The sequence below is a fragment of the Oncorhynchus nerka genome, linkage group LG3 (genome assembly GCF_034236695.1).
Source record: "Oncorhynchus nerka isolate Pitt River linkage group LG3, Oner_Uvic_2.0, whole genome shotgun sequence".
NCBI lineage: Eukaryota > Metazoa > Chordata > Actinopteri > Salmoniformes > Salmonidae > Oncorhynchus > Oncorhynchus nerka.
The window spans coordinates 72,258,282-72,328,414 of NC_088398.1; the positions used below are offsets into that span (position 1 = coordinate 72,258,282).

Sequence of the window (70,133 nt, forward strand, 5' to 3'; positions counted from 1 at the left end):
CTAGCCTCCTGCCAAATGTATGAACATAGAGACAAGGTATTTCCCTCAGATTACACAGATCCACAAAGAATTTGAAAACAAATCCAATCTCGATAACCTCCTATATCTATTAGGTGAAATACCACAGTGTGCCAACACAGCAGCAATATTTGTGACCTGTTGATGCAAGAAAAAGGCAATCAGTGGTGCACAAACACCGTTGTAAATACAACCTTAATTGTTTATTTATTTGCACATTGTTACAATGCTGTACATAGCCAATAATATAACATCTGAAATGTCTATATTATTTCAACCTTCTGTGATTGTAATGTTTACTGTTAACTTTAGATTGTTTATTTCCCATTTGTTTATTATCTATTTCACTTGCTATGGCTGTAACGGCTTTCTAATGGTGAAGGAGAGTCGGACCAAACTGCCGCGTGTCTATTTCGATTCATCTTTAATAAACAAACGTAACACGACAAAACACTAACACTACAAAACAATAAACGAAACGAAAACCGAAAACAGCCTATACAAGTGTCTACTAACCTCTAACAAGGACATCAAGACACACAGGACAATCACCCACAATACAACCAAAGAATATGGCTGCCTAAATATGGTTCCCAATCAGAGACAACGATAAACACCTGCCTCTGATTGAGAACCACTTCAGACAGCCATAGACTTATCTAGAACACCCCACTAGCTACAATCCCCCCATATATACACACCACATACAAAAACCCATGCCACACCCTGGCCTGACCAAAATAAATAAAGATAAACACAAAATACTTCGACCAGGGCGTGACAGAACCCCCCCCCCTAAGGTGCGGACTCCCGAACGCACCTCAAAACAAATAGGGAGGGTCCGGGTGGGCGTCTGTCCATGGTGGCGGTTCCGGCGCGGGACGTGGACCCCACTCAATTAATGTCTTAGTCCCCTCTCCTCGCGTCCCTGGATAGTCCACCCTCGCCGCCGACCATGGCCTAGTAGTCCTCACCCAGAAACCCACTGGATTGAGGAGCAGATCGGGACTGAGGGGCAGCTCGGGACTGAGGCAGCTCGGGACTGAGGGGAAGCTCAGGAGTGAGAGGAAGCTCGGGAGTGAGAGGAAGCTCGGGAGTGAGAGGAAGCTCGGGAGTGAGAGGAAGCTCAGGCAGGTTGATGGATCTCCCAGATCCTGGCTGGCTGGTGGTTCCGACAGATCCTGGCTGACTGGCAGATCCTGGCTGACTGGCGGATCCTGGCTGACTAGCGGATCTGGCAGATCCTGGCTGACTGGCACTTCTGGCGGATCCTGGCAGACTGGCGGATCCTTGCTGACTGGCGGATCCTGGCTGAATGGCGGATCTAACTGATCCTGGCAGACTGGCGGCACTGGCGGCGCTGGGCAGACGGGTGGCTCAGACGGCGCTGGGCAGACGGGTGGCTCAGACGGCGCTGGGCAGACTGGCGACGCTGGGCAGACTGGCGACGCTGGGCAGACTGGCGACGCTGGGCAGACTGGCGGCGCTGGGCAGACTGGCGGCGCTGGGCAGCCTGGGAGCACTGGCGGCGCTGGGCAGACTGGGAGCACTGGCGGCGCTGGGCAGACTGGGAGCACTGGCGGCGCTGGGCAGACGGGTGGCTCAGACGGCGCTGGGCAGACGGGTGGCTCAGACGGCGCTGGGCAGACGGGTGGCTCAGACGGCGCTGGGCAGACGGGTGGCTCAGACGGCGCTGGGCAGACGGGTAGCTCAGACGGCGCTGGGCAGACGGGTAGCTCAGACGGCGCTGGGCAGACGGGTAGCTCAGACGGCGCTGGGCAGACTGACAGCTCTGGATGCTTCATGCAGGCTGACAGCTCTGGCTGCGCTGAACAGAGGAGTACTGGCGCCTCTGGCATGAGGGGCGGTAGCTCTGACAGCGCCGGACAGGCGGGACGCTCCGGCAGCGGCGCCGGACAGGCGGGACGCTCCGGCAGCGGCGCCGGACAGGCGGGAGGCTCGGCAGGCGGGAGGCGGGACCTCCGGCAGCGGCGCTCCGGAGCAGGACAGGGGGAGGCTCCGGCAGCGGCGCCGGACAGGCGGGACACACTGTAGGCCTGATGCGTGGTGCTGGCACTGGTGGTAATGAACCGAGGACACGCACAGGAAGCCTGGTGCGGGGAGCTGCTACCGGAGGGCTGGGGTGTGGAGGTGGTACTGGATAGACCGGACCGTGCAGGCGCACTGGAGCTCTTGAGCACCGAGCCTGCCCAACCTTACCTGGCTCGATGCCCACTCTAGCCCGGCCGATACGAGGAGCTGGAATATACCGCACCGGGCTATGCACCCGCACTGGGGACACCGTGCGCACCACTGCATAACAAGGTGCCTGCCCGGTCTCTCTAGCCCCCCGGTAACCACAGGAAGTTAGCGTAGGTCTCCTACCTAGCGTAGCCATACTCCCTGTGAGCCTCCCCCCCCCCCCCAAGAAATTTTTGGGGCTGACTCTCAGGCTTCCATCCGCTCTGCCGTGCTAGCTCCTCATAATGCCGCCTCTCTGCTTTTGCTGCCTCCAGCTCGGCTTTGGGGCGACAATAATCTCCAGGCTGATCCCAGGGTCCTTTACCGTCCAGTTCCTCCTCCCCTGTCCATTTCTCCAGGTGGTGCAATCTCTCCCACTGTAGCTGCTGCTGCTCCTGCTGCTGCTGCCTCTGTTGCTTCTCCTGTGGCTCCTGCCTGTTGACACGCTGCTTGGTCCTGTGGTGGGTGATTCTGTAACGGCTTTCTAATGGTGAAGGAGAGTCGGACCAAACTGCAGCGTGTCTATTTCGATTCATCTTTAATAAACAAACGTAACACGACAAAACACTAACACTACAAAACAATAAACGAAACGAAAACCGAAAACAGCCTATACAAGTGTCTACTAACCTCTAACAAGGACATCAAGACACACAGGACAATCACCCACAATACAACCAAAGAATATGGCTGCCTAAATATGGTTCCCAATCAGAGACAACGATAAACACCTGCCTCTGATTGAGAACCACTTCAGACAGCCATAGACTTATCTAGAACACCCCACTAGCTACAATCCCCCCATATATACACACCACATACAAAAACCCATGCCACACCCTGGCCTGACCAAAATAAATAAAGATAAACACAAAATACTTCGACCAGGGCGTGACAGAACCCCCCCCCTAAGGTGCGGACTCCCGAACGCACCTCAAAACAAATAGGGAGGGTCCGGGTGGGCGTCTGTCCATGGTGGCGGTTCCGGCGCGGGACGTGGACCCCACTCAATTAATGTCTTAGTCCCCTCTCCTCGCGTCCCTGGATAGTCCACCCTCGCCGCCGACCATGGCCTAGTAGTCCTCACCCAGAAACCCACTGGATTGAGGAGCAGATCGGGACTGAGGGGCAGCTCGGGACTGAGGCAGCTCGGGACTGAGGGGAAGCTCAGGAGTGAGAGGAAGCTCGGGAGTGAGAGGAAGCTCGGGAGTGAGAGGAAGCTCGGGAGTGAGAGGAAGCTCGGGAGTGAGAGAAGCTCGGGAGTGAGAGGAAGCTCGGGAGTGAGAGGAAGCTCGGGAGTGAGAGGAAGCTCAGGCAGGTTGATGGATCTCCCAGATCCTGGCTGGCTGGTGGTTCCGACAGATCCTGGCTGACTGGCAGATCCTGGCTGACTGGCGGATCCTGGCTGACTAGCGGATCTGGCAGATCCTGGCTGACTGGCACTTCTGGCGGATCCTGGCAGACTGGCGGATCCTTGCTGACTGGCGGATCCTGGCTGAATGGCGGATCTAACTGATCCTGGCAGACTGGCGGCACTGGCGGCGCTGGGCAGACGGGTGGCTCAGACGGCGCTGGGCAGACGGGTGGCTCAGACGGCGCTGGGCAGACTGGCGACGCTGGGCAGACTGGCGGCGCTGGGCAGACTGGCGGCGCTGGGCAGACTGGCGGCGCTGGGCAGACTGGGAGCACTGGCGGCGCTGGGCAGACTGGGAGCACTGGCGGCGCTGGGCAGACTGGGAGCACTGGCGGCGCTGGGCAGACGGGTGGCTCAGACGGCGCTGGGCAGACGGGTGGCTCAGACGGCGCTGGGCAGACGGGTGGCTCAGACGGCGCTGGGCAGACGGGTGGCTCAGACGGCGCTGGGCAGACGGGTGGCTCAGACGGCGCTGGGCAGACGGGTGGCTCAGACGGCGCTGGGCAGACGGGTAGCTCAGACGGCGCTGGGCAGACGGGTAGCTCAGACTGGCGCTGGGCAGACGGGCTGACAGCTCAGACGGCGCTGGGCAGACTGACAGCTCTGGATGCTTCATGCAGGCTGACAGCTCTGGCTGCGCTGAACAGAGGAGTACTGGCGCCTCTGGCATGAGGGGCGGTAGCTCTGACAGCGCCGGACAGGCGGGACGCTCCGGCAGCGGCGCCGGACAGGCGGGAGGCTCCGGCAGCGGCGCCGGACAGGCGGGAGGCTCCGGCAGCGGCGCCGGACAGGCGGGACGCTCCGGCAGCGGCGCCGGACAGGCGGGAGGCTCCGGCAGCGGCGCCGGACAGGCGGGAGGCTCCGGCAGCGGCGCCGGACAGGCGGGAGGCTCCGGCAGCGGCGCCGGACAGGCGGGACACACTGTAGGCCTGATGCGTGGTGCTGGCACTGGTGGTAATGAACCGAGGACACGCACAGGAAGCCTGGTGCGGGGAGCTGCTACCGGAGGGCTGGGGTGTGGAGGTGGTACTGGATAGACCGGACCGTGCAGGCGCACTGGAGCTCTTGAGCACCGAGCCTGCCCAACCTTACCTGGCTCGATGCCCACTCTAGCCCGGCCGATACGAGGAGCTGGAATATACCGCACCGGGCTATGCACCCGCACTGGGGACACCGTGCGCACCACTGCATAACAAGGTGCCTGCCCGGTCTCTCTAGCCCCCCGGTAACCACAGGAAGTTAGCGTAGGTCTCCTACCTAGCGTAGCCATACTCCCTGTGAGCCTCCCCCCCCCAAGAAATTTTTGGGGCTGACTCTCAGGCTTCCATCCGCTCTGCCGTGCTAGCTCCTCATAATGCCGCCTCTCTGCTTTTGCTGCCTCCAGCTCGGCTTTGGGGCGACAATAATCTCCAGGCTGATCCCAGGGTCCTTTACCGTCCAGTTCCTCCTCCCCTGTCCATTTCTCCAGGTGGTGCAATCTCTCCCACTGTAGCTGCTGCTGCTCCTGCTGCTGCTGCCTCTGTTGCTTCTCCTGTGGCTCCTGCCTGTTGACACGCTGCTTGGTCCTGTGGTGGGTGATTCTGTAACGGCTTTCTAATGGTGAAGGAGAGTCGGACCAAACTGCAGCGTGTCTATTTCGATTCATCTTTAATAAACAAACGTAACACGACAAAACACTAACACTACAAAACAATAAACGAAACGAAAACCGAAAACAGCCTATACAAGTGTCTACTAACCTCTAACAAGGACATCAAGACACACAGGACAATCACCCACAATACAACCAAAGAATATGGCTGCCTAAATATGGTTCCCAATCAGAGACAACGATAAACACCTGCCTCTGATTGAGAACCACTTCAGACAGCCATAGACTTATCTAGAACACCCCACTAGCTACAATCCCCCCCATATATACACACCACATACAAAAACCCATGCCACACCCTGGCCTGACCAAAATAAATAAAGATAAACACAAAATACTTCGACCAGGGCGTGACAGAACCCCCCCCTAAGGTGCGGACTCCCGAACGCACCTCAAAACAAATAGGGAGGGTCCGGGTGGGCGTCTGTCCATGGTGGCGGTTCCGGCGCGGGACGTGGACCCCACTCAATTAATGTCTTAGTCCCCTCTCCTCGCGTCCCTGGATAGTCCACCCTCGCCGCCGACCATGGCCTAGTAGTCCTCACCCAGAAACCCACTGGATTGAGGAGCAGATCGGGACTGAGGGGCAGCTCGGGACTGAGGCAGCTCGGGACTGAGGGGAAGCTCAGGAGTGAGAGGAAGCTCGGGAGTGAGAGGAAGCTCGGGAGTGAGAGGAAGCTCGGGAGTGAGAGAAAGCTCGGGAGTGAGAGGAAGCTCGGGAGTGAGAGGAAGCTCGGGAGTGAGAGGAAGCTCGGGAGTGAGAGGAAGCTCGGGAGTGAGAGGAAGCTCGGGAGTGAGAGGAAGCTCAGGCAGGTTGATGGATCTCCCAGATCCTGGCTGGCTGGTGGTTCCGACAGATCCTGGCTGACTGGCAGATCCTGGCTGACTGGCGGATCCTGGCTGACTACCGGATCTGGCAGATCCTGGCTGACTGGCACTTCTGGCGGATCCTGGCAGACTGGCGGATCCTTGCTGACTGGCGGATCCTGGCTGAATGGCGGATCTAACTGATCCTGGCAGACTGGCGGCACTGGCGGCGCTGGGCAGACGGGTGGCTCAGACGGCGCTGGGCAGACGGGTGGCTCAGACGGCGCTGGGCAGACTGGCGACGCTGGGCAGACTGGCGACGCTGGGCAGACTGGCGGCGCTGGGCAGACTGGCGGCGCTGGGCAGACTGGCGGCGCTGGGCAGACTGGGAGCACTGGCGGCGCTGGGCAGACTGGGAGCACTGGCAGCGCTGGGCAGACTGGGAGCACTGGCGGCGCTGGGCAGACGGGTGGCTCAGACGGCGCTGGGCAGACGGGTGGCTCAGACGGCGCTGGGCAGACGGGTGGCTCAGACGGCGCTGGGCAGACGGGTGGCTCAGACGGCGCTGGGCAGACGGGTGGCTCAGACGGCGCTGGGCAGACGGGTGGCTCAGACGGCGCTGGGCAGACGGGTAGCTCAGACGGCGCTGGGCAGACGGGTAGCTCAGACGGCGCTGGGCAGACTGACAGCTCTGGATGCTTCATGCAGGCTGACAGCTCTGGCTGCGCTGAACAGAGGAGTACTGGCGCCTCTGGCATGAGGGGCGGTAGCTCTGACAGCGCCGGACAGGCGGGACGCTCCGGCAGCGGCGCCGGACAGGCGGGACGCTCCGGCAGCGGCGCCGGACAGGCGGGACGCTCCGGCAGCGGCGCCGGACAGGCGGGAGGCTCCGGCAGCGGCGCCGGACAGGCGGGAGGCTCCGGCAGCGGCGCCGGACAGGCGGGACGCTCCGGCAGCGGCGCCGGACAGGCGGGAGGCTCCGGCAGCGGCGCCGGACAGGCGGGAGGCTCCGGCAGCGGCGCCGGACAGGCGGGAGGCTCCGGCAGCGGCGCCGGACAGGCGGGACACACTGTAGGCCTGATGCGTGGTGCTGGCACTGGTGGTAATGAACCGAGGACACGCACAGGAAGCCTGGTGCGGGGAGCTGCTACCGGAGGGCTGGGGTGTGGAGGTGGTACTGGATAGACCGGACCGTGCAGGCGCACTGGAGCTCTTGAGCACCGAGCCTGCCCAACCTTACCTGGCTCGATGCCCACTCTAGCCCGGCCGATACGAGGAGCTGGAATATACCGCACCGGGCTATGCACCCGCACTGGGGACACCGTGCGCACCACTGCATAACAAGGTGCCTGCCCGGTCTCTCTAGCCCCCCGGTAACCACAGGAAGTTAGCGTAGGTCTCCTACCTAGCGTAGCCATACTCCCTGTGAGCCTCCCCCAAGAAATTTTTGGGGCTGACTCTCAGGCTTCCATCCGCTCTGCCGTGCTAGCTCCTCATAATGCCGCCTCTCTGCTTTTGCTGCCTCCAGCTCGGCTTTGGGGCGACAATAATCTCCAGGCTGATCCCAGGGTCCTTTACCGTCCAGTTCCTCCTCCCTGTCCATTTCTCCAGGTGGTGCAATCTCTCCCACTGTAGCTGCTGCTGCTCCTGCTGCTGCTGCCTCTGTTGCTTCTCCTGTGGCTCCTGCCTGTTGACACGCTGCTTGGTCCTGTGGTGGGTGATTCTGTAACGGCTTTCTAATGGTGAAGGAGAGTCGGACCAAACTGCAGCGTGTCTATTTCGATTCATCTTTAATAAACAAACGTAACACGACAAAACACTAACACTACAAAACAATAAACGAAACGAAAACCGAAAACAGCCTATACAAGTGTCTACTAACCTCTAACAAGGACATCAAGACACACAGGACAATCACCCACAATACAACCAAAGAATATGGCTGCCTAAATATGGTTCCCAATCAGAGACAACGATAAACACCTGCCTCTGATTGAGAACCACTTCAGACAGCCATAGACTTATCTAGAACACCCCACTAGCTACAATCCCCCATATATACACACCACATACAAAAACCCATGCCACACCCTGGCCTGACCAAAATAAATAAAGATAAACACAAAATACTTCGACCAGGGCGTGACAGAACCCCCCCCCTAAGGTGCGGACTCCCGAACGCACCTCAAAACAAATAGGGAGGGTCCGGGTGGGCGTCTGTCCATGGTGGCGGTTCCGGCGCGGGACGTGGACCCCACTCAATTAATGTCTTAGTCCCCTCTCCTCGCGTCCCTGGATAGTCCACCCTCGCCGCCGACCATGGCCTAGTAGTCCTCACCCAGAAACCCACTGGATTGAGGAGCAGATCGGGACTGAGGGGCAGCTCGGGACTGAGGCAGCTCGGGACTGAGGGAAGCTCAGGAGTGAGAGGAAGCTCGGGAGTGAGAGGAAGCTCGGGAGTGAGAGGAAGCTCGGGAGTGAGAGGAAGCTCGGGAGTGAGAGGAAGCTCGGGAGTGAGAGGAAGCTCGGGAGTGAGAGGAAGCTCGGGAGTGAGAGGAAGCTCAGGCAGGTTGATGGATCTCCCAGATCCTGGCTGGCTGGTGGTTCCGACAGATCCTGGCTGACTGGCAGATCCTGGCTGACTGGCGGATCCTGGCTGACTAGCGGATCTGGCAGATCCTGGCTGACTGGCACTTCTGGCGGATCCTGGCAGACTGGCGGATCCTTGCTGACTGGCGGATCCTGGCTGAATGGCGGATCTAACTGATCCTGGCAGACTGGCGGCACTGGCGGCGCTGGGCAGACGGGTGGCTCAGACGGCGCTGGGCAGACGGGTGGCTCAGACGGCGCTGGGCAGACTGGCGACGCTGGGCAGACTGGCGGCGCTGGGCAGACTGGCGGCGCTGGGCAGACTGGCGGCGCTGGGCAGACTGGGAGCACTGGCGGCGCTGGGCAGACTGGGAGCACTGGCGGCGCTGGGCAGACTGGGAGCACTGGCGGCGCTGGGCAGACGGGTGGCTCAGACGGCGCTGGGCAGACGGGTGGCTCAGACGGCGCTGGGCAGACGGGTGGCTCAGACGGCGCTGGGCAGACGGGTAGCTCAGACGGCGCTGGGCAGACGGGTAGCTCAGACGGCGCTGGGCAGACTGACAGCTCTGGATGCTTCATGCAGGCTGACAGCTCTGGCTGCGCTGAACAGAGGAGTACTGGCGCCTCTGGCATGAGGGGCGGTAGCTCTGACAGCGCCGGACAGGCGGGACGCTCCGGCAGCGGCGCCGGACAGGCGGGGCGCTCGGCAGCGGCGCCGGACAGGCGGGACGCTCGGCAGCGGCGCTGGACAGGCGGGAGGCTCCGGCAGCGCGCCGGACAGGCGGGAGGCTCCGGCAGCGGCGCCGGACAGGCGGGACGCTCCGGCAGCGCGCCGGACAGGCGGGAGGCTCCGGCAGCGGCGCCGGACAGGCGGGAGAGCTCCGGCAGCGGCGCGGACAGGCGGGAGCTCCGGCAGCGCGCCGGACAGGCGGGGCGCTCCGGCAGCGGCGCCGGACAGGCGGGAGGCTCCGGCAGCGGCGCCGGACAGGCGGGAGGCTCCGGCAGCGCGCGCCGGACAGGCGGGAGGCTCCGGCAGCGGCGCCGGACAGGCGGGACACACTGTAGGCCTGATGCGTGGTGCTGGCACTGGTGGTAATGAACCGAGGACACGCACAGGAAGCCTGGTGCGGGGAGCTGCTACCGGAGGGCTGGGGTGTGGAGGTGGTACTGGATAGACCGGACCGTGCAGGCGCACTGGAGCTCTTGAGCACCGAGCCTGCCCAACCTTACCTGGCTCGATGCCCACTCTAGCCCGGCCGATACGAGGAGCTGGAATATACCGCACCGGGCTATGCACCCGCACTGGGGACACCGTGCGCACCACTGCATAACAAGGTGCCTGCCCGGTCTCTCTAGCCCCCCGGTAACCACAGGAAGTTAGCGTAGGTCTCCTACCTAGCGTAGCCATACTCCCTGTGAGCCTCCCCCAAGAAATTTTTGGGGCTGACTCTCAGGCTTCCATCCGCTCTGCCGTGCTAGCTCCTCATAATGCCGCCTCTCTGCTTTTGCTGCCTCAGCTCGGCTTTGGGCGACAATAATCTCCAGGCTGATCCCAGGGTCCTTTACCGTCCAGTTCCTCCTCCCTGTCCATTTCTCCAGGTGGTGCAATCTCTCCCACTGTAGCTGCTGCTGCTCCTGCTGCTGCTGCCTCTGTTGCTTCTCCTGTGGCTCCTGCCTGTTGACACGCTGCTTGGTCCTGTGGTGGGTGATTCTGTAACGGCTTTCTAATGGTGAAGGAGAGTCGGACCAAACTGCAGCGTGTCTATTTCGATTCATCTTTAATAAACAAACGTAACACGACAAAACACTAACACTACAAAACAATAAACGAAACGAAAACCGAAAACAGCCTATACAAGTGTCTACTAACCTCTAACAAGGACATCAAGACACACAGGACAATCACCCACAATACAACCAAAGAATATGGCTGCCTAAATATGGTTCCCAATCAGAGACAACGATAAACACCTGCCTCTGATTGAGAACCACTTCAGACAGCCATAGACTTATCTAGAACACCCCACTAGCTACAATCCCCCCATATATACACACCACATACAAAAACCCATGCCACACCCTGGCCTGACCAAAATAAATAAAGATAAACACAAAATACTTCGACCAGGGGCCTGTTGCACAAAACTAGGATAAGGGATTAAGCCAGGATATCTTGGTGATCCTGGCTCAATTGATCCGTAATCCGGTTGCACTAAAGATGGATAGGGGGCAGGAGGATATGTTATGGTATAAATTACCATGGAGATTTATTCTGTGGAGCTAGCCTGCTCCAGACCAGGCTAAATTCCAGGATCTATTTAATCTCATCCCTAATGTCAGTCAGCAGTCACCACAAATGGAAACCAATAGTTATTTCACTGCTCACTATACATTGTTATCACATATAACTAGACCCACTGTTATTATTTAAACGTTTGTGATCATTAATTTCAATGATTTTGGATAAAAAATGATTTTTAGATGTTGCTATCATTAGATAATTTACAGTTTCCCATAGACTATAAGGCTATATATAAAATGATAGAATATTAGGGCCACAGAGGGGAAAAAACACAAGTCATAATATTGTAACCAGTTGTTTTAAAGGAGGACAGTTGTTAAAATGACAGATGTGGGGCATTTCGTGAAATTGTACTTCAGTATGGTTTCATAAACAAAGACATGCTGATGTGCCAGAATATTAAGTATCACATTGTCATAAGTATCAAAACTGTAAAAACAATATGTAGCTTTTCTGCAGAAAGAACCAGCCTCATAAATTTATGACTTTATCCTTTTTCTTCAGTGTGGCCCTAGTACTCTGTCATATAAACAAATACACATTCCATATGAATATAAAAACACAATGTGTAACATTATGTTCCTTTATTGAATAAGGACAAAACAAAGCAGGTAAACCATCAGCTCCTTTCGAAACTGAAGTCACAGTGACTCTACAAGATGGAAAGCACAGAATCCAAGCATATTATACAAAATGATACATACACATTCAAAGGTCTGTATATAACACACCCTGCATGTCTGCACACTAAAATAAATGCAGGACAAATCCATACACATCAACTGAACAGACAAATGAATGGATGCAGTAGCCTCCCTGCAGCCTTGTATTACACACAGTATACCGCACAAACATCATAAGAGGCCAAATTCGTCAAAAAACGAACCCAAAAAACCCAAATTCCTCTGCCACCGCAGGACATATTTAACCAAAATTGAAAGCACACATACTAACTAAAATAATTCAACACATATTGGTCCCTCAGCAGCCGACCACTGTCGTCATCAGGGAAGATTGCCGGATTGTCCCAGTCCATGGCTGGTGGCACTCTGGGGGCCCTCTCCTTCCTCAGGCAGGCCACATTGTGGAGGACAGCACAAGCCACAGTAATATCACATGCCCTAACAGGACTGACCCTTAATTTGTGAAGGCAGTGAAAGCGTGCCTTCAGGAGGCCAAAGGTCATTTCAACTCTGGCCCTGGTCCTGGCATGGGCATGGTTGTAGGCCTGCTGTGCTTCCTGGGGGTCTGTGAAAGGTGTCAGGAGAAAAGGCTGGCAGCCATACCCCCTGTCTCCCAGCAACACACCAGAGAATTCACCTGTCAACACAAAATCTCATCATTACTACCTCATAAACACAGTGATATTCTTGACACAGCCATGATGGTTATAAATAGGGGTTGTGTGGCTTACCTTGTGATAGGCACTGATAGATTTCAGAGGCCCGAAAGATTCTGGAGTCATGGACTGAGCCAGGCCATTTTGCCACAACATTGCTGATCACACAGTCAGCATTGCAGACCATCTGAAATCATAAGATGAGGAATATTACACCAATCAATGCACATCACTGGCAATGCAGAGTGTTCGTCAATGGACAATATCAAAAGTTATGTTCACCTGAACATTAATGCTGTGAAAGGATTTCCTATTCACAAAATCGGCCTCATGGGCACCTGAGGGGCTTTTATCCTTATGTGTGTGCAGTCCACTGCACCAATGACATTGGGGAAACCTGTCACACAAAGTAATGAGTATCCTACTATGTGTTAACAGTTGTCCTGTAATTTGTAGATCCTCTTACCTGCAATCCTATAGAACTCCTCTTTGATGTCACAGAGTCTTCTGTGGCCAGGGAAGGAGATGAAGACATCTGCTAATGCTTTGATAGCCAGACACACACTCCTTATTGTGCGGCAAATTGTGGCCTTGTTCAGCTGTTCTGCATCCCCGTTCCTGTAGGTTCATGCTCTACAACATCCGCAGAGTACGACCCTGCCTCACACAGGAAGCGGCGCAGGTCCTAATCCAGGCACTTGTCATCTCCCGTCTGGATTACTGCAACTCGCTGTTGGCTGGGCTCCCTGCCTGTGCCATTAAACCCTACAACTCATCCAGAACGCCGCAGCCCGTCTGGTGTTCAACCTTCCCAAGTTCTCTCACGTCACCCCGCTCCTCCGCTCTCTCCACTGGCTTCCAGTTGAAGCTCGCATCCGCTACAAGACCATGGTGCTTGCCTACGGAGCTGTGAGGGGAACGGCACCTCAGTACCTCCAGGCTCTGATCAGGCCCTACACCCAAACAAGGGCACTGCGTTCATCCACCTCTGGCCTGCTCGCCTCCCTACCACTGAGGAAGTACAGTTCCCGCTCAGCCCAGTCAAAACTGTTCGCTGCTCTGGCCCCCAATGGTGGAACAAACTCCCTCACGACGCCAGGACAGCGGAGTCAATCACCACCTTCCGGAGACACCTGAAACCCCACCTCTTTAAGGAATACCTAGGATAGGATAAAGTAATCCTTCTCACCCCCACCCCCTCCCCCTCCCCCTTAAAAGACCTAGATGCACTATTGTAAAGTGGCTGTTCCACTGGATGTCATAAGGTGAAAGCACCAATTTGTAAGTCGCTCTGGATAAGAGCGTCTGCTAAATGACTTAAATGTAAATGTAAATGTAAATGCATCCCCACTGAGTACAGGAAGGCTCCACTAGCAAAAAGCGCAAGGCCACACAAACCATTTGCTCCACACTCAGTGCATGGCTCCGTGCAGTGCGGTGCTTAATCCTGGGACCCAGTAGTCTGCATAGATACCTGATGCCATCTGCAGAAAACCTGTATCTTTCATATAGATGGTCATCAGGGAAGGCCAGTGGGTCCAACCGGTCCCTGAAGACCCTTTCTCGCCTGAAGGCTCTCCTCAGCACAAGTGCTTCTTCATCCACCACATCTCGCACAAATGGGCATGCCATTGTCAGAGCAGAAAGGAACACACAATTTTGGGCCTTCATATAGGCTAGTGGCCACACCTGGTGCTGGGGGTGGGCAAAGAGGCGATGCCTTATAACGATGACTTGGTTGTACTGATTGCTGGGAAAATAAAAAAAACCTTAGAAAGATGCCACCGTCCTGTGTGCTCACAATAAGAGCTCATATGTCATGGCTCACTTGACTTTACGAGAATATACCTAATTTTTATTTTGAGCTGTGTCATCTTCTTGGAGCTGGGGAGGAAAGACAAATAATGATTAATACATTTGTGTTACAGTTAGCATACAGTGTACATTGAAGGCATATCTCACCTCCCTCTCAAGTTTTTTTATTTCAAGGTCCAGTTTCCTAATTGTCCTCTTTTTTATTTCGGACTCCAGTGCAAGATTTTCCATCTTTTTCTTCTTGTACTGAATGTCTATGTCTGCCAGTTCTATTTGGCGCCGGAGGTGGTTGCCATACAACTTTCTGATAGCTTGTGAGCTCTGTGAACACAATACAATTAGCGCAGCTGGAATTTGGCAGGATGTGGTGTCCTTTTATTAATACGCACTATGTTGCCAGGCTGGTTTTCCCACTGTATAGCATCTGGGTCCTGTAAAATAAATTAGATTTTTTGATTTTGATGAGGACTCCTCACCATTGTAGAGTAAATAGTACTTTCACAGTCTTAACATGATACCTCATGCCTTCTGGAATCCAGAGAGATGGTCTCCTCCTCATCATCGTCTCCATCATGTGCTGTTGCTGCTGCACTGGGGCCTTCACCCTATCACATTTAATCGGATTCATATTGAAGCTAGTAGACAAGACATGCCAGGCCTACAGTATGCCTTTGATGGAGTACTCACTGGATCAGCATCGTCTGGTGCTTGTGCTGGTGGCTCTAACAGGAACACAGTGCTGCCAGGCACTGCAAGGCAATAGGTAAACCAAAGTCAGACAGTCCAAATTGATTCAATATGAATGTGGTTGTATCCCATGTAGAGATGGAAGGACATACCTTGAATGAAGCGGGTGGCATCTTGGGAGGAACCTATGCTCGTCTCTTTCCCCCCAGGGATCCCCTCTAACATTTAGGGGATCCCTGGGGGGATCCCCAGGGCCTGCCTTTATTTAGCTCCAAGGCCATGTCCTCTGCTGGGGTAAGGTCAGCCTTTGGTGACCCACCACCCGTGCCTTGTCTGTGGGTATTCTTTTTCACTGCTAAAACAGTACAGACAATGTGTGAGCAGGCACCTTCTGGGTACAATATATGCTTGTGCTTTGTTAAATATTAGTCAGGGACCATACCATTCTGCAGAATGTTCTTGTATTTGATTTTGACCTGCTGCCATGTCCGTTTATGTATAATCTACACACACACACACACACAACACACACATTTAATGGAGTCACACTGCAAAAAATTACTTGGTATTTTTGTCTTGTTTTCAGTAAAAATATCAAAAAATTTATCATAGCTTTATACAGTGTGATGGAGTTACTTTACACAATTTCACTCATATCTGCAGTGCATTTCAATTAAAAATTTAACCGTTTCATAATTACAGTACAACTGCATTTTTGGAGATGTGAATTAAATATTTGAATTGTAATTGTGATGTTTCAGCGGAGCGGTGAGTGTGTAATTGTGCACTACTTACGCATTCAGGCGGTCTGCAATACTTTGCCACGCTTTTTCTCTTTGCTTTATCACTGTGGCGGTGTTGCCTTTCTTCTTAATTATATCTTTTACCTCCTCGTATGCCTCCATGAGGATTTGTGCTTCCGACGGGGAAAAGTACGCGGCTCTAGTTGCCATGGTAAATCAGTTAATCTGTGATCTGTGGCGGGGTCTATTTGAGTGAGCCGTGAGCGCGCACCTATCCAGGATTGGTTTCACCTGGCTTAATGAATCCGTGTCTGCTCATCCTGGCTTGGTCTTTGTGCAACCAATTAAGCCTGGACGCACATGTTTTGGCTTCATTGAGCTCAGCTGAGTCATTTATCCCGGATGTCTTAATTCTACTTTTGTGCAACAGGCCCCTGGGCGTGACAATGGCAATGTAAACACGTTCCCCTTGCCAATACAACTATTTGAATTTACAGTTTTTCTCAATTGCTAAAACACTAAAACCCATTGGCTGAACAATGTTCTCAGTTACCTGGACTCATTTAGCTAATTATGCAGTCTGTTGTCAATACCTTAAACCATGTCACATGATGAAACACAATTTGCAGATCTCACTTAGACTTTTCAGCAAAACTCTAAACACATTCTCATTCTCAAAACACATTCTGCACTCTAATGCACATGTCATCCATACTGGTAAACACAAGTGGCAACAATCAAATACAAATAGAGAACATATGTCATTGATTGAACACAACCACTCAAAATTGATTTAACCTGTTTCAAATGATGCGACACAACCAATATAAGCCAGTTCAGATAGCAAACAGGTTGTTGAAGGTGGGAAGGAGAAAGTCTGAGAATGGATACTGTAGTACAGTGCATTGTAGGTTGTATACTGTACAATGGACACATTGTATGGCCCTGAACATTGTGCTTTCCATTTATTAACAGTACTGACTGCTCAATAGATTTTGACTGGTTGCAGGTTCATATCAACAAAGAACAAGAATTACACTATCACAGAGACAAAGGACAAGTTTGTGAGATGCAGGGTACAGTACTGTAAAAATAGGGGTACAAGGAGGAGGAAGAACAAAAAACTAAATTGCAAAGAGCAAAGCAGAGTAGTAATTTCTGATCAATTTTGAGCTACTATGATAGAACATGTTTTCGTTCATCAAAAGACAATGACGGAAAAATATGAATATTTTTTTAGATTAAAAATGTACTTCTCTCTGAGAATTGTATGTTTTGAACAATGTGTTTTCTATTTTTCGGTGTATTGTTTACTGACTGCTTGAGAGTGTATATCATTTTGATTTCGACCACAGATAAAACTGTTTTGAGGCGAATGTTTCATTTTGCAAGAGGAGTCAGAGGTTATGTAAATAGTGCTTGAAGATGAGGTTTTGTGTTTAATGTTTTCAGAAAATGGAGCAAGGTTTCAGAAATTGTGTTTTAGCAATTGAGAAAAACTGTAATTGAATTGAGAGAGAGAGAGAGAGAGAGAGAGAGAGAGAGACATGGTCAACTAGCTGACATCACTGTGTCAGGTCAGGAGCATGTAAACAGAGTAACACTAGATTGTCATTCAGAAATACCATAGATCAGTGGTATATCATCAAAGTATCTACATCTCTCAACTACATCTCAAGACGACATACTGTAGATTTCTCCATGAACAGGGAGATGATATAACAACCTTTATACAAAACACATAATGGGATGCCTACTGTATTTGCATTTATTAAGGATCTCCATTAGCTGTTGCCATGGCAGCTACTCTTCCTGGGGTCCAAACAAGATGAAGGCAGTTACATCACACAAATAAAACAGTGCATCATGCAACACCTTGTTACACGACTACTCTGCCATGACATATCTACAATACAAAATTACTGTCTGATGAGCTGTTGCAATATGAACATTTGGATTGTGTGTGTGTGTGTGTGTGTGTGTGTGTGTGTGTGTGTGTGTGTGTGTGTGTGTGTGTGTGTGTGTGTGTGTGTGTGTGTGTGTGTGTGTGTGTGTGTGTGTGTGTGTGTGTGTGTGTGTGTGTGTGTGTGTATATTTGCACATGTCCTTCCTCTCACATGTGCACATTTGCACTGTGAGAGGCTCCTGAGTGAATCTGCAAATGTAGTAAACACTATGACAATACTCCCATCTACTGGAAGTAATACAGTTAAGCTACATGTCCATTACATTATTATTGTTACAGTTCTCTTCTCTGTCTGTCTGAGTATCCCACAGTATGAATGTCTCTCTCTCTCTCTCTGTGTGTGTGTGTGTGTGTGTGTGTGTGTGTGTGTGTGTGTGTGTGTGTGTGTGTGTGTGTGTGTGTGTGTGTGTGTGTGTGTGTGTGTGTGTGTGTGTGTGTGTGTGTGTGTGTGTGTGTGTGTGTGTGTGTTGGTTCTTCTATCCTTGTGGGGACCTAAAATCCCCAAAAGGATTGTAAGAAAAGGAAAATTCTTCCTCGTGGGGATTTTTCCCATTAGGACAAAGGCTATTTTAAGTTTAAGGTTACAATTAAGGTTAGGGTTAGAATTAGGGTTAGGGTAAGAGGTTAGTAAGTTAGGTTTAGGAGTTAGGCTCACGGGTTAAGGTTAGGGTTAGAATTAGGGTTAGGGTAAGAGGTTAGTGGTTAGGTTTAGGGTTAAGGTTAGGGTTAGAATTAGGGTTAGGGTAAGAGGTTAGTGGTTAGGTTTAGGGTTAGGAGTTAGGTTCACAGGTTAAGGTAAGGGTTAGAATTAGGGTTAGGGTAAGAGGTTAGTGGTTAGGTTTAGGGTTAGGGTTAGGAGTTAGGTTCACGGGTTAAAGTTAGGGTAAGAATTAGGGTTAGGGTAAGAGGTTAGTTGTTAGGTTTAGGTTAGGGTTAGGGTTAGGGTAAGAGGTTAGTGGTTAGGTTTAGGGTTAGGAGTTAGGTTTAGGGTTGGGGTTAGGGTTAGGGTAAGAGGTTAGTGGTTAGGTTTAGGGTTAGGGTTAAGGTTAGGGTTAGGGTAAGAGGTTAGTGGTTAGGTTTAGGGTTAAGGTTAGGGTTAGGGTAAGAGGTTAGTGGTTAGGTTTAGGGTTAAGGTTTGGGTAAGAGGTTAGTTGTTAGGTTAAGGTTAGGGTTAGGGTTAGGGTAAGAGGTTAGTGGTTAGGTTTAGGGTTAAGGTTAGGGTTAGGGTAAGAGGTTAGTGGTTAGGTTTAGGGTTAAGGTTTGGGTAAGAGGTTAGTTGTTAGGTTAAGGTTAGAATTAGGGTTAGGGTAAGAGGTTAGTGGTTAGGTTTAGGGTTAGGGTTAGGGTAAGAGTTTAGTGGTTAGGTTTAGGGTAAGAGGTTAGTGGTTAGGTTTAGGGTTAAGGTTAGGGTAAGAGGTTAGTTGTTAGGTTAAGGTTAGGGTTAGAATTAGGGTTAGGGTAAGAGGTTAGTGGTTAGGTTTAGGGTTAAGGTTAGGGTTAGGGTAAGAGGTTAGTGGTTAGGTTTAGGGTTAAGATTAGGGTTAGGGTAAGAGGTTAGTTGTTAGGTTAAGGTTAGGGTTAGAATAAGAGGTTAGTGGTTAGGTTTAGGTTTAGGTTAGGGTGAGGGAAAATAGGATTTTGGTCCACATGAAGGTAGAAGAACATAATGTGTGTATGTGACACAGGCAGGGTACTAATCTCCATACATATGGTTGAAATACACATGAACATGTTCTACACATGGTAGCCTAAGTAGGTAAGCATGTCTAAAGAATGGGCTATTATTGACGTCATGTAGGCTAGGCTATAGTGCTACTGAATACATTGAATATATTGTAGAGGTGATTGTTAAGATGTGTTTAGGCCCAATCTAGTTGCTTATCCATACAGACTGAGGCCTATATCTTTAGACTTTTGCCTAGATAGAGCTAGAACATTGTGGGGAGATCAGTTTCATTCCCACTTTATTCCGTTTCAGATGGTTAGCAAATGAGGGTTATTTAATGACACAGGCTATATCCTTTGGAATTACTTGCTTTATGTATCGATTTCGTCTTCGATATGTTTTTTCAATATAAGGTGTGCTTGCTAACTAAATTAAGAAATAATCGACAAATCGAGTTTCCTCTTCAAATCAACACTTTTAAACCAGCGGACCCGTCCGCGCCTTGCGCGTCAGCAGGCGACTGCACAGCACATGTCTTGATTCCCGATTGAGAAAAGCAAAGTGGTTTGGTTTGGGTGGATCCTGGATGGAAGGAGGCGATGGAATGTGTGTTTGCCGTGGACAGTGCGTTTTCCTATACGTCTTGTAATGATAACAGGACAAGCCACCCGAGACTCAACATCAACGGCATTGTGAGTCGCAGTGATCAAAGGTAGGCTGTTTGATCCGTCATTTTGCACCATTTCTCGATTATAATTATGGCGCTCGAAACAATGCGCATTGTGCTACTCTACTTGACGAGAATGGAGAACAATTTGATCATTGTGTAGACTATATTTTTGCTAAATGTATGACAAAACAGTCTCGTTACATTACACAATTCAGTCGAATTAGACAATTGACAAAACACAATCCTTAATCAGCTATAAGGGTATTCAGAATTAATGAGGGATAAAAAAAAGAAATCGGTGGGCATATGATAGCGTTGTGTTTAAATATGAAATGTCGACCAGAATGCATTTGAGGCCTGAATGAATTAATATGGTTATGGGGAGGTGAACAGACAATGTCTGGATATACTGTCTTCTAATGGACTTTGATGTTCTCTGTTGACCCTATCAGTGAGACGTTTTCACAGCACAAAGGATGCAACAAACGGTTCCATGTATCAATAATGAGATTTCTGGTGACTCAAACACATACTAATTCTCCATAAGCACATACACTGCTACTCTCAAATCATTGCAGGTCTGTGTATCCCAACAACCATATATTGACCTGATGAAGAAGAGGGCTATTCTCTCTCTATTGCCTGAATTGTAATCTGCATTCTCATTGGCTAGAGTGCATTGAAGTGGTCTAAGTACACCAAACAGTATTCTGTTATCTCATTGGATAGAGTGAATCAATGTGAGTATCCTCCACCAATCAGTGGATGTCTAAAAACACAGCCATAGATTTACTACACATTGATTGTGTAGCTAGTACTGAGATGCTCAGATTCCGACTGTTGATGTAGTTGATTTGGATCCCCATTAGCTGTTGCATAAAGCCATAGCTTTTCTTCCTGGGGTCCTGGAAGGAGTGCAGGCTAGCAGCATATAGAGCAAAATCCTGATCTGTATCATATTTTATTTTTTATTTTACCTTTATTGGACCAGGTAGGCCAGTTGAGGACAAGTTCTCATTTACAACTGTGACCTGGCAAGACAGTCAGCCAGTCAGCCAGCCAGCCAGACAGTCAGAAAGCCAGCCAGACAGTTAGTCAGCCAGCCAGTCAGTCAATCAGCCAGACAGTCAGCCAGACAGTTAGTCAGCCAGACAGTCAATCAGCCAGACAGTCAGCCAGTGGCCTTGTCATCTCTGGGTGACATCCTCCTGGTCATAAGCCTACTCTGTGCCAATCCAGGCCCTGTGTTGAGTACACTTGTACAAATGAACTGCACAAATCAAGAGTTCAACTGTCCTTTAAATCCATCCATCATTCCTTCCTCCCTGCCTCGAAATAATCACTGATCTAACACAAGTGGATTGATAAAAGCAAAGTTTCCATTAGAAACTTTACACCTATCCATGCACTTTATATCAGTGATTACTCAAAGGAAGGAAGTATCCCTCACTGGGCACATCAATTCAATATCTATTCCACATTGGTTCAACGTAATGTCATTGAAATGATGTGGAAACAACGTTGATTCAACCAGTGTGTGCCCAGTGGGATGCATTAGAGCTTGACATCCTGGTTTATGTCACTTTAAGACTTTAATACAGGACCTGATCATTGTGGAGTGAACATGTAAAATCTAATTAATTTGACTCTATATAGAATTTCTGCTCTGTATGCAACTTATCCATTTAAGCTGATGCGATTGTTGATTGTTGTAACACAGGGCACTATTGAAAAAGAGACCCTGGTATAAGAGCGTCTGCTAAATGACTTAAATGTAAATGTAATGTATCAATTTGGATTCCCTGTATAAATAAAGGTTAAATAAAAATAAATAACTATACAAATCTAAAGTACCACCTTTCCATCTCTGAACAGATAAAGGGCTCTTGAGGAGCGTAATCAACTGTGAGAATGCACTGCTGTCTCTCTCTCACCCCCTCTCTCTGTCTCTCTCTCACCCCCTCCCTCTCTCGCTCTCTCTCTGTCTTTCCCTCTCTCTTTCATCTGTCTGTAACATTGCCTCGTTTATTCTCTCCATCGGGACTATGTGCGTGCACAGAAGTGGGTGAATTTCATCCAATGAGAGATGGAGGGATGGGGAAATGGGGAGGCAGCCTGGTAGCAGCATAGCTATGTTTCTTCAGAACAGGCTCTTCTCGTTCCTATCTCATGTATTTATACCAGAGTCATTTTACTCCAACACTGGAGGAAATGGACTAGTTAGTGAGTGTGGAAGTGCCGGTTTGATTATGTGGGTCGCAACAGCCCCACTCACAGACAGACAATGTAATGTCACAGACATTTGCAGAGAGCAGAGAGATGGGGATGGGGGTGAAGGGGGGGTTGCCTTGTTACCATGGATGTGATGACCTGGTTGCCTCAGCAACGATCAGTAACACTTTTGACGCAAGGTCTTGTATATGAATCCACAACAGGGATCATTCATCTAGAATTTTCCTTTGTAAAGCTTGAGGGAGAAATATCCATTTTCAAAAGCTTAAAGCACAAAAGCACCCACACACACAACCTCCATATTGATTGGTTGAGGAGATCCATAATGTTGAGACAGTGGTCCTCTTCCAGGTCGTCACCTGCCTTTCACAGCTGTGTAGCTGGGGGAAGCACTGTGTTGAGAAGGGCTCGTTTACAGGGTTAAAGGAACCACTAGGTGCATCATGATGGTGCTTAAAGCCACAGTATTCCCCATCCCTCCACCCCACCCCCGGAGCGAGAGAAGGGGTTGCAACCATGGCAACAGCTGTGTCCTGTGAGTGAGCTATTCACTTTCATCTGGATTACATTCTGTAGTGGAGCTGCCCCAGCAGATGAGATTTTGCCTCGCCAACAAGGTCTGTGTGTATGTGATGCAGCGCTTCCCAAACTCGGTCCTGCACCCCTCGTTGATAAAACGGGTGACTGCCTGGGTGTGGAAGTGCGCTGCCCAACCTCTCTGGGTTATATAACAGTCTATAAGCGTCAGAGGCACAAGCAAGTCATTCCCCCTCCACTCCTCCACTAAATGTGATCCATCTCTCCTCTGATTCTAATTCACACTTTGAACAGATAATAACCAGAGCATAGGCCCCAGTGTCTGTGACAAGCTGATGAGCCTCGCTCCCAGCCAAACACTAGCTTCCCTCCTGTTTGTGTGGGCTTCCCCGGTATAGAAAACAACAACAACTCTAACGCTACAAGTATGGGCTTCAGTTACTTGTCCACAGCCTGTAGTACTACTAGTAATTCACATGGACAGAACACCATAAGGAACGTTGGCCGCAGTAGATGACCTGGATGTGGATGATCAGTGGATATGTGATCCTTCTGTCCCGTCTGTTTTGTTCTTAAGGAACTATGTTGCACTCAAATGTTTCTAGGATGCACGTTTTGTTCCAGCATGTATTTGACATGTCAAATGTTGCTTCTGTTTCAGACCTGGCCATGAATGAGGAGACCAGGACGTGTGACTGACCAAGGAAGCTTTGACAACACAACTTTAGACTAAAGAAAAATGATGTGTATCCAGGGTGGAACTGACTGTTAGCCTGATAACCATCGCTATGGCGTTTTGCAACGGCAGCCTGCTGGCTAGGTGTGCCCCCCTGATGGAGCTGGAAGAAGAGGAAGGGGTGGTGATTTCACCACCGCCGCCTCCGCCGCCAGGGGTTGGGACTACTAGTCCCCTCATGCCTGTCACCCTGCGTGTGACGCTGGCCGCTATCATGATCTTCATGATCGCCATCGGTTTCCTAGGCAACGCCATCGTGTGTCTGATCGTCTACCAGAAGCCCGCCATGCGTTCTGCCATCAACCTGCTCCTCGCTACGCTGGCATTCTCTGACATCATGCTCTCGCTGCTCTGCATGCCCTTCACCGCCGTCACCGTGGCTACCGCCGACTGGCGCTTCGGGGGCGGGTTCTGCCGTGCTTCCGTCATGCTCTATTGGCTCTTTGTCCTGGAGGGTGTGTCCATCCTCCTCATCATCAGCGTAGACCGTTTCCTCATTATCGTTCAGCGGCAGGACAAGCTGACGCCACACCGTGCCAAGCTGCTCATCGGCGCTTCCTGGGCGCTGTCTCTCTGCGTGGCGCTCCCGTCCGTGATCGGCTGGCGGGCGGGCGCGGCGGGTGTGACGGGCATTGGGGGGGCCTGGGCACCACAGTGCGTGCTGGGCTACAGTGAGTCGCTGGCTGACCGCTGCTACACGGTGCTGCTGGCAGTGGCTGTATTCTTTGTGCCGTTTGGCATCATGCTCTACTCCTACCTGTGCATCCTTAACACGGTCCGACGCAACGCCCTGCGCATCCACAACCACACCTCCGACCAGGCCAGCCTCCCGGTCCTCAACCAGGTCAGCAAGCTGGGCCTGACTGGCCTGCAACGTCCCCCGCAGGTCAATGTGGACATGAGCTTCAAGACACGGGCCTTCACCACCATCCTCATCCTCTTCATCGGCTTCTCTGTGTGCTGGCTTCCCCACACAGTGGTCAGTTTGCTGGCCGTGTTCAGCCGGAGGTTCTACTTCAGCCCTGCCTTCTATCCGGTCAGTGTGGGGGCTCTGTGGCTCAGCTATCTGAAGACCGTGTTTAACCCAGTCATCTACTGCTGGAGGATCAGGAAGTTCCGGGAGGCGTGTCTGGAGTTCATGCCCAAGAGCTGCAGGCTGTGTCCCAGGGTGCCGGGCCGGAGCCACAGGAGGGTGAGACCCAGTAACATCTACGTGTGCAGTGAGACCCAGTCGGCTGTGTGACAGTAACATCTACGTGTGCAGTGAGACCCAGTCGGCTGTGTGACAGTAACATCTACGTGTGCAGTGAGACCCAGTCGGCTGTGTGACAGTAACATCTACGTGTGCAGTGAGACCCAGTCGGCTGTGTGACAGTAACATCTACGTGTGCAGTGAGACCCAGTCGGCTGTGTGGAACTAACGGTCACTCTGAGGACACGCCATGGTAACCGTGGAAAGCAGTGGTCACCAACTCTGGTCTTGAAGCTACAGGACGCTCCACTGGTGTAAAGGACATGCTATACTCTATACGATTTGTTAAGACATCAACATTTCAACAGTATAGACGGCTTGCTGCTGAAACATTGCTGTCTTTTAACAAATTATTTGCATTGGCGCAATAGTGGCGAGGACAGTACATTCTTGTGTTTTGTCTAAAGTGCTGTGGACACTGGACAGCCATGAACAGAGCCACACAAAAGTCTTTGTGTGACTGTCTTTATTTCCCTTCTCCTAAAAAAAAGACCTGAAGAGAAATGATGTACAACTGGGAACAGTGTTTTCTAATTAACCGTTTCCATGGTGTTTGTATAATTGGCTGAGTACTGTTGGTGATCGTTTACCCAGATGGTTGTTGTATATGTCTAATTATACTGTATGTAAATGAAAACGTTGGATAAAATTGTAAAGAAATGTTGATCAGTATAAAAGTGTTTCTGTGAATGAATAATTGATTAACAATCTAATGAACAGGTGTGTTGACGTCATCAACTATGCATATGTAGCCTATAGACTGAGTAGAAATTAAAGATAACAAATCATGTTAAACACAGTTATAACCGTTGTAAGTTGTCTACATACACTGTAATAGGATAGCATTGTACCTTAAACCTAATACTGGAACTAAAATATATGTTGGGCCATGCTGGTTGACAAAGGTAGAACATGTTGTCGAACACAAACCACGTACAGCCATCCCCTGCCTCTACAATGTCAATACAATGGTTGTGTTGCTGGGATACTAAAGACCTCTATTGGTTGTCGGATGCGGAGTGAAGACCCATATCTTCCACAGCAGAACACACAGTCTGTGTTGTAGGTAATGCATCTCCATATGTACCGTGGTTAAACAGTTTACTGAGAGAAGTTCAAATCTAGGGCACACCATGTCAACTCATACACTTTGCGTACGGTGTGATTATCTCAATTCTACTGCTTGAATGAACAAAGAAAGCTGTGTACTATGTACACATCGATGCCCAGGTAGAAGTGACCTTTAGACACAGATCTAGCATAAGTTTGCCTTACCCTATCTCCTAATAACCTTAGGCAAGACCTAAATATATCACAAAACAGGCTTTAGATCTAAGGGACAGGCAAAGGTTGCTTCATTTTCTCAGCACACTGAGCTGCAAGAACTGACAGAGAAAACATCCCTACAGATCCTTTTTATGCAACATGAAAATAAAGTATCTACATTAAGTGTATCACTGGCTTACTTAAAGTGAATGATACATAGACATAAGGAGAGGAAGCCATTATAATTGATTGAGACGTAGCCCATTTGAGCCCTACTTTGATGATGTATCTGATTGATGGGACAGATGAAATACGTCACAACCAGTCGTAGAGGATGCTGGGGCGAGAGGGCAAAGATGGCGCGCTCCACCAACATGGGACGTGAAGGGAAAGACACATCTCAGGATAGAGGCGCTTCTAACGCAGATCTCTTACTACACCCCGAGCTCCTGTCTCATGAGTTTATCCAGTTGGTTCTGAATGAGGTAAGAGACGAATCAGGGTTGAATTTCAACAAGGAGAGGGTTGATTTTGCGCTAGTCAGCTAGGTCCCAGCTAGCTAGCCACCGGTAGTTAACGTCAGCCAGCTTGTATTGTAGCCAAAATGGTCCGCTGATTTAGCTAGTTATTTATACCAGCGTCCGAACACTAAAGAGGCCATGCAAACCCAGCATGTTGGAAATATCGTCAGGAAAATATTATTAAACCAGCTTATAAAAATGTGTGAATCGTTGGTTTTAGTCAGGCGTGTTTTAGTTGTTTTTTTTGCGCATGCGTCAGGTGAAATAAGGGAGTACCTGGGGTGTATTTATTATTATTAACTGGGTGTTTCGAGCCCTGACTGCTGGCAACTGTGGTATATCAGACGTATACCATAGGTATGACACAACATTTATTTTTACTGCTCTAATTATGTTGGTAACCAGTTTATAATAGTAATAAGGGTTTGTGGTGTATGGCCAATATACCACGGCTAAGGGCTTTATCCAGGCACTCTGCGTTGTGCATAAGAACAGCCCTTAGCTGTGGTATATTGACCATATGCCACAAACCCCTGAGGTGCCTTATTGCTCCAGAGCACACTGTAGCAAAACATTTGTCTAGTTCATGAGTGTCAACTGGTGGTTTTAATGAGGCTCTAGCTAACACTTGTTTTGGCCCCTGTCCTGGACAGAAAAAGATAACCAGTGGAGACCATGGGAGCCGCGACCAGCTCACGGCTCTCTACCTCCGGCACATCATCCCCCTCCCGCAGAGAGCGCTGCCAAACAACCGCTGGGGAAAGAGGATGGAGCAGACTAGAGCGCGACAGAGCACAGCCAGCGGACAGTCTCGTAGGTGGGGAGAGGATATGTTTCTCTAAAACGTGAAATCACCAAGGTGTCTGGACCTATCTAAAACATGCCATTTACATAACAAATAGAGATTTGGTTGATAAAAAAAAAACAATACTCCTTTTAACTCTGTTACATTGACAATACAAAAATACCACTGAGTCAGACTTTATTTAAAGGTAAACTCAGCATTCGAACAAGGAGATTTGAAAACCATACATATTGAAATGAGCGTGATGCAAGACTTTGCTCTGAGTATTTGTGCATGGGTGTGCTTCACGCTGCTACAACATGGGTGTTCTTCACGCTGCTACAACATGGGTGTTCTTCACGCTGCTACAACATGGGTGTTCTTCACGCTGCTACAACATGGGTGTGCTTCACGCTGCTACAACATGGGTGTTCTTCACGCTGCTACAACATGGGTGTTCTTCACGCTGCTACAACATGGGTGTTCTTCACGCTGCTACAACATGGGTGTTCTTCACGCTGCTACAACATGGGTGTTCTTCACGCTGTTACAACATGGGTGTTCTTCACGCTGTTACAACATGGGTGTTCTTCACGCTGCTACAACATGGGTGTTCTTCACGCTGCTACAACATGGGTGTTCTTCACGCTGCTACAACATGGGTGTGCTTCACGCTGCTACAACATGGGTGTGCTTCACGCTGCTACAACATGGGTGTTCTTCACGCTGCTACAACATGGGTGTTCTTCTTGCTGCTACAACATGGGTGTTCTTCACGCTGCTACAACATGGGTGTTCTTCACGCTGCTACAACATGGGTGTTCTTCACGCTGCTACAACATGGTAGCTACTGGACCAACTCTTAGTTGTTGAGGAAATCAGCCTGATATTAAAGAATGTCTCTCTGCAGTTTGATGGCCACAGATACCAAACAAAAAAACAGTTTTCCAAGGATAACAAACCATACAACTCTTCGCAAAACCCCATTTACAGGTGGAACTGTGCAGATAAAGTTTAACAGAGTAAATCTAATGGTGGTGATAGTTTTTTTTTTACTGTGTACATTATTTAAAGTAGTCTTGTGCACACAGTTGTATGATTTGTTTAATTTTGAAATCAATGTTTTTTTTTTGATGGGCATACATTTTGAAGTTGAAAAATCTTGAGTCACTGTGGAATTGCCTTAATCCTACTGTAGCCTCAGTCAGTGTCCTGTTTTGTCTTACAGCTTCAGTGACGACCACAACAGGAAGAGGCTTCTGATCGTCTTCGATGGCAGCTCCTCTAAAAGTGGCCCCGTCAGACTGAAAAAGCCAGAGGGTCAGACCTCGGGGTCTGGCGTTACCGACAGATTCAAGCACCCTCCCTCCATGAACCTCTTCAGCCCCATACGCAAGCTGTCCAGCACCACCCCTACCCCCTCGTCCTCCCACAGCCCAGGAGGCCCCCATAGGAGTCCCACTGGGAATAAGGGTCTGGGGAGCCCCCCCTCCTCCCCCAAATCAGTTAATCTCAAACGGGAGGCAGACAGCTCGGTATGGAACCTCAGTATCTACTGGTCTATGCAAAATATTTTTCTAAAGATGATTTTCTGGTCACCAACCGTGGTCCTGGATAGCTGCAGGATTTAGTTCCAACCAAAACAATGGATTCAGCTAATGGTATACTTAAGCAATAAGGCCCGAGGCGGTGTGGTATATGGCCAATATACCTTGGCTAAGGGCTGTTCTTATGCACGATGCAATGTGGAGTGTCTGGATATTGGCCAAATACCACAAACCCCCGAGGTGCCTTATTGCTATTATAAACTGGTTGCCAATGTAATTAGAACAGTACAAATGAATTTTTGTATACCCGTGGTTTACAATCTGTTTTACCACTGCTTTCATCCAATCAGCATTTAGTGGTCAAACCACCCGGTTTATAAATAATATATTATAATCCAATAAATCTGATTTAGATGAAACAGGTTTTTTACAGTTGCACTGGACCAAATATTTTCACATTCAGAAGCTCTCCAGAACCAGGGTTGGTGACTGCTTTCATGGGCTATTTGACTGACTTGGAGAGGTTTGGGAATGTTGATGTTATTAGCGAAACAGATCTGTGAATGTTGTCAGTGATCGTCTCTGTCTCCTCAGGGTGAGCTCAAAGAAAAGAAAAAGATCCAGAAAGTGACCTGGCCTTGACCCTGGACCGTACCCAGAGACCCACCACTCCAGTGTAGAGCAGTGATGAGCCACCTCACACTGGGGCATTCTCTGCCAGAGTCGGGACAATCACAGAACGGGTGGTGACATCCGTCCTCATTTACCTAACTGACCCCAGAACTACTCTCTGACCCTTTACCTGACCCTCAAGTGTCCTTACTGTGAGTATTCTGCTCCTGGGACTTTACTGACTCTTAATGCAGATATGGCACCACAATATTTCTACGTTCATAAGTATTTTGTGGAATAAGCAGTTTAACCCTCAATTCTGCTCTATGCATTATAATTCTGTGATGTGACCTACCTGAAATCCTCTTAGAACAGTTAGAGTTCATCCTTCCAGTGCTGTTAGAACTTGAGTTGAGGAGGTTGATGGTGTTTAACTTGATAGGAAAGCATTGTAGACCCAAAGTTAAGTTGTTATGCATCTTCATACGTTTGTGTGGCCGTACCATATCCACAGTGGGGCATGATGGGTAAGGGATTTCTCTGGGTTTTGATACTGATTCCTCCTACTGATCCTCAGTAGGAGGAACATTGCCGCTGGCCGCCCCACCACCGTTATCGTTGGTGAGGTGCATGGTAATTGTAAAACTCATTGCAGTACATTTTTAAAAATTTTATTTCACCTTTATTTAACCAGGTAGGCAAGTTGAGAACAAGTTCTCATTTACAATTTACATATAGCGCGTGCAATGATGTCGGGCGGGGGGGCAGTGTTTTGTTGTTGGCAGGAACTTCTTTGTTGCTGTTTCACAATTTAAGGATTCCAGCTTTATTGTATTGGTACTGTGACACTTGCATTTGCAATGGGATGTTTAGCTAGTGTGCCTTGACTTGAGTGGGGGTGCATTTGAATTAAATGGAAGTGAACCACCAGATGGTGCCAGAGACTCAGTCCTGCATGATTTGCAAGCGCCTGAGAAAGACTTTGCTCCTGGTCTAGGATCAGATTAGCCAACCTTGAATCCTACTCTTTACCATTAAGGCATCAAAGCATACCTGATCCAGGACCAGCAGTTAGGGGCAACTTGTACCAACTCAAAGGCATTGTAGAAGATTTTCCCCAAATGTATTTAGCCGCCTCTACGTTCCAAAATGTAGATGTATAGAGGGAAGTGCCCATCAACTGCCCCTTGTTGGACTCCATCCTCTAACTCTGCCACCGCAGCTAAAGAAAACCCTAGAGGAAACACTTAACTTCATGTCACTTCCTTAGTCATACAAGGTGTACAGCAGTTGGTGCATTTTTATACGTCTTTATTTGGACTTCAGACACTGACTTCCTGTCAGAGCCCTTGTGACTGATAAGTGACATGTCTGTTGGCTCTCACCTTAATAGGCATGGCTCATCGTTACCAAGCATTTGCACCAGTGTCAGTCAAATGTATATGTGTTGGGGGTGATAAATAAACAGAGCTTAAAAACCAAACTGTCATTATTTACACTGATTAATGTTTTTCTTTCTTTTAGTTGTAGCTTTTGTTCTATTCCCATCTGAATAACATTACAGACTTTGCACCAGTGTAAATGCCCGGTAAATCTGAGTTCACATTTTTGCAACTTTGGGACTTATGCTCCCTCATACACACCAGTAGATAGCCTTTAAAATCTTAAAGGTATTTGGCACCCAAATTACACAATGACTGCAATAATTGTGTAGTTCAGGGGAAAATATTCCTTTCAATACATAAACTCTGAATATATGAATCTTTTATAATTATGACAGACATTCATGCGTAAAACTTCAAACTATGTGATGTATCAAGCCAGGGCATGCAGAAAGCTAAATTTGCTGTTGCACTCCAAAAAACATTAATGTATATTTTTGAACTCATAGTGTATATGGGGTTAGTAGCCTAATAACGAGTGTGTTGCTGATGCATGCAAGATCTTGCAACGCCCGGATAGGTATTTTACGTATTAGCAAACCACATGATGTTAAGGCAATCTGATGCCGACTGCCCAGTCTGACGTGGCACCCAATCATTGGTTGATGCATGCGACGTCTGAGAAGGGGAACGCGACCAGTATCTTGTGTTCATATGTCATATATATATACACACAGTTGAAGTTAGAAGTTTACATACACTTAGGTTGGAGTCATTAAAACTCATTTTTCAACCACTCCACAAATTTCTTGACAACAAACTATAGTTTTGGCAAGTCGGTTAGGACATCTACTTTGTGCATGACACAATACATTTTTCCAACAGTTGTTGACAGATTATTTCACTTACAATTCACTGTATTACATTTCCAGTGGGTCAGAAGTTTACATACATGAAGTTGACTGTGCCTTAAACAGCTTGGAAAATTCCAGAAAATGATGTCATGGCTTTAGAAGCTTCTGATTTACATCATTTGAGTCAATTGGAGGTGTACCTGTGGATGTATTTCAAGGCCTACCTTCAAACTCAGTGCCTCTTTGCTTGACATCATGGGAAAATCAAAAGAAATCAGCCAACACCTCAGAATCTTTGTAGACCACAAGTCTAGTTCATCCTTGGGAGACATTTCCAAACGCCTGAAGGTACCACGTTCATCTGTACAAACAATAGTACGCAAGTATAAACACCATGGGACCACGCAGTCGTCATGCCGCTCAGGAAGGAGACGCGTTCTTTCTCCTAGAGATGAACGTACTTTGGTGTGAAAAGTGCAAATCAATCCAAGAACAACAACAAAGGACTTTGTGAAGACGCTGGAGGAAACGGGTATAAAAGTATCTATATCCACAGTAAAATAGGTCCTATATCGACATAACGTGAAAGGCCGCTCAGCAAGGAAGAAGCCACTGCTCCAAAACTGCCATAAAAATGCCAGACTACGGTTTGCAACTGCACATGGGGACAAAGATCGTAATTTTTGGAGAAATGTCCTCTGGTCTGATGAAACAAAAATAGAACTGTTTGACCATAATGACCATTGTTATGTTTCGAGGAAAAGGGGGAGGCTTGCAAACCGAAGAACACCATCCCAACCGTGAAGCATGGGGGTGGCAGCTTTGCTGCAGGAGGGAGGGACTGGTGTCCTTCCCAAAATAGATGGCATCATGAGGTAGGGAAATTATGTGGATATATTGATATATATATATATATATATCTCAAGACATTAGACATCAGAAGTTAAAGCTTGGTCGCAAATGGGTCTTCCAAATGTACAATGTTCCCAATAATACTTCCAAAATTGTGGTAAAATGGCTTAAGGACAACAAAGTCAAGGTATTGGAGTGGCAGAACTGAATTTGTGGGCAGAACTGAAAAAGTGTGTGAGAGCAAGGAGGCCTACAAACCTGACTCAGTTACACCAGCTCTATCAGGAGGAATGGGCAAAAATTCACCCAACTTACTGTGGGAAGCTTGTGGAAGGCTACCTGAAACGTTTGACCCAAGTTAAACAATTTAAAGGCAATGCTACCAAATACTAATTGAGTGTATGTAAACTTCTGAACCACTGGGAATGTGATGAAAGAAAGAAAATCTGAAATAAATCATTCTCTCTACCATTAGTCTGACATTTCACATTCTTAAAATAAAGTGGTGAACCTAACTGACCTAAGACAGGGAATCTTTACTAGGATTTAAATGTCAGGAATTGTAAAAAACTGAGTTTAAATGTATTTGGCTAAGATGTATGTAAACTTCAGACTTCAACTGAGTACAGTGATACTCAGTTGTGCTGTGATAGGTCGTTGTTACTTCCTGGTTGTTTCGTTAATTTCCAATCAGACGTGTCGGCCACTCGCTGCCTGCCAGATGTCAGATGTCTTTGCCACACTCGGGGCACAGGATGTCGTCACGCTCGGTGAGGAAACCCCGGCCCACCAGGGAGACGGAGCACTTCTTACAGTTGAAGCAGTCGTTGTGCCACTGGCGCTCTTCAAACGAGATGTACTTACTGCCACCCAGACCTGAGAGAACGGGGAGAGATGAACACATGCTGTTATCAAAAGGTGAATGATGTCTCTGCATCCTAAAACATAAATGAAGGAAACCATAGAGCATTTATACTGTATCTTGCTTTCTCTTATCCATTTCCACAGATCAGTGATTGGGGAAGGAGGAAAGGTGGAGAACTTTAGTAAGGATTCAAACAGGGCCACAGTGTACAGCGTGATGGGGTGAGTAAGTGACTGACTTCCTGATTTACAAGTTAGCCACTTTTAAATCAGTTCTATCTAACTGGCTGACTGACTCATTCTGTTCGAGACGGGTTTCCTCGCAGGTCTGCACAGATGATCGGATCGCTCTGTCATGTCCCCTTTAGTTCCTGATACACTAAGCACTGTTCCACGTGTCGTAAAGATCTGATAATCAGTGCGTGACCTGAGCAGAAAACGTGTATCTGCAACACACCCAGATGGATAGATAGATTACCGCTGATGGGGGTGGTGCAGGAAGCACACTTCTTAGCATACAGGTTGCAGAAACAGTTGAGGCAGTAGGCAAAGTCGTCACGGGAGGTGAAGCGTTGGCCAGACAGCTGCTGCTTGCAGCCGGTGCACAGGAAGCAGTCCTTATGCCAGGGCTGGTCGCGATAGGTCACCCCGCCAGTAGTGATGGGCTATTATGGAGAGAGAGTTAGGTCAAATGTGACTGCACACCAATAAGCACATACACACCAACCAAGTGCTACACACCAGGCACCAACAGATACCAGATTTTAGCGGTTAAGCGATCCATTCAATAAATTGCCACGTGAATGGATACTGAGGACATTTGTGGACATGTAAAAGTACTAATCGTTCTTGCTCTAGTCTAGCTTGCCAGATTCACAGCCAGTCTTTCAGTAGTTGTAGAAAGAGCCCTGTTTTCTATCTCTCTTATGTATACACCACTTTAGAGGACAGAAAAGGTGAGGAAGAGATACTACAGTATTTACTCTTAATATTATGACCTTAGACCTACCTTCTTGCAGTGCACACACTGCATGGCAAACTGTTTCTCGTAGCAGGGCACACAGAAGTTGTGGTTCTCCTTGGGGATGAAGCTCTTGGTGCCGATGGGCTGCTGGCAACGCTGGCAGGTGAAGCAGGTCTCATGCCAGCTGTTACCCTTATGCTCCATCTTCCTGGAGCCTGAATGAAGGGTAGGGAGTGAGAGAGAGAGAGAGAGAGGGAGGGAGGGGAAAGTGGAGGAAGGAGGGATGGATGGGTGGGTAAAGGAATTAAGAAGTATAGAGAATGGAGAGTGCGAAAGAGGACACACATGCTACTCAGTCCTTGGGTTACACACAGTCCCTCACTGTCTGACCCCTCAGAGCTGCTCTCTAAAATACTTCCTGGGTTTTAACATTTTTATTAAATTAGAATTGTATTGGTCACATACACATGGTTTACAGATGTTAATGCGAGTATAGCAAAATGCTTATGCTTCTAGTTCCGACAGTGCTGTAATATCTAACAAGTCCTAAAGGCCCTAAACGATATTAGAATCACCATCGATAAGAGACAATACCGTGCAGCTGTATTCATTAAAGTGACTAGTGATCCATTTATTAAAGTGTCCAGTGATTGGGTCTCAATGTAGGTAGCAGCTTCTCTGAGTTAGTGATTGCTGTTTAGCAGTCTGATGGCCTTGAGATACAATCTGTTTTTCAATCTCTCGGTCTTTGTATACAAACACAGTGGGTACAGAGGGGCATTGTTGTGTTCAAGGAAGTCTGGAGCAAATGTATTCAGTATCTACAGTACATTCAGTGTTTCTGCTCTGCTGCAACCCCAGACCTCACCAGAGTAGAGTTACACTGACTGTCTGTCTGTTTGTCTGAGAGAAGCACCATCCCAAGGAGTTATGGAAATTATGATATTTAAAGACATAGATTAGTTAGAATCATCCAAAACTTTCTACTACCACCACTACTACTACCATTGGTACTACTACTACTAGTACTACTACTGGTACTACTACTGGTACTACTACTACTGGTACTACTACTACTGGTAGTACTACTACTGACACTACTACTACTGACACTACTACTACTACCATTGGTACTACTACTACTAGTACTACTACTGGTACTACTACTGGTACTACTACTACTGGTAGTACTACTACTGACACTACTACTACTGACACTACTACTACTACCATTGGTACTACTACTACTAGTACTACTACTGGTACTACTACTGGTACTACTGCCACTACTACTACTGACACTACTACTACTACTGGTACTACTACTACTGGTATTGGTACTACTACTACTACTACTACTGGTATTGGTACTACTACTACTACTACTGGTACTACTACTACTACGACTACTGGTACTACGATTTCTGCTACTACTACTGGTACTACTACTACTACTACTACTGGTACTGGTACTACTACTACTGGTACTACTACGACTACTACTGGTATTGGTATTACTACTACGACTACTACTGGTATTGGTATTACTACTACTACTACTGGCACTATTACTACGACTACTACTGGTACTGGTACTACTACGACTACTACTGGTATTGGTACTACTGCTACTACTACTGGCACTACTACTACTGGCACTACTACTACAACTACTACTGGTACTGGTACTACTACTACTGGTACTACTATGCCTGGTACTACTGGCACTACTACTGCTGGTACTGGTACAACTAATACTACTACTACTATTACTACTACTGGTACTACTACTACTACTACTGCTGGCACTACTACTACTAATACTTGTACTAATCCTGGTACTGCTACTGGTACGACTACTACTACTACTACTACTACTACTGGTACTGGTACTACTACGCCTACTGGTACTACTGGCACTACTACTACTACTGGTACTGGTACTACTACTACTGGTACTACTACGCTTACTGGCACTACTACTACTAATACTGGTACTACTATTATTACTACCTACTACTGGAACTACTACTGGTACTTCTGGTACTACTACTACTGGCACTACTACTACTACTACTACTGGTATTACTACTACTGCTACTACTACTACTACTACTACTACTACTACTACTACTACTACTGCTGGCACTACTACTACTACTAATGTTGGTACTGGTACTACTAATCCTGGTACTACTACTGCTACTGGTACTACTACTACTACTACTACTACTGGTGCTACTACGCCTATTGGTACTACTGGCACTACTACTACTACTACTACTGGCACTACTACTACTGCTACTGGTACTACTAATACTACTGGTACTGGTACTACTACTACTGGTACTACTACGCCTACTGGCACTACTACTACTAATACTGGTACTGGTACTACTAATTCTGGTACTATTAATATTACTACTACTACTGGCACTACTACTACTACTGGTACTATTACTACTACTACTGGCACTACTACTACTGGCACTACTACTACTGCTACTGGTACTACTAATACTACTGGTACTACTACTGGTACTGCTGGTACTACTACTACTGGCACTACTACTACTAATACTGGTACTGGTACTACTAATTCTGGTACTATTAATATTACTACTACTACTGGCACTACTACTACTACTGGTACTACTACTACTAATACTGGCACTACTACTACTACTGGCACTACTACTACTACTGGCACTACTACTACTGGTACTACTACTACTACTACTACTGACACTGCTACTACTGCTGGTACTGGTACTACTACTACTACTACTACTACTGACACTGCTACTACTGCTGGTACTGGTACTACTACTACTACTACTACTACTGACACTGCTACTATTGCTGGTACTGGTACTACTACTACTACTACTACTACTATGGGTACTACTACTACTGGTATTACTACCACTACTGGTACTGGTACTACTACTTCTATTTTTACTGGTACTACTACTACTGACACTGCTACTACTGCTGGTACTGGTACTACTACTACTACTACCATGGGTACTACTACTACTGGTATTACTACCACTGCTGGTACTGGTACTACTACTACTGGTACTACTACTTCTATTTTTACTGGTACTACTACTACTACTACTGGTACTGGTACTACTACTTCTATTTTTACTGGTACTACTACTACTACTGGTACTACTACTGGTACTACTACTTCTATTTTTACTGGTACTACTACTACTACTGCTCAAACAAATCAACTCAAAATGTCAGGTCTGTAAAATAACGTAACTTCCTGAAGATTCATGGGAAGCTGTGTTTGTTGGTATTTCATTTGTTTTGATAAGGGCAGATCTAAATTGTGTTTGCAACCATTATGAAGGTTTGTCCAAGATTAGTCTGTGTACATGCCTGTGTGCACGTCCGTGTGTGCATGCCCATGTGCATGCAAATGCCTGTTTGTGTGTGTGTGTGTTTACGATATGTAGATTAGATGAATGTAGGTTCTCACCAGGCATGATGGTCTTCTTGCACTCGTGGCACTTAGAGGAGTACTCATTGGAGTAGCACTCAGTGCAGAGCAGCTGGTCATCCTTGGTGGAGAAGGGCTTGTCCACCAGAGAGCGTTTACACTGGAAGCACTGGAAACACTCCTCGTGCCAGTGGCGGTCCTTATAGGACAGGTCCTACGGAGGCATCAGAGGGACAATTTCAGTCTTTATATCAGACGGCATGCTTCGACCATGTTCTTGGATGGAAGGTAAACTAAATGAGAGACAGTGATAGTGGTTCATCCCTATTTGTATGTGTCATGCAATGCATACGTGTGTGTGTTCCTACCCTGGTGTACGTGTGTGTGTGTGTTTCTACCCTGGTGTACGTGTGTGTGTGTGTTCCTACCCTGGTGTACGTGTGTGTGTGTGTTCCTACTCTGGTGTACGTGTGTGTGTGTGTGTTCCTACCCTGGTGTACGTGTGTGTGTGGTCCTACCCTGGTGTATGTGTGTGTGTTCCTACCCTGGTGTGTGTGTGTGTTCCTACCCTGGTGTACGTGTGTGTGTGTTTGTTTTCCTACCCTGGTGTTGCAGCCGATGGGTTTCTTGCAGTCCTCACAGGTGTTTGAGTACAGGCTCTCGTAGCATTTGACACAGTATGGGTTTTCCTCTCTCAGGACGTATTTCTTCCCGAACAGGGATTCCTTACAGTAGTGGCAGTCATAGCGCTCCGTCATCTTTGCACCGGGATTCCCAACTGAGGCAAGGGGAGAGAGAGAGTTTGAAAATATTATTTGTCCTACTACTGTATAACCCTTAACAGTCTAAGCTATGTCTAAGCCAGGGGGGCCTTACTTTTTCAATAGAAATATCTGATCAAAAATGAAAGTGGGCCTATATGAATAACATATTCACTACATGGAACAACAGACAGTCCCCCAAAACATCTAAAGAGACTTTCTTCTGAAGTGTCTGTCCTATATCTGAGAGAGAGAATAAAGATCAGGATATATATATATATATATATATATATATAATTTCCTCCTTATTTTTGGCACTAAACCATCTCCATATATACTTCCATAATTATTTTCAACTGGTACCGGGGGGACCTTCAGACAAGTATTGTGAGGCCTGTGGGAAACCTAGAGCAAAACAGTAACGGACACATCTCAACATCACCTCTTCAGAGGAGACATTCATGGTCGAATTGCTGCAAAGAAACCACTACTAAAGGACACCAATAAGAAGAAGAGACTTGCTTGGGCTGATGAGTCCAAATTTGAGATTTTTGGTTCCAACCGCAGTGTCTTTGTGAAACGCAGAGTAGGTGAACAGATGATCTCTGCATGTGTGGTTCCCATCGTGAAGCATGAAGGAGGAGGTGTGATGGTGTGGGGTTCCTTTGCTGGTGACACTGCCTGTGATATATTTACAATTCAAGGCACACTTAACCAGCATGGCTACCATAGCAGTCTGCAGCGATACACCATCCCATCTGGTTTGCGCTTAGTGGGACTATCATTTGTTGTTCTCGGGACAAGGACCCAACACACCTCCAGGCTGTGTAAGGGCTATTTGACCAAGAAGGAGAGTAATGGAGTGCTGCATCAGATGACATGGCCTCGACAATCAGCCAACCTCAACCCAATTGAGTTTGACCGCAGAGTTAAGGAAAAGCAGCCAACAAGTGCTCAGCATTTGTGGGAACTCCTTCAAGCCTGTTGGAAAACCATTCCAAGTGAAGCTGGTTGAGAGAATGCCAAGAGTGTGCCAAACCGTCATCAAGGCAAAGGGTGGTTACTTTGAAAAATCTCAAATGTAAAATATATTTTGATTTTGTTTAACACTTTTTTGGTTACTACGTGATTCCATATGTAATATTTCATAGTTGTGATGTCTTCACTATTATTCTATAATGTAGAAAATACTGTCCAAACTTTTGACTGGTACTGCATTTCAACCGTTCGCTGCCTGCACCCGCCTGCCCGACTAGCATCACCACCCTGGATGGTTCCGACCTAGAATATGTGGACATCTATAAGTACCTAGGTGTCTGGCTAGACTGTAAACTCTCCTTCCAGACTCATATCAAACATCTCCAATCTAAAATCAAATCTAGAGTTGGCTTTCTATTCCGCAACAAAGCCTCCTTCACTCACGCTGCCAAACTTACCCTAGTAAAACTGGCTATCCTACCGATCCTCGACTTCGGCGATGTCATCTACAAAATAGCTTCAAATACTCTACTCAGCAAACTGAATGCAGTTTATCACAGTGCCATCCATTTTGTTACTAAAGCACCTTATACCACCCACCACTGCGACCTGTATGCTCTAGTCGGCTGGCCCTCGCTACATATTCGTCGCCAGACCCACTGGCTCCAGGTCATCTACAAGTCCATGCTAGGTAAAGCTCCGCCTTATCTCAGTTCACTGGTCACGATGGCTCCAGCAGGTGTATCTCACTTATCAACCCTAAAGCCAACACCTCATTTGGCCGCCTTTTGTTCCAGGTCTCTGCTGCCTGTGACTGGAACGAATTGCAAAAATCGCCGAAGTTGGAGACTTTTATCTCCCTCACCAACTTCAAACATCTGCAATCTGAGCAGCTAACTGATCGCTGTAGCTGTACATAGTCTATCGGTAAATAGCCCACTCCTCACCTGGTTAAATAAAGGTGAAATAAAAATAAAATAAATAAATGTGTTTTATATTCGTGTGTAGCCCAAACTGTTGGGACGCTACCGACAGAAGTTGGCAGATCGGCTGCACCGACTTCAGACGAGTCCCAAGACTCTTATGTTGTGAGAGTCTCATCTTTCCATAGAGGGGACGTTAGGACACTACGGACAATTTTGTAAGAAGACTGATTTTCGGGATGTCTCATGGTCTGATGAACACCGCTTTAGATGCGGAAGTGCAACATCAGAGGATGAGGTGAATTGAGATGCATCCAATGCAAAGAAAATATCTCTAGTTTAACAGATATCTCTAGTTTAACAGATATCTCTGGTTTTTAACAGATATCTCTGGTTTAACAGATATCTCTGGTTTAACAGATATATCTCTGGTTTAACAGATATATCTCTGGTTTTTAACAGATATATCTCTGGTTTTTAACAGATATATCTCTGGTTTTTAACAGATATATCTCTGGTTTAACAGATATATCTCTGGTTTAACAGATATATCTCTGGTTTTTAACAGATATATCTCTGGTTTTTAACAGATATCTCTGGTTTAACAGATACAGATATCTCTGGTTTAACAGATATCTCTGGTTTAACAGATATATCTCTGGTTTAACAGATATATCTCTGGTTTAACAGATATATCTCTGGTTTAACAGATATATCTCTGGTTTAACAGATATCTCTCTGGTTTAACAGATATATCTCTGGTTTAACAGATATATCTCTGGTTTAACAGATATCTCTGGTTTAACAGATATATCTCTGGTTTAACAGATATCTCTAGTTTAACAGATATCTCTAGTTTAACAGATATCTCTAGTTTAACAGATATCTCTAGTTTGTTCCACTGGATGTCATAAGGTGAAAGCACCAATTTGTAAGTCGCTCTGGATAAGAGCGTCTGCTAAATGACTTAAATGTAAATGTAAATGTAGTTTAACAGATATCTCTGGTTTAACAGATATCTCTCTGGTTTAACAGATATCTCTAGTTTAACAGATATCTCTGGTTTAACAGATATCTCTCTGGTTTAACAGATATCTCTGGTTTAACAGATATCTCTGGTTTAACAGATATCTCTGGTTTAACATATATCTCTCTGGTTTAACAGATATCTCTCTGGTTTAACAGATATCTCTGGTTTAACAGATATCTCTGGTTTAACAGATATCTCTGGTTTAACAGATATCTCTCTGGTTTAACAGATATCTCTCTGGTTTAACAGATATCTCTGGTTTAACAGATATCTCTAGTTTAACAGATATCTCTGGTTTAACAGATATCTCTCTGGTTTAACAGATATCTCTCTGGTTTAACAGATATCTCTCTGGTTTAACAGATATCTCTCTGGTTTAACAGATATCTCTCTGGTTTAACAGATATCTCTGGTTTAACAAATATCTCTAGTTTAACAGATATCTCTAGTTTAACAGATATCTCTGGTTTAACAGATATATCTGCTTTAACAGATATCTCTGGTTTAACAGATATCTCTGGTTTAAACGGTCAGATTTTTATGGGGTTTTATGGGATATTTTAATTATGCTAATTGTTTTCTATGGGATATTTTAATTATGCTAATTGAATTTCCGCGGGCATCGACTCTAGGGGGATAAATGGCTCATTCAAGTTATGGTCAAGAACCTTGATCCATGACCTGCATACTTTTGTAAGTAGGTTTTTAAGAGTCCAACGAGATGAACAGAAGCCAGCTTGTAAAAGTCAAGTGTGTCTGTTGGCCTTCTCTGTGTCAGTGTTTATACAGAGATATCTGCTTCCTGACATTGAGTAGGAACAGAGAGGATACATCCTTCTCACAATCAGTCTGTTATAGTAAATGAGAACTGGATCTCAATTCACTTGCCTGTCACTGCAATGAATATAATATCCACAAAGTGCATTTCAAATTCAAGCAAAGTGGAGGCAATGCACAATAGAGATCACTGACAAGACATTGAGGAAATCACAATACACATCTGCCTGTCATCTTTTGAACCAGTGTTATATTGCCGACAGTTGTAGTATCATGTTGTACTTTTGTGTACAGTATGTCTCTCTAGAGGGTTTAGTCTTTGACCTCTGTGTGTCAGTCTTTTGTCTGTTGGTGTGACAGCTGCAGGGTGACAGATGAGAGGAACATTATTAATAGCTCTATCTATCAATCGTACTTAGAGAGAGACAGGGGACCTTCGCCCCTGCGCATACCAACACTCACTATGTCACCATGCAGTCAGTCATCCATCACCTCACCTCCGGCTGTCAGCATCACAACGCACCACAACACAGCTCAGATGCCCACAGTGTGTGTGACACGGCACAAACAGCACACTGGAAAAATGTCTACTCACGCTTTGCAGCTGTCAGCAGTCCAGCCCCTGATAAACCTCTGGTTATCCCTTTGTGTTTGGCCTGTCACTCTGCTGACCTGTGTGTGTGTTTGTACGCGTGTGTGGCCGGCTGCCTCTGGAAGTCCCCAGTGTCCCAGGCACACGACGCTGCATACCTCTCTCCTCTACACGTCTCACCACTTTCCTCTCGTTCTCATTCTTCCCTCTCTCTTTCTTTCTGAGTTCTGACCTACTCCCCTCTTGCCCACTGATTCCACCGTAATGGTTTGACCATATAAGGAGGCAAAGGAAAAACAGGAGAACTTGAGAATGTCCCCCCTCACTTTCTTAATAAAATCCTTCTCTCTTTCCCTCTTATTCTTATTCACCCTCTCATCTCTCGCTAGATCTCTCTTCTTCCCTCTCTCCCTGTCCCCAACCCCCTCTCTCCCTGTACCCAACCCCCTCTCTCCCTGTACCCAACCCCCTCTCTCCCTGTCCCCAACCCCCTCTCTCTCTGTATTTGCTTTCCCTTGTTTTTCCAACCCGATACTGTCTATTTTTCTGTTTGCATTTCCTCATTACCTCGTTTGGTCCCCTTTCTCTGGACTAAATCCCCTGTAATATCATGGTATGTTCTTCATGTATTACAGCCTTTGTGTATGAGATCCTCAGATATACCACTTCTTACTCAAGAATAGGGGTCCAAACAAGAACTGAAACTAAGCCTGCATATGTTAAAGGGCTAGAGAAGGGTCTTGGTACTGGTCCAAATTAGATTGAAACAGGAAGTCAGAGGAATTTTCTGTTCTCTGTCTTCAAGTTTAAAGAGGAATAGATTTACTATCCTATCTACCGGTAATAATGACTCCCTCTAATCCCTTTTCCCAGTCTCTCCATCGCTGTTGCTCTTCCTCTCCTCTACTTCCCCTCATCCATCCATCCATCCTCTCTCGCTCTCTCTCGCTGTCTGGCTCTCTCTCACTCACTCACTCACTCACTCACTCACTCACTCACTCACTCACTCACTCACTCACTCACTCACTCACTCACTCTCTCACTCTCTCACTCTCTCTCTCACTTAAATCAGGGTTCATCTTGGTCCTAAAATAAAAGAGAAACTGAGCCCTAATAAAATCTCCAGCTATTTAAACGGTGGACAGCTGTTGGAGACGGGGCTCTGTGTTCTCTTTGATGTCACCCATACCAGCGAAGCTAACGACAGACACCAACCGCCTGACTAATACACACACACACACACACACACACGCGCGTGCACAGAATGAACACCTCAATGTGGAGGAATAGAGGGTATTTCTTAACTTTTGTCAGACATGTACAGTACTTTGCTTCTACTTGTAATACAAGTGTCATACAATGTAAGTACAAGTGTGCTGAACTCCTGGGAAGTACATGCTGTGTCATGGTTCGACCCTTGGCTCTGAGGTATGATGAAATGCAGGTTTTGTCTAGTGAGGCAATGATTTTCTGAGTGGATGATTGAATCAAGTATTTTTCTGTCAATGATTGGATCATATGTCTGTGATGGGATTGAGTGCTGTCTGTGCTGTTGTCACATGTGTGGGTTTGCCCTAATTGTGTTATGCAATGCTGGAGAATCTGAATCTGAATCTCACACACGCGCACACAAACACACTCAATTATGAAGATTTCTTATGACTTTCACAAACCTGAGCAGTTAAACTCTCATTATGCTATCACCTTAAGTTAAAATGTATTTTGTTTTTCACTATCATAATTAAACCTGTAATTAAATTGACTTGAGATAAGTTTAATATATTTACTGAGCAAGACAAAGATCCCCCATCCATCCTCTCAACACCACAACCCTCCCTCCTCACCCATCCATCCTCTCAACACCACAACCCTCCCTCCTCACCCATCCATCCTCTCTCCTCCCCTCAACACCACAACCCTCCCTCCTCACCCATCCATCCTCTCAACACCACAACCCTCCCTCCTCACCCATCCATCCTCTCAACACCACAACCCTCCTCCTCACCCATCCATCCTCTCAACACCACAACCCTCCCTCCTCACCCATCCATCCTCTCAACACCACAACCCTCCTCACCCATCCATCCTCTCAACACCACAACCCTCCCTCCTCACCCATCCATCCTCTCAACACCACAACCCTCCCTCCTCACCCATCCATCCTCTCAACACCACAACCCTCCCTCCTCACCCATCCATCCTCTCAACACCATAACCCTCCCTCCTCACCCATCCACCCTCTCTCCTCCCCTCATCACCACAACCCTCCCTCCTCACCTGTCATCTCCTCTCCTCCTCTCAACACCATAACCCTCCCTCCTCACCCATCCACCCTCTCTCCTCCCCTCATCACCATAACCCTCCCTCCTCACCCATCCATCCTCTCAACACCATAACCCTCCCTCCTCACCCATCCACCCTCTCTCCTCCCCTCATCACCACAACCCTCCCTCCTCACCCATCCATCCTCTCTCCTCCCCTCAACACCACAACCCTCCCTCCTCACCTGTCATCTCCCCTCCCCTCCCCTCAACACATAACCCTCCCTCCTCAACCATCCATCCTCTCAACACCATAACCCTCCTCCTCACCCATCCACCCTCTCTCCTCCCCTCATCACCATAACCCTCCCTCCTCACCCATCCATCCTCTCAACACCACAACCCTCCCTCCTCACCCATCCATCCTCTCTCCTCCCTCAACACCACAACCCTCCTCCTCACCCATCCATCCTCTCTCCTCCCCTCAACACCACAACCCTCCCTCCTCACCTGTCATCTCCCCTCCCCTCCCCTCAACACATAACCCTCCCTCCTCAACCATCCATCCTCTCAACACCAGAACCCTCCCTCCTCACCCATCCATCCTCTCAACACCATAACCCTCCCTCCTCACCCATCCACCCTCTCTCCTCCCCTCATCACCACAACCCTCCCTCCTCACCTGTCATCTCCCCTCCCCTCCCCTCAACACATAACCCTCCCTCCTCACCCATCCATCCTCTCAACACCAGAACCCTCCCTCCTCACCCATCCATCCTCTCTCCTCCTCTCAACACCACAACCCTCCCTCCTCACCTGTCATCTCCTCTCCTCCCCTCAACACCACAACCCTCCCTCCTCACCCATCCATCCTCTCTCCTCCTCTCAACACCATAACCCTCCCTCCTCACCCATCCATCCTCTCTCCTCCCCTCAACACCATAACCCTCCTCCTCACCCATCCACCCTCTCTCCTCCCCTCATCACCATAATCCTCCCTCCTCACCTGTCATCTCCCCTCCCCTCAACACATAACCCTCCCTCCTCACCCATCCATCCTCTCAACACCATAACCCTCCCTCCTCACCCATCCATCTCCTCTCCTCCCCTCATCACCACAACCCTCCTCCTCACCTGTCATCTCCTCTCCTCCCCTCAACACCATAACCCTCCCTCCTCACCCATCCATCCTCTCAACACCACAACCCTCCCTCCTCACCCATCCATCCTCTCTCCTCCTCTCAACACCAGAACCCTCCCTCCTCACCTGTCATCTCCCCTCCCCTCCCCTCAACACATAACCCTCCCTCCTCACCTGTCATCTCCTCTCCTCCCCTCAACACCACAACCCTCCCTCCTCACCCATCCATCCTCTCTCCTCCTCTCAACACCAAAACCCTCCCTCCTCACCCATCCATCCTCTCTCCTCCCCTCAACACCATAACCCTCCCTCCTCACCCATCCATCCTCTCTCCTCCCCTCAACACCACAACCCTCCCTCCTCACCCATCCATCCTCTCTCCTCCTCTCAACACCATAACCCTCCCTCCTCACCCATCCATCCTCTCTCCTCCCCTCAACACCATAACCCTCCCTCCTCCTCACCCATCCACCCTCTCTCCTCCCCTCATCACCATAACCCTCCCTCCTCACCCATCCATCCTCTCAACACCATAACCCTCCCTCCTCACCCATCCATCCTCTCTCCTCCCCTCAACACCATAACCCTCCCTCCTCACCCATCCACCCTCTCTCCTCCCTCATCACCACAACCCTCCCTCCTCACCCATCCATCCTCTCAACACCACAACCCTCCCTCCTCACCCATCCATCCTCTCAACACCACAACCCTCCCTCCTCACCCATCCATCCTCTCAACACCACAACCCTCCCTCCTCACCCATCCATCCTCTCAACACCACAACCCTCCCTCCTCACCCATCCATCCTCTCAACACCATAACCCTCCCTCCTCACCCATCCACCCTCTCAACACCATAACCCTCCCTCCTCACCCATCCACCCTCTCTCCTCCCCTCATCACCATAACCCTCCCTCCTCACCCATCCACCCTCTCTCCTCCCCTCATCACCATAACCCTCCCCTCACCCATCCATCCTCTCAACACCATAACCCTCCCTCCTCACCCATCCACCCTCTCTCCTCCCCTCATCACCATAACCCTCCCTCCTCACCCATCCACCCTCTCAACACCATAACCCTCCCTCCTCACCCATCCACCCTCTCTCCTCCCCTCATCACCATAACCCTCCCCCTCACCCATCCATCCTCTCAACACCATAACCCTCCCCTCCTCACCCATCCACCCTCTCTCCTCCCCTCATCACCATAACCCTCCCTCCTCACCCATCCACCCTCTCTCCTCTCCTCCCCTCATCACCATAACCCTCCCTCCTCACCCATCCATCCTCTCAACACCACAACCCTCCCTCCTCACCCATCCATCCTCTCTCCTCCCTCATCACCATAACTCTCCCTCCTCACCCATCCATCCTCTCAACACCACAACCCTCCCTCCTCACCTGTCATCTCCCCTCCCCTCAACACATAACCCTCCCTCCTCACCCATCCATCCTCTCAACACCAGAACCCTCCCTCCTCACCCATCCATCCTCTCTCCTCCTCTCAACACCAAAACCCTCCCTCCTCACCCATCCATCCTCTCTCCTCCCCTCAACACCATAACCCTCCCTCCTCACCCATCCATCCTCTCTCCTCCCCTCAACACCACAACCCTCCCTCCTCACCCATCCATCCTCTCTCCTCCTCTCAACACCATAACCCTCCCTCCTCACCCATCCATCCTCTCTCCTCCCCTCAACACCATAACCCTCCCTCCTCACCCATCCACCCTCTCTCCTCCCCTCATCACCATAACCCTCCTCCTCACCCATCCATCCTCTCAACACCATAACCCTCCCTCCTCACCCATCCATCCTCTCTCCTCCCCTCAACACCATAACCCTCCCTCCTCACCCATCCACCCTCTCTCCTCCCCTCATCACCACAACCCTCCCTCCTCACCCATCCATCCTCTCAACACCACAACCCTCCCTCCTCACCCATCCATCCTCTCAACACCACAACCCTCCCTCTTCACCCATCCATCCTCTCAACACCACAACCCTCCCTCCTCACCCATCCATCCTCTCAACACCACAACCCTCCCTCCTCACCCATCCATCCTCTCAACACCATAACCCTCCCTCCTCACCCATCCACCCTCTCAACACCATAACCCTCCCTCCTCACCCATCCACCCTCTCTCCTCCCCTCATCACCATAACCCTCCCTCCTCACCCATCCACCCTCTCTCCTCCCCTCATCACCATAACCCTCCCCTCACCCATCCATCCTCTCAACACCATAACCCCCTCCTCACCCATCCACCCTCTCTCCTCCCCTCATCACCATAACCCTCCCTCCTCACCCATCCACCCTCTCAACACCATAACCCTCCCTCCTCACCCATCCACCCTCTCTCCTCCCCTCATCACCATAACCCTCCCCCTCACCCATCCATCCTCTCAACACCATAACCCTCCCTCCTCACCCATCCACCCTCTCTCCTCCCTCATCACCATAACCCTCCCTCCTCACCCATCCACCCTCTCTCCTCCCCTCATCACCATAACCCTCCCCTCACCCATCCATCCTCTCAACACCATAACCCTCCCTCCTCACCCATCCACCCTCTCTCCTCCCCTCATCACCATAACCCTCCTCCTCACCCATCCATCCTCTCAACACCACAACCCTCCCTCCTCACCCATCCATCCTCTCAACACCATAACCCTCCCTCCTCACCCATCCATCTCCTCTCCTCCCCTCAACACCACAACCCTCCCTCCTCACCCATCCATCCTCTCAACACCACAACCCTCCCTCCTCACCTGTCATCTCCTCTCCCTTCCCTTCCCCTCAACACCACAACCCTCCCTCCTCACCCATCCATCCTCTCTCCTCCCCTCAACACCACAACCCTCCCTCCTCACCCATCCATCCTCTCTCCTCCCCTCAACACCACAACCCTCCCTCCTCACCTGTCATCTCCTCTCCTTCCCTCAACACCACAACCCTCCCTCCTCACCTGTCATCTCCTCTCCCTTCCCTCAACACCACAACCCTCCCTCCTCACCTGTCATCTCCTCTCCCTTCCCTCAACACCACAACCCTCCCTCCTCACCTGTCATCTCCTCTCCTTCCCTCAACACCACAACCCTCCCTCCTCACCTGTCATCTCCTCTCCCTTCCCTCAACACCACAACCCTCCCTCCTCACCTGTCATCTCCTCTCCCTTCCCTCAACACCACAACCCTCCCTCCTCACCTGTCATCTCCTCTCCCTTCCCTCAACACCACAACCCTCCCTCCTCACCTGTCATCTCCTCTCCCTTCCCTCAACACCATAACCCTCCCTCCTCACCCATCCATCCTCTCTCCTCCCTTCTTTTCCACTACAAATCGGCCACCTCCCAATTTATCCCTGGAGTACCCACACCTCACTCAGTTGGAGGCTTGAGCCACAATGGCGGGAGTGGCCCACAGTGACACGAGTCTCTAATGATAGCCAGTACCCTCAGAGGAAACTGGAATGCTTTTAAGAGCCACGATAGAGGGGCTAGACAGGTGCTCAAAATAGCTCAATGTTTCAACGACAAACTACTACAGAAATGCACCATCCCTCAAACATACAGGCCTCATATTTAGCATACCCAATGAGCTGAGTGAGTACTTTTGGGACTATTCCATTGGATCCATCCAGCCAGGACAGCACTGAACGCTATCTCTCAGTCTCAAGGGGTGGAACTCTGTTTCCCCAAATGTACCCCCCCTTCGCCCATACCACTACCCACTCCTAACCATAACTATAGGGTATAGATAACTGGCAGATAGGCACAGAGCATATTAGACCCTGTTTGTCAGCCCTGTTTGTCTGCCCTGTCTGTCTGCCTTGTCTGTCTGCCCTGTCTGTCTGCCATGTCTGTCAGCACAGTATCCAGGCACACTGATAACAGCTACATTTATCCTCTTGCATTAGATATTACAGCATAGCATAGACAGGCTCTGCCACACACACACACACACACACGCACACACGCACACGCGCACACACACACATTCACACATACATGCATACATTGACTGATGGATCTTGTATCTGCATTGTGACAATGTAAATCTGCTGAAATTATTACCTTACCTTGCCTTGCTAAATAATAGCATTTAAAACAAAGTCCTCTACATCCAAAATAATTTCCTCTCCAAGGCACAGTGAATGCAGGACAGTAGGGTCAGGCTTTTCGAGGACACAGAAACACATCTTTAAGATGCCTAGTTTGATCATGCTTGTAATCTGTATCATAGAGAAGTAGTTGATACTGACTGAAGCTCAACTGATTACCTCTAATTCAAAGTGACAGTGGCACATTTCTTTAACAAAATAAGTCTATCAAGCTAAAGTTGAGTTAGTCAGTGGAGAAATTAGGTCAAATGTCAAAGTTCAGTCATAGTGTTCAAGGCCTGAATAACCGTAATCAGAGAGAGAGAGAGAGAGAGAGTTGTGGAGATTTAGGAGGAGGTCGGGAGTTATTGTTTGAGCTGAGTGGAGGGTGATTGTTTCAGGTGGTAGAGAAGAAGAGGTAATCAGATGGATGAATGGTGGAAAGATGGAAAGAAGGAGAACATGGTTAAGTAGAGGGATAAGAGCTCAGGTGGAGAGAGGGAATGGGCGTGTGAGAGGATGAGTGGAATTAAATGTTTATGTCCCAGAAAAGGAAAAGAAAGAAAGAAGAGGAGTGAAGAAGGGATGGATGGGTAGAGGAGTGGACAGTGCTGAGTCCTACCTTTCTGTCTGTGGAGGGTGTGTGTCTGTGAGGAGTCTGCTCAGACTGAGACCGGTGAACAGAGGGCGAGCTGTAGTCACTCCTGATTGGATTACCCCACCCATAGACAACAATTGTGGAGCGGGTGAGGAGGGGGTTGGGGGGGTGAGGAGTGGGGGTTTGAAATGGGCTATAAATACAATGGCCCTACAGAGATAAAACTCTCTCTCTCTCTCTTTCTCTCTTCTCTCTCTTCTCTTTCTCTCTCTTCTCTCCTCTCTCCTCTTTCTCTCTTCTCTCTCTTCTCTCTTCTCTCTCTTCTCTTTCTCTCTTCTCTCTCTTCCCTCTCTTCTCTCTCGACATACACACACACACTGTCACTCTGCCACACCAACTGCCCTTTGGCCTTGTAAGGCATTGCATTGTAGTTCACTAACTACACACAACTACTAACTACGCTAATTTCCGTGTCTGTAGTTTCCTCTCTATCCCTGTAGACCCCTCTCTCTCCCCGTAGACCCCTCTCTATCCCTGTAGACCCCTCTCTATCCCTGTAGACCCCTCTCTCTCCCCGTAGACCCCGCTCTCTCCCCGTAGACCCCTCTCTCCCTGTAGACCCATCTCTCTCCCTGTAGACCCTCTCTCTCCCTGTAGACCCTCTCTCTCCCTGTAGACCCTCTCTCTCCCTGTAGACCCTCTCTCTCCCTGTAGACCCCTCTCTCTCCCCGTAGACCCCTCTCTATCCCCGTAGACCCCTCTCTCTCCCCGTAGACCCCTCTCTCTCCCCGTAGACCCCTCTCTCTCCCCGTAGACCCCTCTCTCTCCCCGTAGACCCCTCTCTCTCCCCGTAGACCCCTCTCTCTCCCCGTGGACCCCTCTCTCTCCCCGTAGACCCATCTCTCTCCCCGTAGACTCCTCTCTCTCCCTGTAGACCCCTCTCTCTCCCTGTAGACCCCTCTCTCTCCCTGTAGACCATCTCTCTCCCTGTAGACCCCTCTCTCTCCCCGTAGACCCATCTCTCTCCCCGTAGACTCCTCTCTCTCCCTGTAGCCCCTCTCTATCCCTGTAGACCCCTCTCTCTCCCTGTAGACCCCTCTCTCTCCCTGTAGACCCCTCTCTCTCCCCGTAGACCCCTCTCTCTCCCCATAGACCCCTCTCTATCCCCGTAGACCCCTCTCTCTCCCCGTAGACCCCTCTCCCCGTAGACCCCTCTCTCTCCCCGTAGACCCCTCTCTATCCCCGTGACCCCTCTCTCCCCGTAGACCCCTCCCCCCCGTAGACCCCCTCTCTCTCCCCGTAGACCCCTCTCTCTCCCCCGTAGACCCCTCTCTCTCCCCGTGGGACCCATCTCTCTCCCCGTAGACTCCTCTCTCTCCCTGTAGACCCCTCTCTCTCCCTGTAGACCCCTCTCTCTCCCTGTAGACCATCTCTCTCCCTGTAGACTCCTCTCTCTCCCTGTAGCCCCTCTCTCTCCCTGTAGACCCTCTCTCTCCCCGTAGACCCCTCTCTATCCCCGTAGACCCCTCACTCTCCCCGTAGACCCCTCCCTCTCCCCGTAGACCCCTCTCTCCCTGTAGACCCATCTCTCCCTGTAGACTCCTCTCTCTCCCTGTAGACCCCTCTCTCTCCCTGTAGACCCCTCTCTCTCCCTGTAGACCCATCTCTCTCCCTGTAGACCCCTCTCTCTCCCTGTAGACCCTCTCTCTCCCTGTAGACCCCTCACTCTCCCTGTAGACCCCTCTCTCTCCCTGTAGACCCCTCTCTCTCTCTGTAGACCCCTCTCTCTCCCTGTAGCCCCTCTCTCCCCTGTAGACCCCCTCTCTCTCTCTCTCTATCCCTGCATCCTCCTATCTCTCTCTCTCTCTCACTCTTTCTCTCACTCTCTTTCTCTCTCTCCCTCTCTCTCTCTATCTCTCTCTCTCTCTATCCCTGTATATATCAGATCTATCAGATCCAGCCCTACCATTCCCTCCCTTTTTAATATTCTGATTGAGTAACCCTCTCCATCCCTCCCTCAAGCCATCCCTTTTCCCTGCCTCAATCTAATCCCAACATCCTTTCATCCCTCCACTAACTCTGTATCCCATTTTTCACAGAGAGGAAAGCCAGGAACAATACATCTCCCAGGATTGTTCCAGAATCCCAGGTCACACACCTTCCTCCATTTTTGTTAGTTTGTGTTGTCTTCACAAAGAACAATCCTGTCATGAGATGTTTTTTATTAGTTTTGAGCCCAGATTCCAACAGTACAGTCATTTAAACAGTTGAATCATTTAAACAGTTTAGTCTTGCTTCTAATGTTGTATGATATACCACCTACACACACACTTGTACTGTTGTGTACCTCATGACATTATGGCTCTTTGACGTGAGGCTAAGGTGGAAAGTATGCTGTGAGTTAAATGTTATAGAGCACTGTCCTCCTCTGAGATAGCTTTCAGAGAATCTCTCTATGTCCTACCCTGTCTCCCTATCCATCCATCTCGATCATCCTCTCTCACATTCCCTGCCCCTCTCTCTCTCTCTCTCTCTCTCTCTCTCTCTCTCTCTCTCTCTCTCTCTCTCTCTCTCTCTCTCTCTCTCTCTCTCTCTCTCTCTCTCTCTCTCTCTCTCTCTCTCTCTCTCTCTCTCTCTCTCTCTCTCTCTCTCTCTCTCTCTCTCTCTCTCTCGCTCTCTCATATGATGATGATGATGATTGCAGGTTTTCCTGGTCACTGTCCAGAAGGGAAGGAATGGGATCCCCTTGTGTGACTCAAGTGCTATATTTGTAAACTACTTGTGGTGCTTATAGATGTTAATCAACAGGAGGTGTGTGTGTGTTGATTATGGCCAACAGTATCCCTGATTGACCGTGGGAGCGTATCGGGGAGGTAATGTGGTGTGTGATCAAATTTGATTTGTCACATGTGCTGAATACAACAGGTGTAGACCTTACAGTGACATGATTACTTACAAGACCTTAACCAACAATGCAGTTTTAAGGAAAATATGTGATAAATAAGAATTAAAAGTAACAAATAATTAAAGAGCAGCAGTAAAATAACAATAGCGAGGCTATATACAGGGGGTACCGGTACAGAGTCAATGTGCGGTGCACCGGTGTCGAGGTAATTGAGGTAATATGTACATGTAGGTAGAATTAGAGTGACCATGCATAGATAATAAACAAAGAATAGCAGCAGTATAAAAGGGGGGGGGGCAGGCAATGCAAATAGTCCGGGTAGCCATTTGATTAGCTGTTCAGGAGTCTTATGGCTTGGGGGTAGAAGCTGTTGAGAAGCCTCTTGGACCTAGACTTGGTACTGCTTGCCGTGCGGTAGCAGAGAGAACAGTTTATGACTGGGGTGGCTGGAGTCTTTGACAATTTTTAGGGCCTTCCTCTGACACTGCCTGGTATAGAGGTCCTGGATGGCAGGAAGCTTGGCCCCACGGATGTACTGGGTCGTACGCACAACACCACGTGTTGAGGATCAGCGTGGCAGATGTGTTGTTACCTACCCTTACCACCTAGGGGCGGCCCGTCAGGAAGTTCAGGATCCAGTTGCAGAGGAAGGTGATTAGTCCCAGGGTCCTCAGCTTAGTGATGAGCTTTGAGGGTACTATGGTGTTGAACGCTGAGTTGTAGTCAATGAACAGCATTCTCACATAGGTGTTCCTTTAGTCCAGGTGCGAAAGGACAGTGTGGAATGCAGTAGAGATTGCATCATCTGTGGATCTGTTGGGGCGGTATGCAAATTGGAAGACACTTGCCAGTTGGTCAGCTCATGCTCAGAGTAATAGTCCTGGTAATCCATCTGGCCCTGCGGCCTTGTGAATGTTGACCTGTTTAAAGGTCTTATTCACAATGGCTATGGAGAACATGATCACACAGTCGTCTGGAACAGCTGATGCTCTCATGCATGTTTCAGTGCTACTTGCATAGAAGTCATTTAGCATGTCTGGTAGGCTCATGTCACTGGGCAGTTCGCGGCTGTGCTTCCCTTTGTAGTCTGTAATAGTTTACAAATCCTGCCACATCCGACGAGCGTTGGAGCCGGTGTAGTATGATTCGACCTTAGTCCTGTATTGATACTTTGCCTGTTTGATGGTTCGTCAGAGGGCATAGCGGGATTTCTTATAAACTTCTGGGTTAGAATCCCGCTCCTTGAAAGCGTCACCTCTACCCTTTAGCTCAGTGTGGATGTTGCCTGTAATCCATGGCTTCTGGTTGGAGTATGTACGTACGGTCTCTGTGGGGACAAGGTCATCGATGCAGTTATTGATGAAGCCAGTGACTGATGTGGTGTACTCCTCAATGCCATCGGAAGAATCCCAGAACATGTTCCAGTCTGTGCTGGAAAACAGTCCTGTAGTTTAGTATCTGCTTCATCTGACCACTTTTTTACTGACCAAGTCACTGGTGCTTCCTGCTTTAGTTTTTGCTTGTAAGCAGGAATCAGGAGGATAGAATTATGGTCAAATTTGCCAAATGGAGGGTGAGGGAGAGCTTTGTATATGTCTCTGTGTGTGGAGTAAAGGTGGTCTAGAGTTTTTTCCCTTTGGTTGCACATTTAACATGTTGCTTGAAAAGAGGTCAAATGGATTTAAGTTTCCCTGCATTAAAGTCCCCGGCCACTAGGAGCGCCACCTCTGGATGAGCATTTTCTTGTTTTCTTATGGCCTTATACAGATCATTGAGTGTCGTCTTAGTGCATCGGTTTGTGGTGATAAATACACAGCAACGAAGAATATAGATGAAAACTCTTGGTAAATAGTGTGGTTTACAGCTTATCATGAGATAGGAGCGTATCGGTGAGGTAACGTGGTGTGTGATGAAGCGTATCGGTGAGGTAACATGGTGTGTGTGATGGAGCGTATCGGTGAGGTAATGTGATGGAGCGTATTGGTGAGGTAACGTGGTGTGTGATGGAGCGTATCAGTGAGGTAACGTGGTGTGTGATGGAGCGTATCGGTGAGGTAACGTGGTGTGTGATGGAGCGTATCGGTGAGGTAACGTGGTGGGTGATGGAGCGTATCGGTGAGGTAACGTGGTGTGTGATGGAGCGTATCGGTGAGGTAACGTGGTGTGTGATGGAGCGCATCGGTGAAGTAATGTGGTGTGTGATGGAGCGTATCGGTGAGGTAACGTGGTGTGTGATGGAGCGTATCGGTGAAGTAACGTGGTGTGTGATGGAGCGGTGTGTGATGGAGCGTATCGGTGAGGTAACGTGGTGTGTGATGGAGCGTACGTGGTGGGTGATGGAGCGTATCGGTGAGGTAACGTGGTGGGTGATGGAGCGTATCGGTGAGGTAACGTGGTGTGTGATGGAGCGTATCGGTGAGGTAACGTGGTGTGTGATGGAGCGTATCGGTGAGGTAACATGGTGTGTGATGGAGCGTATCGGTGAAGTAACGTGGTGTGTGATGGAGCGTATCGGTGAGGTAATGTGATGTGTGATGGAGCGTATCGGTGAGGTAACGTGATGTGTGAAGGAGCGTATCGGTGATGGAGCGTATGGTGATGTGATGATGATGGAGCGTATCGGTGAGGTAGGTGTGTGATGGAGCGTGATAACGTGTGAAAGGAGCGTATCGGAGAGGTAACGTGGTGGGTGATGGGGCGTATCGGAGAGGTAACGTGATGTGTGAAGGAGCGTATCGGTGAGGTAACGTGGTGGGTGATGGAGCGTATCGGAGAGGTAACGTGATGTGTGATGGAGCGTATCGGAGAGGTAACGTGGTGTGTGATGGAGCGTATCGGTGAGGTAACGTGGTGTGTGATGGAGCGTATCGGAGAAGTAACGTGGTGTGTGATGGAGCGTATCGGTGAGGTAACGTGATGTGTGATGGAGCGTATCGGTGATGTGTGATGTATCGGTGAGGTAACGTGATGTGTGATGGAGCGTATCGGTGAGGTAACGTGGTGTGTGATGGAGCGTATCGGTGAGGTAACGTGATGTGTGATGGAGCGTATCGGTGAGGTAATGTGATGTGTGATGGAGCGTATCGGTGAGGTAACGTGGTGTGTGATGGAGCGTATCGGAGAGGTAACGTGGTGTGTGATGGAGCGTATCGGTGAGGTAATGTGATGGAGCGTATCGGTGAGGTAACGTGGTGTGTGATGGAGCGTATCGGTGAGGTAACGTGATGTGTGATGGAGCGTATCGGTGAGGTAACGTGGTGTGTGATGGAGCGTATCGGTGAGGTAATGTGATGTGTGATGGAGCGTATCGGTGAGGTAACGTGATGTGTGATGGAGCGTATCGGTGAGGTAACGTGATGTGTGATGGAGCGTATCGGTGAGGTAACGTGATGTGTGAAGGAGCGTATCGGAGAGGTTACGTGGTGTGTGTGTGTGTGCTGAGATTCAGCTGTGAATTAGACTGTAATGCTGATAATCACTGTGTGGAATTAAAGTCAACCCAACTACCACACTCACTAATAGATGTTCTGTCATGTTTCATTGCTGCCAATGCCAGGATGCTTATGTTGACATTATATTGACACAATTCATATCGCTGTCACTCCTAGCCCCAGCGCTTGGCTCCAGCCCCATACCCGGCCCCAGCCCTTGACCCCCTTCCCAACCCCTCAATTCCCCATCCCCACCCCATCTCTTCGCCCAGCTCAATGCGTCCTCGTTCCAGCCCTAATTCCCTCCCCATCAACCCCCCCATCCCATCCCTGGCCCCCATGTATCCTCATCCCTGGGCTACCAGCCCAGTCGATAAGCCCAGCCGGGGGGATAACGTTGCAGCTGTCTGGGCACTACCAGGATCCATGGTGCTGTTAAAGCCTGGTGCTTACCGATGCCGCAAATACAGCCAGGACGGAAAGGTCAGGGCGCCCAGCCTCCGTCATCACCAGACCACCATTAATCATTTCCCCCCCAAACAGGCCCATCCCTGGGTTACACCAGAGCCCAGCTGATCCCCTGGAAGGGGAACCTTTTCAACCTTTGAACCGGCCAGAGCTCCAGCACACTGACATGGATCCCTTGATAGAAATTGCTTTGATGGACCGGCCGTGACACAAGGTCACAAGGAGGAGGGACACAAATGAGCAATCAGAGGTAACGGAAATTGAGGGAGTCATTTTGGAGAACATTGAGTGAGCTGTTATGGATGCAGGCTTTTGTTCTAGCCAAGCATTAACATACGTACAGTAGCAGTCAAAGCGTTGGACACACCTCCTCATTTAAGGGTTTTTCTTTATTTCTACTGTTCTCTACATGTTCCACATCTCCTCTCCAGGGTTGACCACAACAGAGAGGACATCCATACTGAAATGGGTATACCCAAGAGGATACTCATATATCATATACACACATTTCCTCTCCAGGGTTGACCACAACAGAGAGGACATCCATACTGAAATGGGTATACCCAAGAGGATACTCATATATCATATACACACATCTCCTCTCCAGGGTTGACCACAACAGAGAGGACATCCATACTGAAATGGGTATACCCAAGAGGATACTCATATATCATATACACACATCTCCTCTCCAGGGTTGACCACAACAGAGAGGACATCCATACTGAAATGGGTATACCCAAGAGGATACTCGTATATCATATACACACATCTCCTCCCACCAGCCTCCTCTGGTGTCAATGCATACTGAGCATGTTATCCACCTCTTGCTTCATGCCATAGCGGTTGTTCTCTCTGTACAAATGTGTCTCTTAAAAACACTGGGATTAAATTCAATCTACATCAGGCTAGTTATATTAGATTTGATATTATACTGAACAAAAATATAAACGCAACATATAAAGTGTTTGTACCATGTTTCGAGAGCTAAAATAAAAGATCCCGGAAGTTTTCCATGTGCACAAAAAGCTTATTTCTCTCCAATTTAGTTAAAAAATGTGTTTACATCCCTGTTAGTGAGCATTTCTCCTTTGCCAAGGTTATCCATCCACCTGACAGGTGTAGCATATCAAGAAGTTGTTTGAACAACATGATCATTACACTGTAAAATGTGCAGTTTTTTAACACAACACAATGTCACAGATGTCTTAAGTTTTGAGGGAGTGTGCAATTGGCATGCTGACTGTTGTGCCATTCATCCACCGCCATCACCTCATGTTTCAACATGATAAATCACTGCCCCATGTCTCCCAGTTCTTCCATGGCCTGCATACTCACCAGACATGTCACCCATTAATAAGCATGTTTGGGATGCTCTGGAATGACGTGTACGACAGTGTGTTCCCACCAAATATCCAGAAACTTCACACTCCCATTGAAGAGGAGTGGGACAACATTCCACAGGCCACAATCAACAGCCTGATCAACTCTATGCGAAGGAGAGATCACGCTGAAGGAGAGATCGCCCTGAATGAGGCAAATGGTCGTCACACCAGATACAGACTGGTTTTCTGATCCACGCCCCTATCTTTTTTTAAAGGAATCTGTGACTAACAGATGCATTATCTGTATTCTCAGTCATGTGAGATCTAAAGATTAGGGCCTAATGAATGTATTTCAATTGACTGATTTCCTTATATGAACTGTAACTGTGTAAAATCATTGAAATGGTTGAATGTTGAGTTGATGTTTTTTGTCACAATGGAAACAGTCTATATGGGCATCTCATATGACTGCCTTCATTGAATGTAACTTGATTTAGTTTTATCTGTAAGAATGTGTGCCATCTATAAACCATTGAATCACCTTGTTTCCAAGTAGAACTCCTAATCATCTTACAAATACAACACAAACTAATGTGACAATTAATGAATGTATTATGGAACTTCCTCTAAATGTCCCTAATAGAAATTCTCTAACACTAGATTTGAATGATATCCTCAACATTGAATGTATGTATGTATGTATGTATGTATGTATGTATGTATGTATGTATGTATGTATGTATGTATGTATGTATGTATGCTGTAAAGAAACTGCTTTCAAGGTTGAAATGGGTCCCAAGAGGATACTCATATATCATATACACACATCTCCTCTCCAGGGTTGACCACAACAGAGAGGACATCCATACTGAAATGGGTATACCCAAGAGGATACTCATATATCATATACACACATCTCCTCTCCAGGGTTGACCACAACAGAGAGGACATCCATACTGAAATGGGTCCCAAGAGGATACTCATATATCATATACACACATCTCCTCTCCAGGGTTGACCACAACAGAGAGGACATCCATACTGAAATGGGTCCCAAGAGGATACTCATATATCATATACACACATCTCCTCTCCAGGGTTGACCACAACAGAGAGGACATCCATACTGAAATGGGTATACCCAAGAGGATACTCATATATCATATACACACATCTCCTCTCCAGGGTTGACCACAACAGAGAGGACATCCATACTGAAATGGGTATACCCAAGAGGATACTCGTATATCATATACACACATCTCCTCTCCAGGGTTGACCACAACAGAGAGGACATCCATACTGAAATGGGTCCCAAGAGGATACTCATATATCATATACACACATCTCCTCTCCAGGGTTGACCACAACAGAGAGGACATCCATACTGAAATGGGTCCCAAGAGGATACTCATATATCATATACACACATCTCCTCTCCAGGGTTGACCACAACAGAGAGGACATCCATACTGAAATGGGTATACCCAAGAGGATACTCGTATATCATATACACACATCTCCTCTCCAGGGTTGACCACAACAGAGAGGACATCCATACTGAAATGGGTATACCCAAGAGGATACTCGTATATCATATACACACATCTCCTCTCCAGGGTTGACCACAACAGAGAGGACATCCATACTGAAATGGGTATACCCAAGAGGATACTCATATATCATATACACACATCTCCATATCTCTTTTCTAGTCAACCTGTTGTTGTGACAATGCAGTAATGTGATGTAGGTCTATGAGGCAGCAAAGCCCTGGTCATTTAACCCAGTGTTGTTTCCTGCCTTAAATCCCTGGACAGGTTGGTGGAATGGTTTCCCCAGCCTTCTATCGTTGGTTTGGGTGCTTTATTTGGAAACCACAGGGCTGCTAATTACTGTAGGTTTGTTCCCTTTGTCAGACTCAAGAAAGAGGTCCACGTGTATTAGGACATCTCACTCTGCTCTGTCTATCTCCCTGTATCGCCTCTCCTCTCATTTCTCCTCTTCCCTTTCTCCCTTCATTTCCTCTCTCATCCAGTCCGTCTCTCTCTCCCCTTTCCCCTGCCCCAGTCCTCCTCTCTCTCCCCTTTCCCCTGCCCCAGTCCTCCTCTCTCTCCCCTTCCCCAGTCCTTCTCTCTCTCCCCTGCCCCAGTCCTCCTCTCTCTCCCCTTTCCCCAGCCCCAGTCCTCCTCTCTCTCCCCTTTCCCCTGCCCCAGTCCTCCTCTCTCTCCCCTTCCCCAGTACTTCTCTCTCTCCCCTTCCCCTGCCCCAGTCCTCCTCTCTCCCCTTCCCCTGCCCCAGTCCTCCTCTCTCTCCCCCTTTCCCCTGCCCCAGTCCTCCTCTCTCTCCCCTTCCCCAGTCCTTCTCTCTCTCCCTGGCCCCAGTCCTCCACTCTCTCCCCTTTCCCTTTCCCCTGCCCCAGTCCTCCTCTCTCCCCCTTTCCCTGCCCCAGTCCTCCTCTCTCTCCCCTGCCCCAGTCCTCCTCTCTCTCCCCTTTCCCCTGCCCCAGTCCGCCTCTCTCTCCCCTTTCCCCTGCCCCAGTCCTCCTCTCTCTCCCCTTCCCCAGTCCTCCTCTCTCTCCCCTTTCCCTGCCCCAGTCCTCTCTCTCCCCCAGTCCTCCTCTCTCTCCCTTTTCCCCTGCCCCAGTCCTCTCTCCCCCAGTCCTCCTCTCTCTCCCCTTTCCCCTGCCCCAGTCCTCCTCTCTCTCCCCTTCCCCAGCCCTCCTCTCTCTCCCCTTTCCCCTGCCCCAGTCCTTCTCTCTCTCCCCTTTCCCCCGCCCCAGTCCTCCTCTCTCTCCCTTCCCCAGTCCTTCTCTCTCTCCCCTTCCCCTGCCCCAGTCCTCCTCTCTCTCCCCTTCCCCTGCCCCAGTCCTCCTCTCTCTCCCCTTTCCCCTGCCCCAGTCCTCCTCTCTCTCCCCTTCCCCAGTCCTTCTCTCTCTCCCCTGCCCCAGTCCTCCTCTCTCTCCCCTTCCCCTGCCCCAGTCCTCCTCTCTCTCCCCTTTCCCCTGCCCCAGTCCTTCTCTCTATCCCCTTCCCCAGTCCTCCTCTCTCTCCCCTTTCCCCTGCCCCAGTCCTCCTCTCTCTCCCCTTTCCCCTACCCCAGTCCTTCTCTCTCTCCCCTTTCCCTGCCCCAGTCCTTCTCTCTCTCCCTGCCCCAGTCCTCCTCTCTCTCCCCTTTCCCCAGTCCTCCTCTCTCTCCCCTTTCCCCTGCCCCAATCCTCCTCTCTCTCCCCTTTCCCCTGCCCCAGTCCTCCTCTCTCTCCCCTTCCCCAGTCCTCCTCTCTCTCCCCTTTCAACTGCCCCAGTCCTTCTCTCTCTCATCCAGTCCTCCTCTCTGTCCCCTTTCCCTGCCCCAGTCCTCCTCTCTGTCCCTTTTCCCCTGCCCCAGTCCTCCTCTCTCTCCCCTTTCCCCTGCCCCAGTCCTCCTCTCTCTCCCCCTTTCCCCCTGCCCCAGTCCTCCTCTCTCTCCCTTCCCCAGTCCTTATCTCTCTCCCCTTTCCCCTGCCCCAGTCCTCCTCTCTCTCCCCTGCCCCAGTCCTCCTCTCTCTTCCCTTTCCCCTGCCCCAGTCCTCCTCTCTCTCCCCTTTCCCATTTCCCCTGCCCCAGTCCTTCATTCCCCTTCCCCAGTCCTCCTCTCTCCCCTTCCCCAATCCTCCTCTCTCTCCCCTACCCCAGTCCTCATCTCTCTCCCCTTCCCCAATCCTCCTCTCTCTCCCCTGCCCCAGTCCTCCTCTCGCTCCCCTTTCCCCTGCCCCAGTACTCCTCTCTCTCCCTTGCCCCAGTCCTCCTCTCTCTCCCCTTTGCCCTGCCCCAGTCCTTCTCTCTCTCCCTGCCCCAGTCCTCCTCTCTCTCCCCTTTCCCCAAGTCCTCCTCTCTCTCCCCTTTCCCCTGCCCCAATCCTCCTCTCTCTCCCCTTTCCCTGCCCCAGTCCTCCTCTCTCTCCCCTTCCCCAGTCCTCCTCTCTCTCCCCTTTGAACTGCCCCAGTCCTTCTCTCTCTCATCCAGTCCTCCTCTCTGTACCCTTTCCCCTGCCCCAGTCCTCCTCTCTGTCCCTTTACCCCTGCCCCAGTCCTCCTCTCTCTCCCCTTTCCCCTGCCCCAGTCCTCCTCTCTCTCCCTTCCCCAGTCCTTATCTCTCTCCCCCTTTCCCCTGCCCCAGTCCTCCTCTCTCTCCCTCCCCTGCCCCAGTCCTCCTCTCTCTTCCCTTTCCCCTGCCCCAGTCCTCCTCTCTCCCCTTTCCCATTTCCCTGCCCCAGTCCTTCTCTCCCCCTTCCCCAATCCTCCTCTCTCTCCCCTTCCCCCAATCCTCCTCTCTCCCCTACCCCAGTCCTCATCTCTCTCCCCTTCCCCAATCCTCCTCTCTCTCCCCTGCCCCAGTCCTCCTCTCTCTCCCCTTTCCCCTGCCCCAGTACTCCTCTCTCTCCCTTGCCCCAGTCCTCCTCTCTCTCCCCTTTGCCCTGCCCCAGTCCTTCTCTCTCTCCCCTTTCCCCTGCCCCAGTCCTCCTCTCTCTCCCCTTTCCCCTGCCCCAATCCTCCTCTCTCTCCCCTTTCCCCTGCCCCAATCCTCCTCTCTCTCCCCTTCCCCAGTCCTCCTCTCTCTCCCCTTTCCACTGCCCCAGTCCTTCTCTCTCTCATCCAGTCCTCATCTCTGTCCCCTTTCCCTGCCCCAGTCCTCCTCTCTGTCCCTTTTCCCCTGCCCCAGTCCTCCTCTCTCTCCCCTTTCCCTGCCCCAGTCCTCCTCTCTCTCCCCTTCCCCAGTCCTTCTCTCTCTCCCCTTTCCACTGCCCCAGTCCTCCTCTCTCTCCCCTTCCCTAGTCCTCCTCTCTCTCCCCTTTCCACTGCCCCAGTCCTTCTCTCTCTCATCCAGTCCTCCTCTCTGTCCCCTTTCCCCTGCCACAGTCCTCCTCTCTGTCCCTTTTCCCCTGCCCCAGTCCTCCTCTCTCTCCCCTTTCCCCTGCCCCAGTCCTCCTCTCTCTCCCCTTTCCCATGCCCCAGTCCTCCTCTCTCTCCCCTTTCCCCTGCCCCAGTCCTCCTCTCTGTCCCTTTTCTCCTTCCCCAATCCTCCTCTCTCTCCCCTGCCCCAGTCCTCCTCTCGCTCCCCTTCCCCTGCCCCAGTACTCCTCTCTCTCCCCCTGCCCCAGTCCTCCTCTCTCTCCCCTTTGCCCTGCCCCAGTCCTTCTCTCTCTCCCCTGCCCCAGTCCTCCTCTCTCTCCCCTTTCCCCAAGTCCTCCTCTCTCTCCCCTTTCCCCTGCCCCAATCCTCCTCTCTCTCCCCTTTCCCCTGCCCCAGTCCTCCTCTCTCTCCCCTTCCCCAGTCCTCCTCTCTCTCCCCTTTGAACTGCCCCAGTCCTTCTCTCTCTCATCCAGTCCTCCTCTCTGTACCCTTTCCCCTGCCCCAGTCCTCCTCTCTGTCCCTTTACCCCTGCCCCAGTCCTCCTCTCTCTCCCCTTTCCCCTGCCCCAGTCCTCCTCTCTCTCCCCTTCCCCAGTCCTTATCTCTCTCCCCTTTCCCCTGCCCCAGTCCTCCTCTCTCTCCCCTGCCCCAGTCCTCCTCTCTCTTCCCTTTCCCCTGCCCCAGTCCTCCCTCTCTCCCCTTTCCCATTTCCCCTGCCCCAGTCCTTCTCTCCCCTTCCCCAATCCTCCTCTCTCTCCCCTTCCCCAATCCTCCTCTCTCTCCCCTACCCCAGTCCTCATCTCTCTCCCCTTCCCCAATCCTCCTCTCTCTCTCCCCTGCCCCAGTCCTCCTCTCGCTCCCCTTTCCCCTGCCCCAGTACTCCTCTCTCTCCCTTTCCCCAGTCCTCCTCTCTCTCCCCTTTGCCCTGCCCCAGTCCTTCTCTCTCTCCCCTTTCCCCTGCCCCAGTCCTCCTCTCTCTCCCCTTTCCCCTGCCCCTAATCCTCCTCTCTCTCCCCTTTCCCCTGCCACAATCCTCCTCTCTCTCCCCTTCCCCAGTCCTCCTCTCTCTCCCTTTCCACTGCCCCAGTCCTTCTCTCTCTCATCCAGTCCTCATCTCTGTCCCCTTTCCCCTGCCCCAGTCCTCCTCTCTGTCCCTTTTCCCCTGCCCCAGTCCTCCTCTCTCTCCCCTTTCCCCTGCCCCAGTCCTCCTCTCTCTCCCCTTCCCCAGTCCTTCTCTCTCTCCCCTTTCCACTGCCCCAGTCCTCCTCTCTCTCCCCTTCCCTAGTCCTCCTCTCTCTCCCCTTTCCACTGCCCCAGTCCTTCTCTCTCTCATCCAGTCCTCCTCTCTGTCCCCTTTCCCCTGCCACAGTCCTCCCCTCCTCTCTGTCCCTTTTCCCCCTGCCCCAGTCCTCCTCTCTCTCCCCTTTCCCCCCTGCCCCAGTCCTCCTCTCTCTCCCCTTTCCCATGCCCCAGTCCTCCTCTCTCTCCCCTTTCCCCTGCCCCAGTCCTCCTCTCTGTCCCTTTTCTCCTGCCCCAGTCCTCCTCTCTCTCCCCTTTCCCCTGCCCCAGTCCTCCTCTCTCTCCCCTTTCCCATGCCCAAGTCCTCCTCTCTCTCCCCTTTCCCCTGCCCCAGTCCTCCTCTCTCTCCCCTTTCCCCCCCAGCCCCAGTCCTCCTCTCTCCCCCTTCCCCATTCCTTCTCTCTCTCCCCTTTCCCCTGCCCCAGTCCTCCTCTCTCTCCCCTGCCCCAGTCCTCCTCTCTCTCCCTTTCCCCTGCCCCAGTCCTCCTCTCTCTCCCCTTTCCCCTGCCCCAGTCCTTCTCTCTATCCCCTTCCCCAGTCCTCCTCTCTCTCCCCTTTCCCCTGCCCCAGTCCCCCTCTCTCTCCCCTTTCCCCTGCCCCAGTCCTCCTCTCTCTCCCCTTTCCCCTGCCCCAGTCCTTCTCTCTCTCCCCCAGTCCTCCTCTCTCTCCCCTTTCCCCTGCCCCAGTCCTTCTCTCTCTCCCCTTTCCCCTGCCCCAGTCCTCCTCTCTCTCCCCTTTCCCCTGCCCCAATCCTCCTCTCTCCCCAGTCCTCCCCCCCTGCCCCAGTTCCCCTGCCACAATCCTCCTCTCTCTCCCCCCTCCCCAGTCCTCCTCTCTCTCCCCTTTCCACTGCCCCAGTCCTTCTCTCTCTCATCCAGTCCTCATCTCTGTCCCCTTTCCCCCTGCCCCAGTCCTCCTCTCTGTCCCTTTCCCCTGCCCCAGTCCTCCTCTCTCCCCCTTTCCCCTGCCCCAGTCCTCCTCTCTCTCCCCTTCCCCAGTCCTTCTCTCTCTCCCCTTTCCACTGCCCCAGTCCTCCTCTCTCTCCCCTTCCCTAGTCCTCCTCTCTCTCCCCTTTCCACTGCCCCAGTCCTTCTCTCTCTCATCCAGTCCTCCTCTCTGTCCCCTTTCCCCTGCCACAGTCCTCCTCTCTGTCCCTTTTCCCCTGCCCCAGTCCTCCTCTCTCTCCCCTTTCCCCTGCCCCAGTCCTCCTCTCTCTCCCCTTTCCCATGCCCCAGTCCTCCTCTCTCTCCCCTTTCCCCTGCCCCAGTCCTCCTCTCTGTCCCTTTTCTCCTGCCCCAGTCCTCCTCTCTCTCCCCTTTCCCCTGCCCCAGTCCTCCTCTCTCTCCCCTTTCCCATGCCCAAGTCCTCCTCTCTCTCCCCTTTCCCCTGCCCCAGTCCTCCTCTCTCTCCCTTTCCCCTGCCCCAGTCCTCCTCTCTCCCCCTTCCCCATTCCTTCTCTCTCCCCTCCCCTTTCCCCTGCCCCAGTCCTCCTCTCTCTCCCCCCTGCCCCCAGTCCTCCTCTCTCTCCCCTTTCCCCTGCCCCAGTCCTCCTCTCTCTCCCCTTTCCCCTGCCCCAGTCCTTCTCTCTATCCCCTTCCCAGTCCTCCTCTCTCTCCCCTTTCCCCTGCCCCAGTCCCCCTCTCTCTCCCCTTTCCCCTGCCCCAGTCCTCCTCTCTCTCCTCTCCTTCCCTTTCCCTGCCCCAGTCCTTCTCTCTCTCCCCCAGTCCTCCTCTCTCTCCCCTTTCCCCTGCCCCAGTCCTCCTCTCTCTCCCCTTTCCCCTGCCCCAGTCCTCCTCTCTCTCCCCTTTCCCCTTTCCCCTGCCCCAGTCCTTCTCTCTCTCCCCAGTCCTCCTCTCTCTCCCTTTCCCCTTTCCCCTGCCCCAGTCCTTCTCTCTCTCCCCCAGTCCTCCTCTCTCTCCCCTTTCCCCTGCCCCAGTCCTCCTCTCTCTCCCCTTTCCCCTGCCCCAGTCCTCCTCTCTCTCCCCTTTCCCTTCCCCAGTCCTCCTCTCTCTCCCCTTCCCCAGTCCTTCTCTCTCTCCCCTTTCCCTGCCCCAGTCCTCCTCTCTCTCCCCTTTCCCCTGCCCCAGTCCTCCTCTCTCTCCCCTTCCCCAGTCCTTCTCTCTCTCCCCTGCCCCAGTCCTCCTCTCTCTCCCCTTCCCCTGCCCCAGTCCTCCTCTCTCTCCCCTTTCCCCTGCCCCAGTCCTCCTCTCTCTCCCCTTCCCCAGTCCTTCTCTCTCTCCCCTTCCCCTGCCCCCAGTCCTCCTCTCTCTCCCCTTCCCCAGTCCTCCTCTCTCTCCCCTTTCCCCTGCCCCAGTCCTCCTCTCTCTCCCCTTCCCCAGTCCTTCTCTCTCTCCCCTTCCCCCTGCCCCAGTCCTCCTCTCTCTCCCCCTTCCCCTGCCCCAGTCCTCCTCTCTCTCCCCTTTCCCCTACCCCAGTCCTCCTCTCTCTCCCCTTCCCCTGCCCCAGTCCTCCTCTCTCTCTTCTTTCCCCTGCCCCAGTCCTTCTCTCTCTCCCTGCCCCAGTCCTCCTCTCTCTCCCCTTCCCCAGTCCTCCTCTCTCTCCCCTTTCCCCTTTCCCCTACCCCAGTCCTCCTCTCTCTCCCCTTTCCCCTGCCCCAGTCCTCCTCTCTCTCCCCATTTCCCCTGCCCCAGTCCTCCTCTCTCTCCCCTTTCCCCTGCCCCAGTCCTCCTCTCTCTCCCCTTCCCCAGTCCTTCTCTCTCTTCCCTTCCCCAGTCCTTCTCTCTCTTCCCTTTCCCCTGCCCCAGTCCTCCTCTCTCTCCCCTTTCCCCTGCCCCAGTCCTTCTCTCCCCTTCCCCAGTCCTCCTCTCTCTCTCCCCTACCCCAGTCCTCATCTCTCTCCCCTGTCTCAGTCCTCCTCTCTCTCCCCTGCCCCAGTCCTCCTCTCTCTCCCCTTCCCCAGTCCTTCTCTCTCTTCCCTTTCCCCTGCCCCAGTCCTCCTCTCTCTCTCCTTCCCCAGTCCTTCTCTCTCTTCCCTTTCCCCTGCCCCAGTCCTCCTCTCTCTCCCCTTCCCCAGTCCTTCTCTCTCTTCCCCATTCCCCTGCCCCAGTCCTCCTCTCTCTCCCCTTTCCCCTGCCCCAGTACTCCTCTCTCTCCCTGCCCCAGTCCTCCTCTCTCTCCCCTTTCCCCTGCCCCAGTCCTTCTCTCTCTACCCTTTCCCCCGCCCCAGTCCTTCTCTCTCTCCCCCTGCCCCAGTCCTCCTCTCTCTCCCCTTTCCCCAAGTCCTCCTCTCTCTCCCTTTTCCCCCCCTGCCCCAATCCTCCTCTCTCTCCCCTTTCCCCTTCCCCAGTCCTCCTCTCTCTCCCCTTTCAACTGCCCCAGTCCTTCTCTCTCTCTCTCATCCAGTCCTCCTCTCTGTCCCCTTTCCCCTGCCCCAGTCCACCTCTCTGTCCCTTTTCCCCTGCCCCAGTCCTCCTCCTCTCCCCTTTCCCCTGCCCCAGTCCTCCTCTCTCTCCCCTTTCCCCTGCCCCAGTCCTCCTCTCTCCCCTCCCCTTCCCCCCTGTCCTCCTCCTCTCTCCCCTTTCCCCTTTCCCCTACCCCAGTCCTCCTCTCTCTCCCCTTTCCCCTGCCCCAGTCCTCCTCTCTCTCCCCTTTCCCCTGCCCCTGTCCTCCTCTCTCTCCCCTTTCCCCTGCCCCAGTCCTTCTCTCCCCTTCCCCAGTCCTCCTCTCTCTCCCCTACCCCAGTCCTCATCTCTCTCCCCTGTCTCAGTCCTCCTCTCTCTCCCCTGCCCCAGTCCTCCTCTCTCTCCCCTTCCCCAGTCCTTCTCTCTCTTCCCTTTCCCCTGCCCCAGTCCTCCTCTCTCTCCCCTTCCCCAGTCCTTCTCTCTCTTCCCTTTCCCCTGCCCCAGTTCTCCTCTCTCTCCCCTTCCCCAGTCCTTCTCTCTCTCCCCTTTCCCCTGCCCCAGTCCTTCTCTCTCTCCCCCCCAGTCCTCCTCTCTCTCCCCCCTTTCCCCTGCCCCAGTCCTCCTCTCTCTCCCCTTTCCCCTGCCCCAGTCCTCCTCTCTCTCCCCTTTCCCCTGCCCCAGTCCTTCTCTCTATCCCCTTCCCCAGTCCTCCTCTCTCTCCCCTTTCCCCTGCCCCAGTCCCCCTCTCTCCCCTTTCCCCTGCCCCAGTCCTCCTCTCTCTCCCCTTTCCCCCCTGCCCCAGTCCTTCTCTCTCTCCCCCAGTCCTCCTCTCTCTCCCCTTTCCCTGCCCCAGTCCTCCTCTCTCTCCCCTTTCCCCTGCCCCAGTCCTCCTCTCTCTCCCCCTTTCCCCTGCCCCAGTCCTCCTCTCTCTCCCCTTTCCCCTTTTCCCCCTGCCCCAGTCCTTCTCTCTCTCCCCCAGTCCTCCTCTCTCTCCCCTTTCCCCTGCCCCAGTCCTTCTCTCTCTCCCCCAGTCCTCCTCTCTCTTCCCTTTCCCCTGCCCCAGTCCTTCTCTCTCTCCCCTTTCCCCTGCCCCAGTCCTTCTCTCTCTCCCCCAGTCCTCCTCTCTCTCTCCCCTTTCCCCTGCCCCAGTCCTCCTCTCTCTCCTCCAGTCCGCCTCTCTCTCCTCCAGTCCTCCTCTCTCTCCCCTTTCCCCTACCCCAGTCCTCCTCTCTCTCCCCCAGTCCTTCTCTCTCTCCCCTTTCCTCTGCCCCAGTCCTTCTCTCTCCCCCAGTCCTCCTCTCCCCTTTCCCTCCCCAGTCCTCCTCTCTCTCCTCCAGTCCTCCTCTCTCTCCCCTTTCCCCTGCCCCAGTCCTCCTCTCTCTCCCCCAGTCCTCCTCTCTCTCCCCCAGTCCTCCTCTCTCTCCCCCAGTCCTCCTCTCTCTCACCCTTCCCCTGGCCCAGTCCTCCTCTCTCTCCTCCAGTCCTCCTCTCTCTCCCCTTTCCCCTGCCCCAGTCCTCTCTCTCC

The 70,133-nt window shown here is 50.3% G+C and overlaps 4 protein-coding genes across 6 annotated transcripts; 2 read left to right on the forward strand and 2 right to left on the reverse strand.

The window, feature by feature from the left end:
• Window positions 1-11,568: 11,568 nt before the first annotated feature.
• LOC135568588 (putative nuclease HARBI1) lies at window positions 11,569-13,121 on the reverse strand. Its single transcript, XM_065015396.1, has 3 exons — window positions 12,828-13,121; window positions 12,437-12,548; window positions 11,569-12,342 (listed from the first exon to the last, which is right to left on the reverse strand). Exons 1-3 carry the CDS (start codon window positions 12,894-12,896, stop codon window positions 11,972-11,974), a joined length of 552 nt encoding a protein of 183 aa, XP_064871468.1. The 5' UTR covers window positions 12,897-13,121; the 3' UTR covers window positions 11,569-11,971.
• A 6,593-nt stretch (window positions 13,122-19,714) lies between these two features.
• gpr45 (G protein-coupled receptor 45) lies at window positions 19,715-25,475 on the forward strand. The gene is made up of 2 exons (XM_029644368.2): window positions 19,715-19,950; window positions 23,339-25,475. Exon 2 carries the CDS (start codon window positions 23,466-23,468, stop codon window positions 24,654-24,656), a length of 1,191 nt encoding a protein of 396 aa, XP_029500228.1. The 5' UTR covers window positions 19,715-19,950; window positions 23,339-23,465; the 3' UTR covers window positions 24,657-25,475.
• A 765-nt stretch (window positions 25,476-26,240) lies between these two features.
• lg3h2orf49 (linkage group 3 C2orf49 homolog) lies at window positions 26,241-59,602 on the forward strand. 2 transcript variants are annotated; one of them, XM_065015427.1, is made up of 7 exons: window positions 26,241-26,416; window positions 27,106-27,269; window positions 28,465-28,771; window positions 29,378-33,401; window positions 33,492-33,569; window positions 57,808-57,982; window positions 58,164-59,602. In XM_065015427.1, exons 1-4 carry the CDS (start codon window positions 26,288-26,290, stop codon window positions 29,423-29,425), a joined length of 648 nt encoding a protein of 215 aa, XP_064871499.1. In that variant the 5' UTR covers window positions 26,241-26,287; the 3' UTR covers window positions 29,426-33,401; window positions 33,492-33,569; window positions 57,808-57,982; window positions 58,164-59,602. The 2 variants fall into 2 exon arrangements, with proteins under 2 accessions (XP_064871499.1, XP_064871496.1); XM_065015424.1 differs by having other exon boundaries at window positions 57,808-59,602.
• fhl2a (four and a half LIM domains 2a) lies at window positions 30,690-51,059 on the reverse strand. Of its 2 annotated transcripts, none has more exons than XM_029644363.2 (6): window positions 50,953-51,059; window positions 38,368-38,543; window positions 37,805-37,979; window positions 34,357-34,526; window positions 33,826-34,012; window positions 30,690-33,359 (listed from the first exon to the last, which is right to left on the reverse strand). In XM_029644363.2, the coding sequence occupies exons 2-6, from the start codon at window positions 38,521-38,523 to the stop codon at window positions 33,208-33,210; spliced, it is 840 nt and encodes a 279-aa protein (XP_029500223.2). In that variant the 5' UTR covers window positions 38,524-38,543; window positions 50,953-51,059; the 3' UTR covers window positions 30,690-33,207. The 2 variants fall into 2 exon arrangements, with proteins under 2 accessions (XP_029500223.2, XP_029500224.1); XM_029644364.2 differs by lacking the exon at window positions 50,953-51,059 and adding an exon at window positions 42,830-43,198.
• Window positions 59,603-70,133: the final 10,531 nt, after the last annotated feature.

What these genes read in the sequence shown, in the direction of transcription:
- lg3h2orf49 (XM_065015424.1), top strand. Translation starts at nt 26,288, where the DNA reads ATGGCGCGCTCCACCAACATGGGACGTGAAGGGAAAGACACATCTCAG. An exon ending in GCCAGCGGACAGTCTCGTAG is followed by an intron (nt 27,270 to 28,464) that starts GTGGGGAGAGGA and finishes TTTGTCTTACAG; the next exon opens with CTTCAGTGACGACCACAACA. An exon ending in AACGGGAGGCAGACAGCTCG is followed by an intron (nt 28,772 to 29,377) that starts GTATGGAACCTC and finishes CTGTCTCCTCAG; the next exon opens with GGTGAGCTCAAAGAAAAGAA.
- fhl2a (XM_029644363.2), bottom strand. Translation starts at nt 38,523, where the DNA reads ATGACGGAGCGCTATGACTGCCACTACTGTAAGGAATCCCTGTTCGGG. An exon ending in CCATCGGCTGCAACACCAGG is followed by an intron (nt 37,980 to 38,367) that starts GTAGGAAAACAA and finishes ATGCCTCCGTAG; the next exon opens with GACCTGTCCTATAAGGACCG. An exon ending in CAAGAAGACCATCATGCCTG is followed by an intron (nt 34,527 to 37,804) that starts GTGAGAACCTAC and finishes CCCTTCATTCAG; the next exon opens with GCTCCAGGAAGATGGAGCAT.
- LOC135568588 (XM_065015396.1), bottom strand. Translation starts at nt 12,896, where the DNA reads ATGTCTTCATCTCCTTCCCTGGCCACAGAAGACTCTGTGACATCAAAG. An exon ending in GGAGTTCTATAGGATTGCAG is followed by an intron (nt 12,549 to 12,827) that starts GTAAGAGGATCT and finishes TTATGATTTCAG; the next exon opens with ATGGTCTGCAATGCTGACTG. An exon ending in CTATCAGTGCCTATCACAAG is followed by an intron (nt 12,343 to 12,436) that starts GTAAGCCACACA and finishes TTGTGTTGACAG; the next exon opens with GTGAATTCTCTGGTGTGTTG.
- gpr45 (XM_029644368.2), top strand. Translation starts at nt 23,466, where the DNA reads ATGGCGTTTTGCAACGGCAGCCTGCTGGCTAGGTGTGCCCCCCTGATG.